At 39.8% G+C, this 72089-nt stretch overlaps 6 protein-coding genes and 2 pseudogenes across 6 annotated transcripts; 4 read left to right on the top strand and 4 right to left on the bottom strand.

The window, feature by feature from the left end:
• Positions 1–7872: 7872 nt before the first annotated feature.
• LOC115229779 (PRKCA-binding protein-like) lies at positions 7873–8286 on the bottom strand. The gene has a single exon (XM_029800075.1). It carries the CDS (start codon positions 8284–8286, stop codon positions 7873–7875), a length of 414 nt encoding a protein of 137 aa, XP_029655935.1.
• A 4241-nt stretch (positions 8287–12527) lies between these two features.
• On the top strand, positions 12528–13856 carry LOC118761459 (serine/threonine-protein kinase PLK1-like). The gene is made up of 2 exons (XM_036499356.1): positions 12528–12967; positions 13011–13856. Exons 1-2 carry the CDS (start codon positions 12792–12794, stop codon positions 13417–13419), a joined length of 585 nt encoding a protein of 194 aa, XP_036355249.1. The 5' UTR covers positions 12528–12791; the 3' UTR covers positions 13420–13856.
• A 25456-nt stretch (positions 13857–39312) lies between these two features.
• On the top strand, positions 39313–40761 carry LOC115229778 (annotated as a pseudogene).
• Positions 40762–49532: 8771 nt separating this feature from the next.
• LOC115229777 lies at positions 49533–51815 on the bottom strand (annotated as a pseudogene).
• Positions 51816–51998: 183 nt separating this feature from the next.
• LOC115229776 (leucine carboxyl methyltransferase 1 homolog) lies at positions 51999–53141 on the top strand. The gene is made up of 2 exons (XM_029800074.2): positions 51999–52132; positions 52755–53141. The coding sequence occupies exons 1-2, from the start codon at positions 51999–52001 to the stop codon at positions 52891–52893; spliced, it is 273 nt and encodes a 90-aa protein (XP_029655934.1). The 3' UTR covers positions 52894–53141.
• LOC115229775 (protein GLUTELIN PRECURSOR ACCUMULATION 3-like) lies at positions 52971–53789 on the top strand. Its single transcript, XM_029800073.1, has one exon. It carries the CDS (start codon positions 52971–52973, stop codon positions 53787–53789), a length of 819 nt encoding a protein of 272 aa, XP_029655933.1.
• Positions 53790–58332: 4543 nt separating this feature from the next.
• On the bottom strand, positions 58333–58959 carry LOC115229774 (probable Ras-related protein Rab7). Its single transcript, XM_029800072.1, has one exon. It carries the CDS (start codon positions 58957–58959, stop codon positions 58333–58335), a length of 627 nt encoding a protein of 208 aa, XP_029655932.1.
• Positions 58960–64952: 5993 nt separating this feature from the next.
• LOC115229773 (DNA replication ATP-dependent helicase/nuclease JHS1-like) lies at positions 64953–67837 on the bottom strand. The gene is given in 6 exon segments (XM_036499339.1): positions 64953–65117; positions 65184–65288; positions 65362–65611; positions 65710–65910; positions 65913–66362; positions 66417–67837. Coding segments are annotated over 6 exon segments (2592 nt in total).
• Between the last annotated feature and the right edge of the window lie 4252 nt (positions 67838–72089).

The following is a 72089-nucleotide window of genomic DNA, read 5'->3' as shown; positions in this document are numbered from 1 at the left end:
TTGCCATCAACTCTATGGATTTATTGCTTCTTTTGCATGAAAATTAAAACTTTGTAGAGATCAAATAATGCTCAAAGATACGATTCATTTTACTTTTTTGAGCGAAAATAAAGCCAACAGTTCATTTGAAAATATATTACCATTATCAGTCACCTTATTGTTGAATTTGAAAAACGTTCTAAGGTTTATTAAAATTAAGTTAATTTTAAGAATTCTGATGAAATTTTGCCATCAATGAAAATTTTTGCAGCGCCATTCAATATAGATCCTAAGAATGCTTCTCCATCACTCCAATTAGAATTGATAGACTTTCAATCAGATGTCAAATTTACCTCAGTGCAAAAGATTGAAAATTTGATAGAATTTAATAATTCACTTCCCAAAGAAAAATAAATCAGCTGTTGCGATCTACAGTGCTGGTAGAAAAAAACCGGTTTTGCAGTTACTAACTTTTTTTGGCGGATAGCTATTAATTTTCTAATGAAATAAAGAGTTTGAAGTTGATTATATATATAATTTTTTTTACTTTTAAAAAATTTCAATAATCGGCCGAAATTTTAAAAATTAAATTTTTGCATGTGAATAAAAAACCGGTTTTAACAAAAAGAGTTAACAAAATCAACAGTTAATATGTTGTGTGGTATCCTCGATTAATAAATAGCTCGTATGACCTTTTAGGCATGCTATCAATTAACTTCTGAATACTTTCAGACGGCAATTCGTTCCAAATTTTTGTTAATTTGACTTCCAGATCCAGTTTATTTTTTGCAGGATCTAAAGAATACTTCTGCTTCATCATGCTCCAAACATGTTCCATTGGGTTCATGTCTGGAGATTGCGGAGCCCAATCAAGAATTGGAATTTTATTTTCTTCAAAAAACTTGGTTGTCAATGCAGATTGATGGCAGGGAGCCAAATCTTGTTGGAAAGTGAACCGATTTAGTTCCATTTTTCGCGCCGAAACGAACAAATTATTCGTTAAAACATTTATATATTTAGCGGAATTGAGGGTTCCATTAACAAAAACTAAATTGCCCACTCCTTGATAGGAGATACAGCCCCAAACCATAACACTGCCTCCACCAAATTTTACTGTCGGCGTAGTATGGCTCAATTCATAACGTGAACTTTTTTTTCGATAACTGTATTGCCTTTTTTTAGTAGGAAAAATCTGAAAAGATGCTTCATCAGAGAAAATAATAGTTTTCCATGCGTCATTGTTCATCCGAATAAAAATTTTGACAATTCATATCTTTTTATTATGTTTTCTTCGAAAGCAACGGTTTGCGTTGACATACTCTTCCGAAGAGAAAATGGAATTTAAGTAATTTCCAATTGTCTTTCTACAGACACTCTTACCAGTTAAATGGTTTATTTCATTCCTCAACGTGTTAGAAGATATTTTTGGATCGCACTCAACACGATGCAATAAAATTTCAACGTCTGTTTTTGAAGCTTTTTAGGACGTCCAGAACCAGGAATCATATCAATAGTTCCATATTTTTTGAATTTTCGAAGAAAATCTCCGATTGTCGATTTTGGAGTATTTAGATGATCTGCGATATCTTTTATCGTCCAATTTAACTCATAAAGAGCAAGAATCTTCCCTTTAATTATTTTATTTAACATTTGCTTATAAAACTAAAAATTCAACTACTAAAATATCACTCAATAATGAAAACCGGTTTTTTATTCACACGCTAAAATTTAAATCATCCGAATTGTAAACGATTAATGAAATTTTTTATAAATAAAAAAAATATAAATCTAATCAACTACAAAGAGTTCAATTCAGTTAAAAAAAATAAATGCTATCTGCCAAAAAAAGTTAGTAACTGCAAAACCGGTTTTTTTCTACCAGCACTGTATATTCAGTGTTATGAATCATAACACTTGTTACTAAAAATCTGGTTATTTTTAAATTTTAGTCCCGATTTTTGGTTCCCGCCTGCAAAAAAGGATCAAAAGATTGCTGAATTTATCTGGCCATAAAGTCATATTTTCTAATTATAAGGTCAAAAAAGTCATATTTTTAAGGTCATATTTGAATCATTTTAAAGTCATGAGTCACAAAGTGGTCACAAGCTTGGATCTATGTCGCCAATATGGAATCAAAAAGTCAAAAAATTAAAAACTCACTTAGTCCAATCTGTCACCATTAACGAATTTGTGGAAATCCGATTCGACTGTGAACATTTCAATAAAGGGGATATATTAAAGTGGATCTATTAAATAAACTACGAAGAGTTTACCGATTAGTCAACCTAATACTCACCAAACGGACAATGGCGCAGTTCATCTCGGTGACTTCATTAATGCTCCTTTCCAGTTTGAAAATGTCTTTGTGGCGGGCCTCGACGTCATTTAGCAGTTTCTTGTGCTGGTCGATCACAATCTAGTACTGAGGCAGTATCCTCACGTTCTGAGTGAAGATTTGGGAATTCCCCGACCGGAGCATGTCTTCCATCTCAATTTCATCAACAACTTTTGAGCATATCCTCGACTTGGAAACTACAGCACAGATTATTTAAAAAAAGGATGATCGTATTTAATTGGTCAGGAGTGATATTTGATAGGACTGTGACGTGAAGGATTATCTCGAATTGCTTAAATAGAACAAAAACGTAGCCGGTAAATGAATCCATCATCCGGACAGTCTTCAGGCGAACCATCAAAGTTGTATTCCTGTAAATATTGGCAGGTTTACCAAACATTTGAAGCATTTGATTGGAAACGTAGATGTGAGGAAGAGTAAGTTTATATAACCTAATTAGAATTATCTTTGACTAACGACGACGAAGACCTAAGAAAATTTATGTAATGGGAGTGCTAAGTAGACAGTGACCTTAATCTGGCGCAGAAGACGATTCCCAAAAACAGCAGTGACAAGGAGACAACCAAGAAAGTATAATTTCAAACAATGCGTAGACCAAAAAAAAATTCAAGTACTCAAAGCAAAAAAGTATATATATTCGCACACTCTTTAAGACAGGGGCAGTTCGTTCGAGAACAACGAGGCAACGTTAAATACCTCGTTGATCACAGCGCAGAGCCATGATCCCTACAGTGGAGGAGTCCCAAGATGACGAGGTTTATAATCCAGAATGCGACATTGACGAAAACACTCACTCTAAGACGTTGAGTGAAATCGAGGAAGTCACCGTCGAACAACCAAGCAAAGACCACGTGCGTCAGGACATTGCCCGCCTAAGGGGGGTCATTCGACTGGCATACGACCTACTCAATGACCTGGAACTTAAATTACACTAATCACTCATTCTTCAATATAATCAAATTATATTTAATCACCGATCCCAATGACGATTCCCACGCCAATCGTCCTTCCGTCGTGCAACAGAATGAATTTGCCCATGTCAGCACACTCCTCATACGACACCATAAAAGTGGGGGCGGAGCACTCCAATTCCACGAGAGCAGAACAATTTGAGCTGAGAAATCTACAAATGAATTTGTCCGCCGACCTCAACTTGTCCACCATCTGTTTCCTACTCCTATTCTTGAGGACACTCACAATTCTAGTCAGGACGACACTCCCAGCAGAACCATTGCAGCACATCTCGCACTACAAACATGACTGTCCAAACCAACAATAAAGCCGGGAGTGATTGGAAAATCAACACGAAAAGTGTGGAGACGAGCTTTAAACACAGACACAAGTGGAGAACAGTCTCCCAAAGAAGTGAGGACACTGCCCACGGAAATATACTCCTGGGGAACTTCCTCCATCTCAGGCAACACAAAACTGAGTTCAAATGAATCCCCTCGCACACCAGCCTTGCAATCAGGCTGACCAATGATCGACAAAGCTTAGCATTAAATAAGACATGAAACATTTCAAGATGATTGTCACTTTGGAAGGATAGACAACCAAACTGTCCCCAACGTGGAGTATACCTGATCGGACGACCCCATACACCACCAAATCACTCCTGATAGGCGTCTTCCCCACGTTGATGACCACACATCGACAGGGCTCGTCTTTAAACTGTCGATCAATGACCACGGAATCTAAAATGTATAACCAGCAATACCAATAGACTCCAACAGACTCATTCCCTTGTACCAGCACCCTTGAGGGGGGATGCTGAGGACATCAAACAAATTGTGACCAAGATACCCACTGCAGGGAACAAACATGAATGTATTGTAGTCATAGCCAATGGTCTTTAAATGTCCCCCCACTCGATCCTCGATCTCCCTGAACCTGCCCTCTGCCCAGTCCACACGGTCCATCTTATTAACCACCACAATCACTCTTCTGACGTCTACATATGTAGAATTCGACTACCCAGTGAGCGAGCAATGGTGACGTGTTCCCGAGTCTGTCCTCCTCCGTCGAAGCCAGTCTCGAACTCCCCCGTGGCAGCACTAGCAATAAGCACAACCACGTCGGCCAGACTCGTGGCTGGATAAGATAGACAACAAACCTTCAATCATCTTGAGGATAAAGTCGACGTGTCCCGGAGTGTCGAAGGCATTCACGGCATAGTGCTGGGTGGTAAAGTCCACCACCCCCACGTCCATGGTGATTCCCCGCTCTCTCTCCTCCTTCATTTCGTCCAGACAGAATGCAAAGGAAAACGAGGACCGTCCCATTTGGGTGGCCTCACGTTGTGTTTTTCGGACTTTTTGGTCAGACAGGACTTTGAGTTGGTGGAGTAAATGCCCGACCAGAGTACTCTTCCCGGCGTCCACATGTCCGACCACAGAAATGTTTAGGGACTTTCTCTTTCGTTCTCCACACTGTTCTTTATAGGGGGTCTTGTGAATTATTTTTTGACTTGGATATATTTAATGAGGTCTACATTGCTGGAGTCCTACTCTTGGGTTTTTTCTCTTCTGTTTTCTTGGGAGTTGGTCGTGGTTCTGGCTGTATTTGCTTTGTTTTGTTAGCAATATATTCCTCGTAGTAGTCTGCATGTGATATTGTGATTGGTACAGTCATCGTCGCTGTAGTCGTCGTCTATGTAATGATCACGGGTCACAGAATGCCTATGCTTCCCCATCCACAATGCACGTGAAAGGGATCTATAATTTATTTAAATATTTAAAAGTATAAATAAAAATTGTATATTAATCATATTTATAGAATTTTGAACTCAAAGTATTATTATTATTGAACTCAAAGTAGTAATAATCATAGAAGAGAATTTGCAATTCAAAAAATTTCAGAAATGCCAAAATATAGACTTTCACCCAAAAATGAAAGTCGTTTATCCTACTGGCTATTTTTTGTCGGTCATGTCAGGATTTTATTTAATATAAAATTATAATTTTTGATTAAAAATAACTTTTATTCCGAAATATTCAAATCAATTCTAACAAAAACCATAAAACATATAACTGAAAACTGATACTAAAATAATGACTGGTAATAAGCGTGATTGTTGGGAATACTGCACTGCACTTGCAGGTAATCCCCGACATATTTCGCACACATGTAAAGGTTGGTTCTCAAGCACACCAACCACATCATTTGAGTACGCCCGGCTTCAAGGTCCGACTGGTCTACAAAACTTAGGCAGACTGAGAGTACCACTAATGTCGATGTTCGCCATCGTTCGTTTGATTTTCTGGAAGGAGAATCCACTGAGGTGCAGGTTTATGAGTGACTCGAGGACATACGAACTGCTTTGTCGGATGTTTCCAAATTTTTCCAAATTGTATATTCCAAAGTATTCTCTCAACGACTAGAAATATTGCAACTATTTACTTACACAGAGGACAGACTTTTCACCCAAAACCAAATGCTGGTAGACAAAGTCGAGTATCACTAATTCAAGACACCTCAGGGGAGTCATATAGAATTGCAGAAGATCGAGTTGAAACGATTTGAGCAGAAACTCGTACTCTCTGTTCACGGCGTACTCGACTACTTGAGGGATGGCGAGCTTGCCCTCGTTGTCCAAAAGGAGTTCCTGAAAAAAATTGTCGTGGAATATGTTAAAGTCTGCAAATATCTCATCAAGTTTACCGTATTTGTAGTCCAAGATATTCAAATAAGGTTGACTAGAGGTTTGTGTGTAGAGGGAAGTAGGTGAAACACTCCGCTCTACGTTGGAGACACAATTCTCAGTTTTGTGCAATTTTGCAAGTGTGTCTTGGAGTTTGAGGGTTTTGTAGTTAAAGTTGTTGCGTCCTCCCCTGCGTCTATTTTCCCTTACAACTGCAATATAATTATTAGCAAACACGGTTCCTCTCCATTCCACAAGCGAGACACTTGGATAGTCGACATGCAGCACATTTGCGTCTGGACTCGACTGTGATGATGCAAGTTCGACTTTCACACGAATAAGACTTCTTTTTCTGCACTGCCCGTTTGAAGAATCCTACATCGACATAAATCAATGTTGTCAAGCCTTTGCAACTTTCGCAGGTCAATATCCCGTAGTGGTATCCCGAGGACGCGTCTGAGCAAATGGGACAGGGAGGAAACACTCGCTTGCCTACTAACAATCAGCAATACGGCCAACCCATGGAATGCCGGGAATGATTAAAAAAATTCATTTCCGTTTATGTAATGCAATTACAACGCCACGGTGTCAAGTTCAGATAATTCGATGAATATAGTTTCACTCAGTTAATCTATACTAAGTAGTCACTTTTTGTAAAATACTAGGACTAAAGAATATTTTGACGTCTGTCCTTGAGAGGATTAAGGTTGACCGCAGACTATTGAGATTTTTTGGTTTTGTCAGTTCCAGGTTCCGAGACATTGACCTTGTCCTTCTGGCAACGTTCAAAGCATTTTTTAGTGACGTCAGTTTTTTAATCTTGATCATATGATTTGTCTATGTTTTGTAATCGAAGTCGTTTTTGATAAATTGATTTCTATTCCTAAGCCTTAGTATAAACTCATGAAACTAGTCAAAATATAAAAAATAACCCAATTTTACGAATTTTAACACAATTCTTGACCCATTTCATCGTCCTCTAGAAGAATATAACTGCGGTGTCTATTTTTGCAAGTTAGTCAGCATTCGGGTACATATTTAGACAAAAAACTTTATTCATGAAATAATGTCAAACATAATTTTTGGACAAATTCACAACACTCCTAACCTTGAAGTTTATTATTTGGTAATTAAAATAACATTTTTTTAGCGACGGCAAGAGACCGACAGAATGACAGTCTTCCCATCGGCCAAAGCTAATCATTGGTGTGAGACGCCACCCGTATAGACACGTTCTGAAAGTCAAATATAGTTTTGTCGGTCGCATACCCAGAACACGAAGCAAACAGGTCTAAGTGTCTGAAAACTAATAAATACTAAACTCCCACGGCCCACTACCTCTTTGGTCATGTTGCATTTGAAACCTAAGAGTTTGCCGGAATCCTCACGACGATAACGGGAGAAGGATCGTTTCACGCAAAAGTAGACCTTAGGAATTATCGTGTCTCTGGCTGAGAATTCCAATTGGCATTCTCCACGGGAACAGCCAACCAATCCTCTTCTCCGACGTTTTATTCTTCCTCATTTTGTAACCTCATTCATTCGTAAAAATTTTTAAATTAAAACAAAAATTTCTAGATAGTATTATTTGGAGAGACATCTTATCACTTCTTTCTAATATTAACTCCACATCGAGAATAAAAGGTACCAAGACACATTAATTACCTCTTCGGACACTATGAGGACTAAGCAGCCTACTTTGGCTACGTGATAAATTAGGGTTATTCGAAGAATGCCTGTTCTCAATATGGGCACCCACATTATATGAAGGACATTCCCTTTCTTTAAGTGTCTCGATAGCATTTTGATACAAGTACCGATTAACAAGTACAATCACTCCCCTCAAATGAATCACGTGATTTTAATAAGGGAATAGTCGGTTTAACCAACAAAGAAGTCAATTCAATGTTAGATAAGATTTAGAGACATCGATTGGGATAGGGAAGGTGGAAGACAAGGAAGAGTCTGCGATTGAGTGGAGAGAGGAATGCCAATCGTGCAAGACAGCTACCAATCGTCGGAAATGCAAGTTCATGTTCTTCCCTAAGAAATAATCCACGTGTGTTTGACCGTGTCGATCGTCGACCAAGTCAAGTTTGGTCAAGACGTCTTCTCTCATGGAAAAGTACTTTTTTCTGCTCATTTGCTTGCATCGTAGAAATATTCGATATTCAATATTCCCGTCGAAGTAATTGTCTGAATAGTCGTACAGAGAACAATCCATTTGGTCCTCAATCTCCTTCACTTTGAGCGAATAGGCCTGAATATAGCACATGGACCCACCAAGTATTCGAATTTGACTAACAGACATGTCCGAATAGAGTGGATCACGTCGGGAACAACTGCCTCTACGAACACACTCAAGTCATCCACAATCTAAAATAGGCCAATTGGTCACCTTTCTTGCGTCCACAATGCAGTTTTCCGAAATGGCTGCAATGTTGTCGTGCGCATTCCTAAACTGGACAAAAGCGTTCCGGACATGGACGGAGTCGTCCTCTCCGAAGGCGTCGAGTTTCCGGCCAAAGTCTGAAGGTCAGCGAGTATCTGACCTCTCTCCACCTTAGTCAGGCTGGAGTACGCGTCTAAAAGACTGGTGGCCTTTCTGATTAGGGACTTGTAGAACTGTTTCTTTGCTGCCAACTCGTCTATTCGCACATTGAGGGGATCTAAAGAATTCCACGTAACTCGGCACCGTTGAGAATGACTGCCCTGGTCAGTCCGAGAATATCGGCAGTAGTCCTTCCAAATTTGTGGACAAACCAATGCTTTGCCTTCTTGAGGCCTATTGGTGAGACAGTGCGGTGAACGAGTGTCGAAGGTCATGCCCATAGACTCCGGAATTCTGAGAAGTTTCAGAACAAGGGTAAGCGTTCCCTGGAATATTCACTTAGTGATACACTGAGGGATCTTATGTACTGGGCTACTTCATGTCGGGCCATTCGATGGAAGCTGACTCCGTTGACTGAGACCAGTTCGTCCCCCGAATTTATTCTTCCGTCGGCGGCAATGATTCCCGAGTCGAAGATGTTTACGACGTAGATTACAGGGCACATGGGGTGTCCCCCGCCGATGGTGATCCCGAACTTGGCCCCGCATTCCTTTAAAATTTCGATTTTGACTGTGTTGGTTTCAAAGGTTCTATTTTAGAAAATTAGACTCGTCAACTTTTCCATTGATTTAGTATTCATAAGTGTATTCAATTATTCGTTTATTCTATTATTAAAACATACTTTTAATTAATAATAAAACAATATTTTCTGAGAATATTAAAAAACATGTAATACAAACTAAATTAATAATCGATTCAAACTAATTAATTACATTGACAGCATCTGTTGAGCTGTATGTATAATTTAATTTTGTGTTGTGTGTTTGTCAGCACAGCAAATGGGACAAACACGGGAGATTGAGAAGTCCATTTTATGTGCATAGTGGTTTAATGAGGAGTGATGACCAGAAGGGAAACGAGCCAAGTTTGTCTGAGCCGAACGGTCGAGAAGCAATTCAAAAGGGTGAACGACCGGAGGAGGTTTATCGAACACGAGTTAGGCGTCAGCTTAAGAATTGCTGACGTAGATATCGAATTGGATATGGACATTGGTGCAGGTCATCAATTTTAGCAAGGATCCGGGAATATAGATTCCCCGACATGTTTTTCACTGAACGAGAATTTCCGTTTAGCACATTTAGAGCAGAACATGGATGATAGGGAATTCGAGATGCAAATAAAAATTGCGCTCCTCTCATATTTAGATGATCTACAATTGGCAAAAGGTTTGTTTCACAGTGGAGGTTATCAATTGGGTTGATTTCAGACACCCAGATATTGTGCGCACACCCTTGTTTTGTACTGATTGAATTGCCATTGTCGAGCTTGTAGATAGGGAGGGGGTTCCGCTTGGACTCGCATAACTTAATAGGACGTATGTATTGTTTGTAAGTCTTCTGGGCACCTTTAATGTGACCACTTATTGCTTTTTAGTATGTCTGTTTGCCTTGTCAGAAATGCTAAAGACATGCTTGTTAAAAGACATAGTTGGATCAAAAGTAAGTCCGAGGATAGTAGGGTTTTTGCATAAAGAAAGGCGTGCAGTTCATTCCGATAAGTTGTATTTTTAAATTTGTTTGACTATAAAATATTGTTTATGAATTCCTTTTTAACGCTTTTCCTAATTCTATGGTTAAAAAAACGACTTATTTAAAAGAAGAGATTTGTAAAATTAAGCATTCGGGGAAAATGTCTCTGAATTAATTGTCTCAAATTAGCAGAAGAGAATTAAACCTGGATCTAGGAATTTCTACTTTATCTGAAATTTTGAAAAATAACTGCTTGAGAATTCATTGATAGAATGGATATCTCGAATGAATGCTATTAACGGTTACCTGACTGATGAAATTATTATTACTAAAGCAAAGGAATTTGGACTAAAGCTAAATATTGAAGACTTGCAATTTAGCAAAAGATGGCTATATAGATTTAAAAATCAATTCAATTTGAAATTGAAAGTTCCTCACGTATTTCCTACAAGAACGATTTCATTAAGCCAAAGAAAAGGCATAGGACAATCTAAAGTTCGAATAACTGTTGCTTTATGTTCTAATGCAACTGGATCAATTAAAATGACATCTTTTGTTATTGGCCACAGCAAAAAACCAAGGTGTTTCAAAGGATTCAATGTTGGAAAATATTGTCATTATTATGCAAATTTGTTTAATTGCATGATGCTGCTACTTGATGACGAACTGAAACAATATAACAACAAATTTTATTTACTTTTTGATAACGTGCAAGTCACATTTTAAAGGACAATTTTCCAATCATTGAAGTTATAAAGCTTCCAAAGAACTCAACTGCTCATCTTCAACCAATGGATGCAGGAATAATAAAAAATCTAAAGCGTCACTACAGAAAAAAGTTAGTGGTTGATTATATAAACTCGCTTGATCTTTTTTGTTAATCATTAGACTTTTTTGTTAATCTTAGAAACGCAATATTGTTACTTCACGAGTGCGAAACAAGAAACTATTAGTAATTGTTTCAAAAAAGTTGGAATTATTCAAAGTCTTGATGAGTCTTATGCTGAACAAGAGTTGTCCCCAGATCCAAATATTGAGGCACACAATAATGAGCTAAGCCAAATTATGATTGAAGATATGCTTTACACAGAAAAGTCAATGATGACGATGAAATCATTGCACTGTTTCAAAAAGAATACACTGTTGAAGATATCATACTTAATGCGGAAGATGGCCAGGTCAAGGAGAGTTACGATATTAGCCCAATCACTTTATTTGATGCAATTAAAATTGTCATTAAATCAAGTTCTTGTTCAAATTGCTTTTCTCAAAATATAAAAAACGATACTGTAAAAAATTGAAACACATCTCAGATGATTTACAAAAATTAATTAAAAAACACTATACAAAGAACTTTATTCGATTTTTTCACTAAATAATTGTGTTTATAAACAGATTAGTAATTTGATCACTAATTTGATCATTAGTCTAACAATCATGTAAATTTTAGATTTTTTCATTATCCGGAGGAAAAGTCGATTTGAATCTTATCCTTTTTATATCAAAATGGTTAAAATTGTGCTCAGCCTTAAAATTCTAATCAATACGCTTACCTCAATAGTTTTCAGCTTTAGTTCAGCTTCGTCAGTCGCAAAGAAGCTCGACAATTTCCCTTTTTCAAAAATAAAAGCTTTTTCTCCGTCAAAATGTAAAATCTTCGAGGAATTTCTAATGCAAAAGCGTTTTTTCTTTGACAGTCCTTCGTCTAAACAGGCGGAATCTTTATAAATCTTATTTTTGAAAGCATTTCTTTTGATAATCTAACAAAAACCATTGTAAAGAGTAATTTAATTTTTTTAAGTAAAATGGTAACAAGAAAAAAGAGAAGTTAACTAAATTAGATGAGTCGTTGAGCGGATGGACAGGCAATTTCCACGTAATATCGCAAACGATATCCGCTGTAAAAGCCAGTTCGTCACGACTGTCGTGACTCCTCCTCGAGATGATTAAACCAATCTCTGGGAGGAGTTTGTGCGCTTTGGGTCCAACTATTCCACTGGTCTTGAAAGCCAGAGGGATGAAGCAGCAGATGTCGGTCAACGAGGCATATTTTGCAGTTTTCCTAGATTTGGCAAGGGCAGATGAAGACAGACACGTGCATAGGTTAATCAGCACGGAGGGGAGTAATTGGTTGGGTGAGCATGCATAGGTGGATGACAGACACGTGGGTAGAAGTGGAGAGGACTTGGTTGGATGATATAAAGAAGTCGTAAAGACAGTTTGTGAGGAAGTTGACTGACAGGACTGTTGGGTGGGTGAATGATGTGCCAGGGAAGTATTGAGTGTTTGCAGGGCACTCAAATAACCACTATTAATGTCCTCAATGGAATAAACCACAGACGTTAAGCGCGACAATATAACAGATAAACACGCAGTGAACATGCAATGCAGTGCTGTCAGCACACATTCGAGAAGGGCAGACTCCTCGGGAAGGTACATTGGAATATATTCAGTCAAGGGAGGGTTCGCCACATGCTATGAATTATACACTCCCACATGCACATATGCAGGCAAGATTGTGAGATTGGGCAGCACTGACAGAGCAAGGAGACTGGCCAAGGTGTGCAGTCCACTCATTGGCAGGTCATTCGGGAGGTGTCACTCCACCAACAACTGACCCACGTGAACATTGTCCAATTCCACAGTTCATTTGAATTGGATAGCCATGTGTTTATAATTCTGGAATTGTGTAACAAGAAGGTGTGATGTGTGGTGAGTGGGTAGACTGGCGCGGATATGGTGGGGGAGAGGATGAAAAAGGGGGAGGTGAAGGAGATAATGCGACAGTTGTGTGCTGGAGTGGAGTACATTCACTCTCGGAGTGTCATCCACCGAGACATCAAACCAAGCAATATTCTCTTCTCTGCAAACACAGTTAAACTGGCTGACTTTGGACTGGCCACTCAATGTAAGCCAAGACAACTCAAATTGTGGATTGTGTTGTCCTAATGGTAGGAAGGTGTGTGGCACTCCCAATTATATTGCCCCCGAAATACTCCACCAGTCCGGCTACTCATTCCCCGTGGACATTTGGTCCCTCGGGTGTGTCCTCTATGCCTTCCTCCTCGGCCGACCCCCATTCCACGCACACACCGTCCAGGAGACATACGCCCGTGTCCGCTCTGGCCACTTCTCCATGCCCAACACACTCTCCCCCGACTGGAGGACACTCTTGGCCAACATGTTGAGCAGGGATGCCACCAGACGACCACTCATTGGCTCCATCCACTTTTCTAAATTGTCCTCCAAGGAGGTGCCAGTCAAAGAGGTGTGCTGTCTTGTGGACTGTTCTAGAAGGTCAACTCGGGGTCAAGTCTTTCAGACAGACAAATCAGTTCATCGCAGGTCATCACACAACTTGTGAGGGCACTGAAGGAGAGGAGGACTCGGCCGAACATTCTCCCACTCAAGCACAGTCCAAAGTGGATAAAGAGGTGGAATGCCCACCCAGGGGGATTAGTCTATAAACTGTCGGAGGGGACAGTGGGAATGCTCATGAGGAGTGACGTGATGGTCTGCAGGGCTGGGTTGGGTTGGCTAATGTGACACAGAATGGTCTGGTGGTGTTCGCCCAGTGGACAGTCCAAGATTATGCACGTGTCGAACAGTGAGGACCAGTTGACCAAGGAGAGTGGGGACTTTCGATTGATGTTTGCTTTGGTGACGTCCAAGACTGTACTACTACTCATGTCACTGCAGAACAAAGTGAGGAGTGAGGACTGTCCTCAACACATGCCCACTCACCTCGTCTTCTATAGGAGACTCCAGGATGTCCTCATCATGGCACTCAGTGACGGGTCTGTCCAGGTGAGGGGGGTGTCCTTCAGTTTAGATCAACACTCTTCGGGATAGAAAGAAGGTGGTGTGTTCTCACGGGGAAGGAGGAGTCGTCGTCACTGTCCTTACTACTTACAGGAGGACCATCAGTTATTCGCTTGCTGACTTTGTGGCGACTAACTCACCACTTGTCGACACACTCAGAAAACTCAGTTTTGAAGACATGGCCGCTAATTGATACTATTTTATTCTAATTTACACGATTGTGGATATTCAGACAATATTTTTTGAATTATCAGTAAAGAAATGTAATTCGTGAGTTAGGCTTATATGGAAATGGACTTGTCGTGTACACCAGTCAGTTGTGTTGGTCACTGGTATGAAATATATTCAAGGCAGATTCGAGCAATACAACAAAATTAAGAATCCTTTTAAGGAATTTCAAACTACTCGAGTGGGCGATTACAGCGGATATAAATTTAAAAAACAAAATAAATTGAATTCGGAATGAAAAGTACCAGTTCTATTAGGCTGATTCGTACGAATATTAATTCATTGTTTTGTGAAACAACTATCATCAATTTTAAGTGATCTGCAAATACGAGTTAATTAATGGCAATCGCAATGACCTGTCTCACACCTTACAGTTTGTCTTACTGTCGTGTTTTATTCCTATTAAACTAGGTAATCTCAATTGATGCGATGATCATTAACATTAATGTTATGCTCATCAAATTTGTCGATAACTGTTTAATCATTCAATCTTTGCAATGTTAAAGAAAATACAGTCAACCCTCTCTATAGTTAACAAAATGTTTACGTCAAAACACCATGTTCACTATTGTCTATAGCGAACAAAAAAATAGAACAAGAACTCAAAATAACAATGAACAATATTAAATTATAATTACAAAGATTATTTAGAAATCTTAATCATGCAATCGGTGATTTTTGAGAATGATTAGTTTGATAATTTCTTAATTTTTTTTATTTTGTATACTTTTCCTATTTGTTCATAATCATTCTCAATAAACCATAATTCAAGCGCCTTTGCATATTCACTAGCTTCATATACTGTCAGAACATAAATTATTTCATCTTCCTCTTCAACTTGGTTTTGCTGTGTTAATTTTCTCGCAAAGTTCTGTATAACGAGTTTGATCATTTTCATGAATCAAACAATTTTCATCACCTGTTTGTTCTATTTCTGTCAGATTCTGCATTAATGCATTTTCAAATGCTTTCTTGAAACAATTTGTAATTGTCAATTCTGATACTTCTAACCAAGCTTGATTTATGAATATCAAGCAATTCAATGGGGGTAAACTAGGCATTGCATTCCTTCCTCTTTGACCGAGTTGTTTTTATCCTGGGAAGATTTCCTAACGTCAACTTTGGTATCTTCCCAGTAGTCAAAGAGGATTAATGTAGTGACTCGACTCTAATTCGTTCAACGAGAATTTGTCTATGAGGTGAATTCTGCTGGTGATTAGCTCAATCAAATAGTTGTGCACCACGGCATGTTACTTCTAATAAGGCTGTCTTGCCATATTATTTGCCTATTTGGTCAGAAATTGATTATAGACGCGGTGGAGTAATCTATTTTTACTGACTCTGTCACCAACTTGTGTTTTCGTAATGTAAATTGGCCTCTCTTTGTGATCTGAGAGTAATTTACTCCTGAAAAATACCTAGAATGCCTTGATTGAACCTTCTATTCAATCACTTGCAATTTTTTTGGGGCTATTTAATCAGTATCTTGTTGGACAACCTTGGTCTCCATCAGGCGAAAATAGCAGCGGGTTGCTCCCAAACTACCTTGGGGAGTGGACACCAAGTTTTCTGCGGATAGGGTAAAGACCAGGGTATCGGGAATCAATAGAGTATTCGTCAACACATGAAAGGGTACAGAAAAGAAAGATCGAGTCGTTAATTGAGTGACCGTATAAGTTTAATGACTGGTGATGACCCGAGCGGAAACGAACGGTCCAGAAAGTCTGTTCGCCAGTTAATACTTTAGTTATTAACTAATTTGAATTTATAAAAATGTTAAATTTAAAAAACGCGTGTAGACACAACAATGTGGTGTGAAAGTCTTTCTTCTCCAGATTTAAGTATATTAGCAAATAAAACGCATAGAATGGACAAAAGAAAACACCAATAAACTAATTCAGAGAGTTCTGGCCAACATAACGGACAAACTCGACAAAATGTGCTTCAAATCCTGCATGGATAAAATTGACTGGGAAAACATTTCTTTTGATTCGTTTTCTGCGCAAAATTGTCGGAGAAGAGTGGAGGAGATGACATTTCACGTTTGCTTTGCATTTAAGGATTTCCAGATGAGAGAACACCGAACTCTTGGAGACATTTCATCTTCCATCTTCTCCCATTTGGACGAAATAGTCACCGATTTTCAAACATCTCAAAAAATGATCAAAAAATACCCGCCGGATATGTTTCCTGAATTCCACAAAAATCGGAGCCTCAAAAAAATATCCGTGGACCCTCAGACTGAGCTGGTCCCGAAACTTCCAAAGATACCTCCCCGGGCACGAAAATTGTTCATAGACGAAAAAATAGCTGAATATTTAAAAAACGGGGCCAAAAGGGGGGACCGAGTACTAAGGGATTTGTACTCGCACGAGTTCTCGAAATTGTCGGTCAAAGACAAGTTCCATTACGTCACCAAATTCGAACACCTCCGACGACAATACGAGGTTTTCCATTCGTGGTTTATGCAGGCTGATTTGGCTGAAGTCAGGAAACTCAGGTCGAGTGTCAAGAGAAAGAGCATTTGCTTCAACCCTCAGGGAAGAAGAGGAAATAGTTTTTGCGCATTTAAAAATTCCTCCAAAACCACCTCAGTCCGCCTTCTCGTTGTTTGTACTGGATTTGGGGCCAGGTCGACTCACAAACGCATCTTCTCGATGGGATGCCCTTTCCTCAAAGGAGAAGGAAGGTCTGGCGAGGCGGGTAGTCTGGTTAAATGAGGAATATTCCCGGGAATTAAAGAGAAGACTGTCGGGGCTGGACGAGTTTGAGAGTTCGTTGGTGGAGGGCTTTCTGTCAAAGGAATGCGATCGTTAAGATTGAGATGGCTCTACACAGTCGGAGGAAAGGCCTTGTATCGTTACTTGCGACATGAATCGGGGATCACGGGGATTATAATTAACGGGCTTACCGTGGTCCTTTGGTCAATAAAATGTCTGAAATGTTAACAAGGAAAGGAGTATTGGTACAGTCTGACTATTAGAAACTTGAGCAGCGGAATCCAGATTCCTACACTAAGTAAGTGATAACCAAGTAAGCCTTCACCGCGTAGAAGTAGGATTTTGAGGAATTGTTGGATCAGCAAATTGATTGAAATGACTAAACCTTGGAGAAATATTCTCAAATTTTATGAATCAAGAAATTCTGCATTTGAAGGCACACGTTGACGAGGCAGGGATGAATTTTTTGAAGGGTTTGTCGCAAATCATCTTCGTTCTCACTAGCAGATTGAGACGAAAGGAATTTTTTTGCAAAGATCTTGATTGAAATGAGATTAATGTTCTTACAAAAGGACATTGACATGTTTCTGCAATATTCTGTTTATTCCCGATAATAGTATACAAGAACTTGACTCATTTTTCTAATACGTCGCGTAATCGTAAAATTTGTTAGGTAATAGAAGCTTTCTTTTGGAGGAAATTCAGATTGGAATATTTTCCTTGATAGAAGCTTCCTCGAGACAGAGTCAAAGGCTTGGTGAATGTCTACGAGTTTATTTGTTACACACATTTGAATTTATTTTTACACACATGAAGGAGATTTTTTGTGACTTATTAATAAACTTAATTTACTTCATAATAACATCGAAATCATGGAAATATGTATCCTGTGGAGTAAATGAAGAATTTTTCTGCTCCAGACAGTTTATTTAGTCGTTTGAACAAAATCTGTTGATATGGAAATAAAACTGATAATTATTATCCATAAATAATGATTTTTATGACCTTCGCGGAGTAATAAATCTGTTTCGATTTTTTGATAAAACCTCAACTTTTGGAATACTTAGTGCTAGAAATCGGAGTGTATTAATCCAGGTCTGAGACGTTTTATAAATGACGCAGTGACATTTTTAAAAAGCCTAATTCATGATTTTAGCGAATAGCTGTTTGATCAGATTAATTAGGGGAGTACAAGAAGAGAGACCAATCGGACTGATCCCCGTCGACCTATGGTCTACCTTGTAAAGTTTGTACAACAAATGAGTCACATTATCCCGAACAGTTTCCTCCCAATCCTACCATTCACATATTGGCTCAACCTCATCCACTGAGTAAGGACAAAACGCAGAAATGAGACATTCCACATACTCCTCCGACATCCCACGATTAATGTGGATTAATGCTATACATGTGCTAAGCACACTCGCCAGCTGAAAACTCACTCGCTGTAGTTCAAGCTTGTTTGAATCGACTTGATCAGTACACTCAATCAACTACATTTGTGGGGCAATAATTCACTTTGTTGGTCAGGTCCTCACACACCCACTCGTAGTGGCTAAGTGTCTTGATTGTTGGGTCACGTACTTTGGACAGCAAACACTTTTCTACTGAACGCAACTGTTGGCAGTAGTCGCTCATTTCTTGTCGTAATTTCCTCAATTGTGCACGATACTTGTGATAATTATGACATCATACTTCATTGTGTTGTGTAATCAAATGGAAAAGATCACCAGTAGGGATATCCCCGCTGTAAGATAGTTGCGAATAGTCGTCCTTTAATGAGGCCAGCAGTGCCTCCAAGACCAACCACAGTTCTCGGTAATCATTGGCCTGAATAGAGCACGACTGTTGGCCTAATGCATCGACATAATAGAAATACTCCATGAGATCCAGACTGTCTGTCCACTGGGGAATCTCAGCGTGATTTTAGGGAGTGTATCCTCGATGCGGTGATCTTTATTGGATTATTTGGAATACTTTTTATGAAGCCACCAAAATCAAGTATTTTGGCTGACTTGAAGGTGACTTTAAGAGATCCTTCGAACGTGTCGGGAATTTCAGAAACCATCATGTGCAGAGGTAAATGAAATCTTTTGCAAATGTTCATTTGACCAGCAAATAGATACACAACCAATACTTCTGTCAACATGGAAAAAGAAAAACAATTCTACTGCCAGTGTGGACGGCAGGTCTGTCCACTCTCCACTAAACTCGACCATAAAACTGTAATTCTTGGCTATTTTAGTCTCATTAAATTCCCACCTATGAAAGGCACTCTGATATCCTTCTGGGAACTCTCAATCGAGGACCTGAGAAGGATCCTGACATTGTCAACTTGCATGTTTGTGGAAACAAGACCCTGGAGATTTAGTCAATAAAAAATACTTCCAGACATATCCGACTTTCCTTCTAAACATATATTTCCATACAAACGTGAAATGTGTCTGTCACTTGGAACTGGAGATTCGGCAGAACGACCTTGGAGGATTGATCTTGTTTGATTTCCTTGGTGAGTGTGCGTAGTTCCTGTCTGGCCTGCTCATGACTGAGATCTCTGGTCAGACGAGTTGTCGATATCGTGGAAGGATCTGTCCCGAAGTAGAAAGATTCGAGGGACCCATCCTCTCCCAAAATAGAGACAAGTCCGCGTTGGTTTCTACAACCAGTTAATAAGGGAAACTACTCGAAGGTGCCTGTAACAATTTGAATGGCGGAAAAATCGGTTCGACACGACCAAAAAACCTCCCTTCCCTTGTAAGCTCGAATGGAGGACTGAGCCATCCCCATAAGAATCCCCGGCTTCTCGTCGGGCACTGCGATTAACTTGAATTTTTACTCCACGCGTAGACAAGGAAGCAGGAGACGTGGTCTCGGAGTTTGGTCATGAATATTATTTTCCCGTTTAAAGTCAATGAATAGAATGTATGGTCCCCTGTATTAATCATATTATATGGCTAACCTAAAATAAATATACTTTCATTAGACGAGACAGGATTCTTAACTACTTTCATGTCTCTGACTGTTTCTCCAATCGTCAGGTCCCACTCAGTCTGAGTTATATGTGACAACATACAACATGTTCCGACACCCCGAGTATCAAATCCCTGTACTTGTATGCCTCTACCTCCATGTTGGAAGAGACAGTCAAAAATAATCCCGCAGTGTTTGAATACCCAATCGGTCCCGGAAGGAGTCGAGTCCTCACCCGGAAAGAGGCGGCAGTCACTTTTTCTGAAAAGACCGAGATGAGACCCTCCATAGACTGGACTGCGATGGATTGGAAGGCTAAGAGTCTCCTCCATGACCAGTACTCTGCTCGGAGCCGAACTTTCCGGCCACCATGTTGAAGTTGCTAGCAGGGCAATCGTGATGAAATGATTCAAAGATCGACGTCTCTCCATTTTTGGAGGTGCAAATATAAACAGCCAGTCTCCGAGGCTCTAGGACGGCCAGACACGTCTGGTCATCGTTCCTGGCCAAAATAAACATGAAACAAATGACTGAGTGAAATTCCCGCTCAGCAATTGCAGAATCGGCCGCCCTGTAGAGAGTTCGAGGATTGCTTCGCCCCTGTCGCTTTCATGTTTTGGCGAGTATAATCTGAGCACGCCTTGGATACTCCCGACAGCGAGGATGTCTCCCGTGGTTAAGAGAGAGTACCGTTTGTGGAGGATTTGAAGTTGAGCAATGCCATCGCCTCCTTTGTGAACTGTTCGTCGGACGCTACTTTAGACCGCCAAAAACATTTTGATTGAAAGAGCCACATTTATTGAAATGGCGCCATAGAAACTGAATTTTAATTTTGTCTATGTTCTCTTTATTTTTATATGAGTAAGTTTTTAACAAACGTCCATCTTGATTGAACCCACGTGGTTTGCATATGTTTCTGATTTGTGAATATTGCATCATTGATTTACAAACCAAGCTAATTAGATTACCCTAAGAAAAGCTCTCTTATTCACTGCTGGTGATCTTTTAGCCTGCAACCGAGTTCCATGCAGTCACAAATGTTGATGGACAAGGAAGGCGAAGGGGCAATAAAGGGGACTAGTAAAGGGGCAATACATAAGCAAGAATTGAACTAAAACGGAATTAAATATTTATTACACTACTAATACGCTAAGAAAGTAAACTGACAAGGGTCAGGCAAATTTTTGTGTTAGTGATATACATCGAATAAATAGTCACCAAATATCACACGGCGACATAAGCCAGTCAACTGCTACAGCTCTTTAAACTGATTAGTCATATTTTGGACAATTAATCCCATTTGTCCTTTCCAAAAAGATGGGAATTCTATAGAGGGGAGTATACCCCATTAACTACTTTTTTGAATTCCCTGCACAGATGGACATAAAGCGAATAAAACCTTCAAATAAGTTGTAAACTCGGTCACATCCACTAGACTGGAGCGCATTTGTAAGTTTTTAAAGGGAAAATTATTTAACCACATTTATTATAACGTTGTCATTTTGCCCTTCTGATTTTACTCAAACGTATTCCCAAAAGACAACCATTTAGAATCTGGATTTCCTGCTTTCGATAGGTTTCTATAAAATCGTGATCGATTTATTGTAAGCTATTTTTTCAAAGTTCTCTTCTTTTATTGAAAAAATGGGAAAAGCACCAAGAAAAAGTTGAACATATTGTAAATCGGACTGAGGGGATTTGGGGGTTTTAATGCGCATTCTTATTATTAATAAGGTAGAATACACTTCTAAATAATTCCCCTTCTAAATAATTCATTATTTTTTGTCATTAAGGGTTCAATGATTCAGACAGAGATAGACTAAAAAGTTGAACCCGACTTTCTCTAAACTGTGAATGTCTCTTTTGATAAAAATTTTATCTAAAAGACACTAATTAAGAATTATTCAACCATTTCTACATCATAAATCTTTTGTAAAATTTTTTTGAAACTGAATTATTAGAAATTTGTATTTTTGGTCCTATTAGAAGTCAATTTTATTGATTGGTTGTTTGGTTTAGACAAAGCCCGAAAGCAACTTCAGTTCTGAGGGAGTTGTAGTCGAGGAGGATTCCTGTGGTACGGTCGGAAATGCGTTAAAAAAGGTGCAAGTGGAGTGCAGCAAAATGTAGCCTGGTTGGTAGTAAACCTCGTTTATTGATTTGAACTTACGACGTACTTTTTTTAATAATTAAAAACTTACTGAGATTATTCTTTATAATGTTGAGTCATACCACCGTAATCGAATAACTAATGGGAAGATACAGTGAACAAAAATAAAAACTGAACAATCATTTTGTCACGAATTTACTATGAAACAATGTCTAAAAAAATAACTTCTATTGTCTAAAAAATGCTATTAATAAGACTTTTGCGTATTCTATTTTGAGTTCATTCCAAATGGATGATATTTCTGCAAATAAATGTTTCTTTTTCAAAAATTCTCTTCCTTTGATTTTTTCTTTAATAAAGGCCAAAACATTCTCCATAGGGTTTAAATCTGGGCTTTGTGCAGGCCATGGTAGTAATTCGATATTTTTTACTTGAAAAAAGCGCCTTGCTATTGCCGAAGTATGTTTCGGATCATTGTCTTTTTGGCAACTATTATCTTTAATTTTGATTTTGTTCAGAAATGAGATAATATTATTCGTTAATATGTAAACCCCCTTGGCTGAAGACTAAGCTATGGATAATGAATTTGGAAAGTCGTGAGTTCGATTTAGAAGGAGGCCAGTTTTCATCCTGGGGCCAATTCTCGTTATCGTTCCCCTGCCCGTGAGTCAACGAGTACTTCTGACACGACACAGTTGGAAATAGGGATCTCTTACCTTCCGGTCTTAGCGTGGCGTTATGGGGTCCACCATATCAGTTGGAAAATTCCAATCGGATATGGCAACGCTCAGGAGGCACTTAATGCCTACCAAAAAAGGACTTCTAGCTCTCAGACCCTGGGATATCGTCGTCTCAGGCCGATCATGCGGGCAGGATCGAACCTTTCAGAAGGATCTCCCTCGTTTGGATCGGCGATCACGGGAATAACTATAATTAACTGGCTTTGCCCGTGTTTGGTCTTTAATAAATAAATAAACATATAAAGCTCCACCCATCTTCTCTTTTATCAAAACCAAATTACTTAATCTAATAATGCTTATGGCACCCCATAACATGATAGTTCCTCTACCGAATTTTACTGTTTTTGTCACATTGTTTGTTAAATATTTTTCCTTGCGATTTCTCCATACAAAAGTTCTTCCATCACTATTGTACATATTAAATTTACTTTCATCACTTAAAATAACTCGCTCCCAAAATATTTTAAGAGCATATTCCATGTTTGGCATAGCGTCAATCATTGAAGTTTACGGTTTTTGGTAAGAAGTAGTCTTTTTGTAGGCGGATAAGCATTCAGACCAATTTTTTGTGGTATTTCTAATTGTTTGAGCTATTACTGATTTCCCTGCTTTTTCTGTAAAAGTTTTGGGATATCTAACACAGTTGAAATGGAATTTTCCAGTAATCTAATCAAAAGTGATAATATGGTCAATGAACTGCGAAAAAGATTTTTGCAATTTCTTATACACAAACATTTAGATCTTCAAACGTAGTTTACATAGAACTAAAAAATAATCATTTTTTAAAAGCCGGTGTATCTCTAATATGCAACAAAATAGAATTTTTAAAAAGTTAAAATGTGATTTTCGTATGCGAGAAGAGCAAGGAAATAGCCAATAACTTTCTTATATTTTGTTTCTCCAAATTAGTTACGACTTTTTTCCTTCATTTTCCATATTATCTGTATACGAATGACTTGAGGTGAATTTATCTTTTCTTCATTGATCCTGATACCGTCTCTGTGTTCTACCATAGTACTCTTCAGTATTTTCTTCGACACAAATGACTGTTTATATGACTATTTTCTAAAACTGTGTCGTGTCAGGACTCGTCGCCTCACGTTGAGAAGCATTGACAAGACTTGTATGTTTTGTCTGGTCAATAACAATTAAATGGGAGATCCCAAAATCGAGTTATTCCATTCCAATGACCTCCTTCTTCTCGGTAAACTGGACTAGATTGTCGACGCATATATAGTGAGTTTCCCAAAACTTGGACGGGCAAAAAAGGCTGAGAGAGTTTGGTATTTATTGATTACCGCACGCTCCGCCATACTAGCAGATGGCCGATGAAGAACCGACGAAGGATACTCACTACTATATTTATATTTCCTTCCTTCCTTTCTAAGAGTCCTCTAGCCTAACAGTAAAAGTCACACAATTTCAAAATAACATGGAATCTACAAATTAAATTCTTCGAACCAGAAACGTGGCGAATAAGCTCTCTTCATGCATTCAATATGCCCAATCAGATATCCATCTCGTACCATAACATTTGCGGATTTTGCCCGTAGTGGTCTATTGCAAACAGTACACCTTTGATCCCACACAGGTACGGGCTCCGGATCTGGATTTTCCAGTTTACCGACCATTTTTTTCATCCACCTTTTAGTCTGGTTGCATACATAATCTTGAACTTCCGGACTGTCGAGTATTGTTTTGTCCCAATCGAACATTAAGACATCAAAAATTTTTGTATAAGCGTTAATAATGTTTTCTAAATATATTATTAACAATGGATAACTATCATCCGGATTCTTAAATTCTTGAAAAGGCCTATACATGACAACACTAAAGAAAATCAAATAAATCGGAAATTTTATTTGTTTTTATAATATTAAAAAAATTAATATAATATATAACATTATTAAAAATTTCTAAAGATATGTTTTTGAATTAAGTTTTTGTAAAGTTTCCAATTAATATTAGATCAAGTGCGATCAATACCCAAATCAACCAAATTGACTACATTATCTTAAGAATAAAAAATGGTAGCATTATAACCGATACTCGTGCTTATGACGGTTCGACAATCAATAGCTCATGTCTTTCCGGAAAATGAAAAAAAGTTAGGAGGGGACTCAAAACTACAAGCGATGAAGCATAATCTTGTAACGAATAACACCATTCATGTCGAAGGATTAGGAAAACATTTGGATAAAAAATTAGATGAACTCCGAGACGACTTGTCACCTGAGACCTAGTAAAGCTCAAGATGTTGAAGGTAGCTAAAAGGAGGCGGGAAAGAGATACACCAGTAAAATAAATGCTGTGAAACTTCTCAACAAATGACGATTTATGTGCCAGCACAACACAACCGGAACTGGTATTAAATAACAGCAAACTAACAATTAAATAATAACTAGTTTCAACCTTCTGGCTGACAAATAACAAAAACAGACGTTATAACTGTCGAATGGACAGTGGGGACGGTCGACTTTATTCCCGTCAGGGAGTGATTGTTCTATAAAAATTTAATTCAACACTAAAAAGTGGCATTTAGCTAACTTAAGAGTATCTTTATGCCATTAACCGATTTTTACTGTATAATTCATGTTTCTAGAAAAAATTATTGCCTCAAAATATCTAAAAAATCTTTTTAAACTTACATTTTTGTCAACCTTCCTCTTTTTGGATAAACTTTGTTGAATTCTGGGAGGTCAATTTTTAATTTTTTAGGTAATTTTGTGGCTACCATATCATTTACTACTTAATTCTCTGATATTTTGAAAGTTATTGTGGGGAAAAAACAGGGAAATTATTTGGAAATATAAGAATATGGCAATCAATCGACATCATCATAATCAGGGGGAGCAATGTCCTCCTCCTCTTGAGACAGTCTCTGCAAAACCTGTCTAAACAAAAGCTAAAATAAAGGACAATCCTTACAGGAATGCTATACAATTGATCAGTAAACGCATGATTTACATCCGAATCAACACTAACAAACACACCAACAACAGACTACCTAACAGAAGATGAGTTCCTCGAATTAATAGGGGCAACTGGATCATGGTCGTATATCGCCTCGTTGTGATTCAGTGCAAACTTACAATAAGGACCAATCGGACTAACTTTGATGTAATCCAACGTCCCCGGGACTTGGCTTAGGAAGAGATGTCGGGCAATCGATCTAGGGAAGAATTCATAAATACTCCGATCCCTCCAAATTACACCCAAAATAAACACTTCTGAGGGAATGACCCCCTCCTGAGCAGTTCTGACCAATACACTGGCGGGAGACGTTTCGTCCGTCAAGAAAGGACGACTTCTATGCGCCAACAATGCTATCAAAGCATCCAACAATGGGAGACCACTAGAATACAACAAGTCATAATCAACGTAGTTTCACGTCCAAAGGTGGAACGGTCAATCCACGCGGGGAGTGTATAGAATGTCGAAAAAGTTTCCACCATCTTGAATAAAACCGACAGCGTGATACCTCAGCAATAGCCACGTCCTTTTCCGGCATTCCCCCGAGACTGAAGCGAGCCACAGGCACAGAAAAGGCAAAGTTTGGAAGCAAATGCAAATTTTTGATATCCTAAAGTCGGCAGGACGACATACTTTAAAATTATCGTAGAAATCGAGTAGAAATCGGTAATCCTTAGCCTTCAAAGCCAGGTGGTCAATTATGAGCATTACTCCCAGGGGGTCCTCGACTGGATCAAGACTAAGCACTCGTACAACACTTTGAACCTGAAAATAAGTTTGGCGAATTCCAATGCGGTCTTGAAACACATTTGATGGATTGCCATCTCCATGTACTTGTAGAGAGCTATAAAGAAGGGTCTGTTCTCCACCACGGCATATTCCATCGTCCTCAGTCGACCGTCCCCGTAGACAGGGGAGGTGATGTTGAAGTGAATGTCCATGCTCATTTTGCAGACGTAGAGGGCGAATTCTGCTCGTTGTGGACATGAAATGTACCCAAGTAGTGGAGGGAAGCCTCCGAGTTGTTCTGCAAACCGGAAAGTCGTGAGAGTGAAAGCAGCATGTTCACGTTGAGGGGAATTTCGGACAGTTCCAATGGGTTAGCGAGGTTGGTTTGGATTGCTTTTCTGAAGGCATTTTCCACCAGCTGATATTCCCGGTTGTAAGTAAATACAAAATTGACTCTGTCCTCGTAGTCCTCCATTTCCATGTGCAGTCCTTACTAATTGTGGTCCAAACAACACACCCGTGTTCTTGTACAGTCTGACATATTCCATCCTGGGCTGCCCGAAGATGCACCGCTTGTGGTCCCCTCTGACGGGTAAGCACACTCACCAACCTGCGAGAGTAGTTGTCGGAGTATTTGAATATTTTCTTGTGTTCATTCGACATATTTAGCCGCCTGGTGTCATATTTTATGACAACCTCGAGTCTATTTTTATGTATTTTTCCATTAATTTAGCCAAAGTGTTCTTTTCGGGGGAATTTGAATCTTCTCGACTATTTAAAACTCGTTTCTTGTTCTTAAAAACTGATTTCAAAGATTCAAGTAACTTTTTTCTTCTTTATGTTCCTTTTCTGTTTGTAGTGACCTCCTTTCGTTTGAATCTCTTCGGCGTTCTCGTCGGAAGATTGGTTGTCCACATTTTCGTCAATTACCCCATCGGCGAGCTACTGTTTTAAGAGTATTTCATGCCAGGCTAAAGTTGAAAGATGGCTGAACTTGATTGTCCGATTCTGTTTCGCTGTTACTTTCGTTTGTATTTTCCACTTCTTTTTTGATTAATTTGTATAATCTCGACATTCTGAGAATTGACCACCACAAAAAACTTTATAATAATTTATTCAAAAATTTGTATTATTGAACTTGTAAAAATCATTGATATTTGTTCATAATGGAAAGTAAAATGTTAAAAAAATATAACAAATAAAAACAGAAAATCAAAATGACCTAAAACTATAAAGAAAACATTGGTGAAGATCTACAGTGTGTAGATTCTACACTCATTGAGGAACCTTGTTAAAAACAGGAGAGTTTGAAAGAACCTGACTACTTCTCTAATACCTTTTGCTGCACATGCGGGGGTGTAAATATTATGACTAGGGCGAACATTTTTTAACCTTAAAAAGTTAACTTTATTAACCTATAAACAAAAATTTATAACCTTAAAATAAAAAAAATTAACTTTATTTTTTCTCAACTTAAACTTGTAAAGTTCTTAGTTTAAACTTTTATACGAGACAGTAGAAGACAAAACTTATTTTAAGAACTATTTATTGAAAATTGACATAACGTAATTTTCCAGATTTTGAGTAATAAAGTTTCTTTCTATTTGACTTCAAGAAACTCCTGAATTGCGAAAAGCATCGTTCGACAGATGCTGAGAATGGCTGACAGTTTTGAAGGAATGAATAATCTTCAGGAGAGATATTTTTGTATTCCATATTAATAATTGTCGCAGTAAATAGGGATTCCAGGAAATAGCGATCCGTAGTAAATAGAGCGCATAGTATTCAAATATAAATAAATTAAGCAAATTATATGTCTATTTAGTAATAATCATTTTTATTTTTGAAAATGTTTTTATTTTTTGCAAAAAATAATAAATTTTTATTTGAGCATGGGATATCTATCGATGTGCAATTATGAAAGGGATCAGATTATTGATTATCTAGTCAATGCGAATTTACCGTCAACACTCAGTACCGCCAATGAAATTCGGGTAATCTCCAAATTTAGGAATGGTATAAATCTCGACGTATAAGCAATAGATTTTAATTATTTTTTCATTTTTTATTAATTTAAGTCAAATTTAATGGATTTGTTTAATTTTAAATGGGTTTGTTTAATTTTAAATGGGTTTGTCTATTGTTGATGCGGCTGCAAACAAGTCAGATGAGCAAATAATGCAGGAATATAACCGGTTTTCGTCTCTAAACAGCCTCTTCGGCGAGAATATAGAAGCGTGTGTAATTTGGTGCGCAGAGAGGCGGTTGATCTCTAACACAATGAAATGCCGTCGCTGTAAAGTAAGACCTATGTTCTCACAAATAGAGACGCTGTCGTTTATCTAAGTCAAAAAAAAGCGTGGACAACGCAATTTGGTTATGCATTCCATGCAAAACTTCTCGAAGTATAAGAACGAACAGCTGGTTTTCCAGTAAGTCATCCTTAAACTAATTTTAGGAAGTCATTTACCGTTAGCAAAAATTTTAATGCTTACGTATATGTGGGCATTATACTACCCAGGAAATCTCATCTCGTACGAACTAGAAATTTCGCAAAATACGATTACAGATTGGGCGAACTTTTTCAGAGAACTAATTACGGTGTCTCTTGCTAATGCTCCGATTAAACTTGGGGGACTCGTGGTTAGTGAAGACACATTACGTAATTCATTTAATTTTAATTTTTAGAAGAGTCGATAGTGGAAATAGACGAGTGCAAATTTTTCCACAGAAAGTACCATCGAGGGCATTGGCGACCAGGCCATTGGGTATTGGGTGGAATAGATAGGGGAACTAGAAAGTGCTTTTTTGAAGAAGTTGCAGGTTCTTTTTTCCATTTATCCTTTAGACAGGACAGCGGAAACACTGAATGAAGTAATTGTTTGACGCGTGCTTCCCGGCACCCATATCATTACTGATGGTTGGGCAGCCTATAGTGGGATTGCGCACATTGAAGGAGGGATTTATTCACATTCTGTGATAAATCACTCCGAAAATTTTGTTCACCCTTTGGACCGCTCCATCCATACTCAAAATATTGAAAACACATGGATGCGAGCGAAGAGAAAGCTAAAAAGGCAATTTGGTAAAACTCGTAAATTTATTTTAGGAACATCGCGTGCGTTATTTGAATCTTATTTGGACGAATTCACGTGGCGGACCTCGGTAGTTGATAAAGAGAAGATATTCCAAGACTTTCTGCTCCTAATAGTTAACAAATATGTTTTTTCGGCTTAATTTTTATTCTTAAAAAAATAGACAAATCCATTAAATTTGACTTAAATTAATAAAAAATGAAAAAATAATTAAAATCTATTGCTTATACGTCGAGATTTATACCATTCCTAAATTTGGAGATTACCGAAATTCGTTCCTTCAGGCTCCGGGCGAGTAAGTTTATTCACTTTCCGCCGAATCTTATGTTTAAACGTGGAGTTGATCATTTTGTCCGATTTTTTACTGTTGAAGAACAAGAACAACTTTATGATTATGTCCGGTTGTGTCACCTGGATACGGGGCATCCAGGTCGAGATAAATTATTCAATCATATGAAGAACTTGGCATATGGAATTAGCATAGAACATGTGAATCATGTTCTAAGTGCATGTACAACTTGCATAGCTCGTCGTACGCTCGCAACCAGGAGACAAATTACTCTCCAATAATTGCCAAGTTTTCACGAGAAAGGCTGATTATCGATCTTGTGGACCTAAGATATTACAGCGATCAAAAAGTGGCGAAAAATGGTTGCTGGTGATAATGGACTCGTTTACGAAATACTGTTGGACTTCAGCACTGAAATCAAAGAACTCGGCTGTGTGATACCGAGGATACGAAGTGTTGTTCTTTCTTTGGGGGAAGTATTCATAATACATACCGACAATGGACTTGAATTCTGCAACTCGCGGATGACGCAGTTGTGCGAAGAATTTGGAATTCGCCATGTCAGGGGGAGGGCCCGATGTCCCTGGATACAGGGTCAAGTGGAACGACTTAATCAGACACTCAAATGGATGCTCAGTTCGACGTTATTAACCAACGGGAATGGATTTCGTTGGATTGATATCCTCGAAAATATAACATACGCATATAATACAAGGATACACTCTACAACGCGCTTTTCTCCTGTTCATTTGATGTATGGCCCACGGATTAGAGAACAAATGCTCGAGGTCATACTCAGCACTCATTGAATATATTGATTCCATCAATCAACTTGACTACAATGAAGAGCCAAGAACCGAGCAAATTCAACAAGAACTACATGGACTTGATGTGGAACAAACGACAACGAGATGGATCGACTTGTAGTAGCTTCTGCAGCAGCCGAAGATTTACGAGATATTGCGAGGAGGAATACTATAGTGCTGCTGAATCCATGAGGAGACGATCTAATTGGAGGATGAATCCTTGACTTTCCTCTGGGGACGAAAGTGGTCATCCACACCGACACAGATACGATACACAACAACACGCCGTCGACCATTCCACGAACATTTGGATTGTACTGAATATACTGTCGTTGGGATTTTACAGCACGACAGGGTCCAAATTAGTTCGACGAATATGTTGATCAATCATGAGGCCCCTTACGAGATCGATTAATAGACTAGCTATCGTTGGAAAACTATAAAAAATTTTGTTTCGGAATAAACTTCTTTATATCTTAAATTTTTGTTCTTTTATGATTGCAATCGAAAATAGACAACTATTTGCTATTTCAAAAAAAAAGATTTGAATTACTTTTCCATATTTTCATTTTTGTTTAAATAAAATGAAATCGAAACTAAAATACACTCCATAAAGATTTAAACGCGAAATTGACTAAATTGTTAACAAAAAGCGTCATTTAAACATTTAAAAAAATTAACAATTCAAACAATAAACGAATCTATTCTTAAGCAAATATTTTCATTATCCTGTACGATTTAAAGCAGATTTTGTAGTAAGCTATTTATTAATTTATAAAATTATCAATTAACGAAAAAATCGTCCTGCACAGTATTTGTCTTTATAGATTTCTCTATTTGGACAATATAAAATTTTATAATTATTTTACTTCGGATCGCTATTTCCTGGTATCTCTATTTACTGTAACAATAATTTTCGTCAGATCGCTTTCCGAAATTCTCTTCTCCAAATATTTTTCAACCTCTATTTCATCTTTCCCAAATTCTATAACACTAAAAGTCGAATATGCGTAGTCTATTGTGCATTCGTTACTTTCAAATTTTAATATTTTTTTCTATAAATTACTATCAAAGAACAAACTGGAATGTGTGAATAGCAATGCGAAATTGCACATTGTACCAATCTATCATTTTCAATGCACTCTTCGTAGAAGTTACTAAAATTTCCTCGTTCTCAATTAACTCAAAAATATTAATCACTGAGATTAAATTTTTTGAATAATAAGATGGAGCTTTTCAGCAGGTACCCCCATCTAATCAATACGACTTTTGGTGGAATACCAATTTCTAAAAACAACAATTGTCGCTTTTGGTTCTTCCTAATAGCAGTATGTACGCTAGCTATCACATCATCGACTTCTTGATAAGATTTTCTGACCTCCATTGAACATTTATGTAAAATATGGGGGACGCAATCGACATGGAAAAGATTGGGATATAGATTTTTTTAAACTTTCGGGCTAAATCGTAAATGAATTAAAACAATACAGGCCATCATATACCTTGCAGCATCAGAAATAAGAAGCATAAAATTATCTCTTTCGACCATAAGATTTCGGATCGAATCATCAACAATCTGGGCTATAATATTTTTTGTAGGTGCAGAATCAAGTTGCTTGAATGAGACCAAATAAGTAATTTTAGGGAGTTTGATTAATTCCACCAAAACCGAGACATATCGTTGGTTTCCGATTTGAGTCTCATCGATTATCGGAAAATTTTTTGTTGTCTAAAAAATAAAATTTGATGGAATACTTGAATTTGATCCTGAAATATATTCATTGGCAATATATTTAGCACAATTTCTAGCTTGTGATTGTGAAGGAAGTGAAATCTGGTTGCATTTGAATAAATCGGTAAACAAAGAAGTCGATTATTTAGTTAGTGGAATCTCACATTTCAACAAGGCCTTAGTCACTTTCAAACAAGATAATATGAACAATTTTTTGTGAAAAGTTTATGTTATTAAAGAACTATTAAAATACATTTTTTAATATTTATATTATTTATAAGATTGTATTAATTTAAATCTGAATTGATTCTTAATCGATCGTTAACAAATGACTGGCGAAAAAGTTGGACGACTTGAAGTCAGGTCCACTGTTACAGCCCTGCACTATTTTCCAAGCGAAGACGCAATTCTAACAACAAACGAAGATCAGTATTTTCAAAATATATTTTCAGAACATTAAAAATATGGCTGAAGCGGTCAAACGGAGATTTCTGGCCAAGTGTGTCTAATCCACTCTATGGTTTATTTGTGGTATAATTGCATATAGCCATCGCACAATCAATGTCCTGTCAAATCTACGACAACACATATTCTGTCCTGGTCGGACTGGTTAATGGAGGAGTACAAGTTCACCCATAAACGTGACATTTCAGGAATTTACAATAAGTCAGGATTTCAACCGAATACAAGGCAAAGACTATTATTGCGGTTAATGGTCAAAAATAATAAATAGCCCACAATATGCCCGTGACACAACTCTGCCGACAACAGTCCTACGTGTTCTGTCTGGCTGACGATGGGCTGATGTCCTGTCGTGTTTCGGAGAATCGGGTTCTCTCCAACAGCAATCTCTCGTCGTGCGGAAAGTCCCTTCTTGTGGATTCGTCTTTGCTGCTGATTGTTGGGACAAGTTCGGGGACCATTGACGTGTTCCGTGTGAAGGTCGAGGAATTCCACCGTCTGAAACCAGTCAACAGATTGGAGTCACATTCTGGCTGGGCATTTCTGGGTTTATTTGCAGTCACCGTGACGGCCCTTGCGTGGTCACCAGAACACGACTATTTGGTGTCCGGGGATACCAACGGGAATATTCTCCTGTGGGATTTCGGGGGGAAAACGGGGATGTTCGTAGAAATGAATTTCCATTCGTATATTGGTGGTTGTAGTGCAGATCTCCGATTGTGCTCCTCAAACTGTCCCACGGGTCCAACTCTCTGCTGTCGGTCAGCTCGAAGGGGGTGGTTGGGATGTGGAATATGAAATACAAGCGCCACATGGTTGAGGGGACCTGTCATTTTAGAGAAGACCCATGAGCAGAGCAGACGTGTGCTACAAATGTCATTCTGGCTTCCTGTGGAATATACACGCCATGATTTCGTCCAAAAGGATAGGCTGTCGTCGGGTATGTGCCACATGATGATGTGCTAAGCATCACTGTAGAAATTGTGCTCAGTCCTTCTGTGGGGAGTGCTGTTCCAGGAAGGTCATAATTCCCAAGTTGGGGTACGAGGTCCCTGTTCTGGTGTGTGCTGACTGTGAACTGTCCTTGATGGGGGAATGCCAAAAGTCTCAGCTGATGACTGTCTCGTTGGATGTGAAGCGCGTGTCCAATGCTTGCTTTGAAAGGAAAACGTTGATTACTTCGTCCGTGGATCGTTGCATTGCTGTTGTTCTTTGTTTTTATGCTAGATTTGGAATTTCTCTGCGTTTGGTAATTAATACAGATAATATTTGATAAATGTTTTTTTAAATTAATTTGAATCTATTAATTTGATTTCTCTATTATTTCATGTACAGGATTCCTGCTTTGAAGGCATAATCTGCAAACATATTGGTAAGTTCTATATTATTTATTGTAAAAAAGTAGTGAGTGCACCAATTAGTTCTGCAACCCGTTTAAGCACCTTTCCTCTTGACAACCACCGAACTTCAGTGTGGAAAATTAGTACTGAATGTTCATTTCTGCACATAATAATTTAAAAAGCCTATGATTAGTCGCCCTCGCAAGAATCAAATTAACTGACTTTACGGTCGAATCAAAAACAATTTTCAATTCTTGAGGCATCGTCTTTACATCAAGAGCATACTTATGTATTGCACAATGGTTTGCGATAATATGAGGTGCGACATCTTTAACCAGTGCAATAAAACCAGATCGATGTCCGAGCATGGCAGGTGCTCCATCAGTGCATATCGACCCAACTTTAGTCCAGGGAATATTATTAAAAACAAGGAAAGACAAAAAAATGAAATATATCATTTCCTCGTATTCTTCCTGTCGTTTCCAAACAAAATAAAAACTTGTCCACGACAGAATCGTCTTCAACAAATCGAACAAATGCGACTAAGTGGCACATTGAACTGATATCTGTAGATTCATCCAACTGGATAGTTATTGGAAATTGACTGTGGTGAATACGAAAAATAAGTTGTTCTAGCAAATCTTTTGACATCTCATGAATAGAGAGATGGTATCATTCGATAATGGTATATTCTTAAATTCTTTTTCAGCATCTTTCCCAATCAGTAATCTTGCCATTAGTAACGCGCCTGGTTTTATTAGTTTTTCTCGAGAACAATTAAATACTTTGTTTCTGGCTATAAGTTGAGCAATCTACAAATAATTCATGTTTTAAAGACCTCATATGAAACCTCCATATATGGTTTTGCGGTCTGGGACAATACATATGCTGTAAGGGTCCCGTGATCATCAAAAACTTCCTGACTATCTGTATTATCAGAGTGAGCCGAACGCTTGTGTCTTAATAAATTGGCAGTTTTTAATGAATTGTTTTTAAGTAAAGCATCGCACAACATACACTGCGCCTTATCCACATTGTCTGTTCCAAAAGATTTGGTGAATCCACATTGCATCCCATTTACGCGTTTTATTAACCATAACGAAAAACAAATGAAGCGATTCGATTAAATTATTAAAATCATCTTAATGACAAATTAAAAAATCTGCTCGCCTACCCCCTAGGCACATGTACCCCCGGTTGAGAAACCCTGATTTAGAGAATAAGAAAATCGCGTAAAAAGTTTAGTAAAATAATAAAAGTTTTACTGATTGAAATCATTCAATAAGTGTCATTGCAAGTTTAATTAGTTGATAGATTATTATTTTTAAAATTTGTAAACGTTAAATTAAATTAATAATTTTAAACCGAATGGTGCTCTCGTAGCCCATCATCACAATTTATGACCAGAAAAAAACAAAAAAACCTGGTTTATATTCATTTCAGCAACAAACCGAAACCCCCTCAGCCTCCTGCAGAAAGACCCCCTTTCCCATCGTTCGTTCACTTTGATTTGCCCCCACCCGATGAGAATATGTGTTCCACGCCCATCTCTAATCCCATTGGACAGAAAGTGACCACACCCAAACACTCCAAGTCAGTTCAGTCATGCCTCTCCAAGTACTGGCCCGACATAAACACAAATTTCCCCCTCAAACCTCTCAAAAAAATCCTCCCCAAAAACGGAAATAAAACAAGGAGAAAGAAGGGACTTCCAAAGGGGCAGCCTACTCTACTCCAGATTATAATGGCCAAGCGGACTCATACCCCCAGATGTGTGGCATCTACGAGAGAGGACTCTGTCCACACAGCACAACCTGAGTTGTCGGATGTGATCAGTAGCGACATACAAAGTGAGGAGTGTTTGCCAATTGTGTCTGCCAGTTGTTGGGAAATGGTCTCGGTCGAGTTGGGGGATCTCTCTGGGCTGCTCAGTCTGGCCAATTCCTTGTTGAGGTTGGTCCATGAGGGGGATCCCAGAGGTGAATCCCTTCAGGAGTTAGTATGCCAACTGCAATTGGCCATGGTTAGCAACCACGGATACCCTCTGGGTTTAGTTATACTGCCAAATTATAATATATTTTAAATAAATTATTTTAAATATTAATCCTTGTGATGTCGGGATATGAGCAATCGTCGAATGTGATTCCTCTAATTGTTTATTTCAGACAGAAGTATACTCACTGCAGAAACTACAAGAACTCCGCATCGAAGCAGGAGAAAAAGGCAAACTGACAGCGATTGTAAGACATAAACTCAAATCCCAGCTCCTCAAAGGAACAGGAGAAGTATTTGGGACAGAGTTAGTGCCCAACAAGGACTTTTTCATATCCCCCAACACCAAACTGGCCATATTCACGTGGCATGGGTGTGTGGTCAAGGTGGGCATATGACTGTACGGCAGCTGATAGGCACCCCCGAGAGTATATATGTGGGGAGGGAGACTCCAATGCACATCTACGCCAATTTGAGTGCATTCCTCGACATGTACCGCCTCAGAGCCAAGGACAAGAACAAGCTGGGTCCCCGGGTTGTCCTTCCTCGGGGATGTGTAGATACTCATTTGTGGCCCTAAGGATGTGGGCAAGTCCACCCTCGCCAGAATCCTGTGCAGTTATGCTGCCCGAATTGGCTATTCCCCAATCCTGGCCGACCTCGACGTGGCACAGAACTGTCTCTCTGTTCCCGGGACTATGGGTAGTGTGCACACGTGACACTCAGCTGCGGCGGTGGTGGACTTTCCCTTCGACTTGTACGACTCCCTCTGCTTCTCTGAGACGACCTTCCTCCTCCACTTTGGCCACCTCTCTCCTGAGTCGAACGTGGAGTTGTACGACCAGTTGGTGGAACGACTGGCTCAGATGATCAATGTCAAATGTGAGAACTGCGAAGGGGTGTGTCATTCTGGAGTGGTCATCAACTGCTGTGGGTGGACTGCCAAGGGGGGACTCACTTCTATCAGACGGGCCATTCACTTGTTTGCAGTCGACTTTGTGGTTGTGCTCGACCAGGAACGACTGTACTCAGAACTGTCCTCCATGGAGGGGAGTCCTCGCCTGTGTCTCCTCCCCAAGTCCCCGGGGGTTGTCTTGCTCGTTCATTTCTGGTGGTGGAACGAGTGTCCAGTCATCGACAGAGTTTGAGGAATCAGACCATCCGGCGGTACTTCTACTCGGATAATCTCGAATTGTTTCCTCACATCCTCTCCCTGTCCTTCGATGACATGCGAGTGTACCAAATTGGCTGTATGGCCTGCTGTCTATTCCCAGCCTCAGACGTCCCTGCCTCCTGCATGCCTCTCGGAATGAACCAGGACGCCTACAAAGTTCTCCCCGTGCCTCTCAAGATTGTCCCTTCTCTGGTCAATCATCTCTTGGCGGTGTCTTGGGAGAATGACACGTCCAGCAGTGACTTTGTGTATGCCAATATTGCGGCCGTCGTCGTGCTGTATGAGTGTCTTGTGAGTGTAGGACTGCTGTCGATGTCGAGAGGAGGCAGGCCACACTCCTCTGCCCCACTACTAAGGAACTCCCCTCTAATGTCTTTCTCTACTCTGACACTTGTTTTATTGACGTTAATTGAGTCTCTTCTTGCTTATAAACAGCTTCCAGGCATACTTAAATATTATTTATCTGTTAATATATAATGTTACTTAAAATTGAATAAATATTCACACACGCTTATTCTTTTGTGTTGTTGTTGAATGCCTTTTGCTGGAAGTCAACCTCTGCCAAATGACCATAGACGTAAACACTGGACCAGACGAATAAAGACATGTTTCGATCAGCCAATGAAAAAAATAAGGAGGAGACGTCTTCGTGCCGAAAAGAAGGCAGCCAATCCTCTACAGCCAACTTCCCTTCTCCGCCCCGTTGTGAGGTGTCCCACCAGGCGCTATAATTTCCGTGTCCGAAGAGGCCGAGGGTTCAGTCTACAGGAACTGAAGGCAGTTGGCCTCAACAAGTACTACGCCCCTACTGTGGGAATATCTGTGGACTACAGACGGAAGAACAAGTCTGTGGAAGGTCTCACTGCTAACGTGGCTCGTCTCCGGGAATATTTGTCCATGTTGGTCGTGAAGAGTAAAAATGTCTCCATCAGTGCTGTATTTTCTGTTTCTGAGATACTTCCAGCTCCACGCTCAAGGAAAGATCAACGTGAATGTCTCCAAGGACATAATCCCCATCACACAGGCCAAGTCCGAACCTCCTCGACTTGTCACTGATGCCGAAAAGAATTTCGATGCCTTCAAGGCTCTTCGCCATCAGTGGTCTGCCAAACATAGACGTCCCAAAGCAGGCAAGGCTAACTAATTCTGTTTGTTTTTCTCGATTTTTGGAGTGTTCAATTTACATGTTGACTATTTTGCTATTTTATAACGGGCCTGATAACATTGGCCAATAGTCTCTGTGATTTGATATCCCCAACTTGTAGGAAGCATGCAGGCACCAATGTGTTAGGGGCCTGAATGCGGGCAAATAAAATGTCTTTACTTTGACAAGTAGGGAACTTTGTAGTTATCTACCGAAATGACCCGCTTGTTAGAAAAGAGAGAGTATGATTGGATGGTCATTACTTTGTCATTGGTAAGAAGGGAGATTTCGAAAAATCCTTGCCAGAAAATTTGTTTTGTTTAAAATGACGCATATTTTTGAAAAATCTGGGAGAACATTTCACTGAGAGTAGAGACGAGTCCTAATTTGATGCAAAGCTTTCACAATTTCAACACAGGTTTCATTTAGGTAAATAAAATATTACACCTCTACTGTAATTAATTTAACAGCACTAAATTATGTTTTCATTTGAACTTGTTTGCCTGGAAGCAATTCCTGTGGTTAAGTCCACAGATATCCCCGATTCAATTCTTCATAAAACTCCTCACCGCCCGTCCAGCACTTGCGTAGGTCCAGCGTCCAACATCGGGAAAAGCTGAGAAAGATCTTGAGGATTGTTGGAATCAACTAATTAATCATTAACTGTTGGGTTAAATAAATTAAAGTCCAAAGAGGTGTCATAGTGGGGTCCTTTTATTATGTTTACTCAGCTTTATACATTATTTTGTTCAGAATAAAATTTCATTAATTTAATTTTATAATTATAATAATTATTATGAGTGTTTAATATTTGTTTGTCAATAAAAACAAATAAAAGAACATCTAATACACAATTGAATTGTTTTGTTCCTATCCAAATTGGTTGACTTATTAAAAATTATTCAGTAACATAATAGAATGGGTACATCGCATGGAAAGAAGCCAGGACACGAACGCGGTAAGCATAAATAATTCAACGGTCGTCCCAGCAGACTATGAAATAGACAATTCCCTATTGATAAGAGTAGTTTCAGGGTAGTTTGGGCGGTAGGGTGAGGTCCCTATGCAGGGGAATCCATACTAGTAATCAATAGCAACCAAATATAATCAAATACAATCACTTTCCGTGTATTGATTGTCAATATCGACCATCAATTTAATTTATTTTTGTAGTGCAGGAATTCCTTTCCGAAGCCAAGACTGACTTTCTCAAAAAATTCCAAGAGAACGTGTCCAATCCGGTTTTTAGTTTCCCTCCAAGCATCCCAGACGAGTCACAAATTGGAGGACTTTAGCCACATCAAGACACTGGGGACGGGGTCGTTCGGCCGAGTTATGCTCACCAAAAGCAAGGTGACCGACGGATATTTTGCCATCAAAATTTTGGACAAACCCAAGGTGGTGTGCTTGCCTCAGTCCAGATCGTGCGACTCAAACAAGTCGAGCACACTCTCAATGAAAAGAAAATCCTCATTTCCATCAACTTTCCCTTCATGATCAAGTTGTGGGCTTCCTTCAAAGTACACTTTTACTTTAATACCAAGGACAACTCCAATTTATACCTCCTTCTCGAATTCGTGCCCGGGGGAGAAATGTTCTCCCATCTCCGCAAAGCAGGTCGGTTCAGGTTGGGGTGGACTCTCACTCCTAGTGAGTCACAGTCCCGGTTCTACGCAGCTCAGGTGGTGCTGGCCTTCCAGTACCTGCACTATTTGAACATTGTCTACAGGGACTTGAAGCCCGAAAACATCCTCGTGTGTGCGGACGGGTACCTGAAGATAACCGACTTTGGATTTGCCAAACGAATCCAGCGATGCACGTACACACTGTGCGGGACTCCCGAGTACTTGGCCCCGGAGATCATTCTGAGCAAGGTGAGGGCGTAGGGCATTGCAGGGCTACAACGAGTCCGTGGACTGGTGGTCGTTGGGGATTCTGATTTACGAAATGACTGCAGGCTACCCACCCTTTTTCGCAGACATTCCCATCCAAATATACGAAAAAATAGTGGCTGGAAAAGTGATGTGGTTATTGACAGCATTGAGGTGAGGTACCCGTCCCACATGAGCACGGACTTGAAGGACTTGATCAGGAACCTTCTGCAGAGTGACCTGTCGAGGAGATATGGGAATTTAAAAAACGGGGTGAACGACGTCAAGAACCACAAATGGTTCAACCCGGTCGACTGGATTCAAATATACGAGAAAAAAGTGATGTGGTGTCATTACGGGCAGGTGGAGGCCACGTTTGTTCCCAAAATAAAGAACGAGGGGGACGCCAGCAACTTTGACAGCTACGAGGAAGACCCCATCAAAATCTCCAGCATCGACCGCTGTGCCAAGGAGTTTGAGAATTTTTAATTATGACTAACATTTAAATATTTTAAAACAATTATGCAATCCGCGGCGAATTCATCACCACACCAATCGAGCCTTTGAAGTTTCTGAGGGAATTGGCAATGTTCTCCTCTGTGAAGTCGTCAATCTGTAGACCCTGCACAATGCTCCACTGCCCGTTCTCAACACACACAGGAAACCCGAAGACCACCCCCTCGTCCACTCCATACGACCCATCCGACACCACCCCCATCGACACCCACTCGGACTGCCATTCACACAACCCACAAACCGGAGGAGTCCCCTGGTGAAGACACGTCAGGTGTTTGGCCACCGCACTGGCCACAGACATGGCTGGGGGAGCACACAAGTGGGCGATTATGTCCACGTTCCTCTTCTGGACGATCTACAATATCTCTGAGGGACTACTCTGGGCAAGCAATGCCTCCTCCAGTGCTCAGTGGCGTACTTGACTATTTTTTTGTCGTCAAAAGTGGCGAACTTGACATCACAGAACTGCGTGTTGCACGAGTTGCCCCAAATTATGATGTTCTTCACCTTCCAAGGCGGAGTCTTTACTTCCAGACCAATCTTGGTCGTGTGACTTACTTCCCACCTGAGCAGCCGCCCTGTTCCCCGAGAGAGCGAGGACTGTCGTGAAGTTCCTCGGCGACACATTTCCTGCGTTATTCTTACAAAACTGTGCGTTCAAATTGGCTTGACAGCCGGTGATTATAAACTGGAATGACTTGTTCAACGACCTTGCAGTGTCTGGGGGAGTACGCGTCGATGAACCGTCCAAAGTGACGGTAGAGGTTTACTGACTCCAGGATCTCTTCTTGTCCGCTCTTATTTCTGCCCGAGTCCAGCTCTGAGGCGAGGAGCAGAGCGTAGTCAATGTTGGAGAAGGCCTCCATTTCGTCGCAGGTGGCGTGGATGTCTGGGAATGTTAGGAAGGGAGGACCGTGGAGGTGGGGGAGTCGGCAGGAATGGAACATGGAAGCCAGTTCGAGGAGGTGTGTTTGATATCTTACAAAGTCGAAAAGTATGATTACAAGTCTCTTTTTGCAATTAATTTTGAAATTTAATTACTTTTGTTGGAAATATAGGTGAGAGACCAATTTGAAAGATAGCTGCGTAAGCTGTTTCCGTTGAAGCTCCGGTGATCAAAAGACGGACAACATCATCACACATTTTCAAAAGTTTATTATTTAACAATTATTACATTCGAGCAAATCATTTGTAATACTTAAGTAGACAAATCTAAAAAATATGCAAACATAGAAATTAAAATAGTTTAAGACACGGTAGTTTAATTGTGAAAGACAGTGGCTAGTTTACCCTAATTCTCCCATTAATCCGGCAAACCTCTTTTTTCCGTGTTATTGCTGTTAACAGATAATTAATTGAGTACAGTATTGATCATTATTTTATTTATATTAAAATCGTTAGTCATTTCAGCTATTAAAAGTGTCCTTTATTTGTCAATAACTAATAGTCAAATAAGATTAATTAGTGAAAAGGAATTTAATTTTGCAGAAAGTACCTAAAATATATTTTATATTAGCAACCTATTAGAAATGATCAGCACAACAAAGGAAAAACTCTAAAATAATAATTAGAAATATTCTACCGCGAAAACAGCCAAGGAGGTGGTCAAAATTGTGACAATGAAAAAATCCGATTCATATTTTTAGCAATAATCTCTCCACAGCTCTTGGAATGAGTATGATTAGTACTGTTGCGTTCGAGACAGTCATCTGACAGGATCCTTTTGGTCTGCAAGTCCCGTTGACATCAACCACATTGACATAGTCTTGAAGGATGTTCAGGGGCTCGATATACCCATCGACCGCATCTTGAATACTAGTGATCAAGTGTTTGTTGATCTGAGAAATAATCTCGAATAAGTCACTTTTTTCTTAACGTAAAAAAGGAGATTGAATAGAAGGATGACCAGGTGGTGACTGCGAGTAGTACTAACAATAGCTATATCCTCATCAAACTTCAATTACCAAATAAAATATGAGTTTGTTAGGATTCCAGATACCAAATCCTCCAACGAGGGCTCCCAGAAGGAAGAAGACCCCTCCTGTGTAAAGCATGTACACTGTAGTAAAGTAGTCATTCTGTCCGTGGTAGTGTTTCGTGACGGAGCCTGCAATGTACAAGATCTGACAAGCTGCAATCTAAGGATTACTCAAACAAAAGACCAGGAATAGAAGGCATTTGGTGAAAATAACTAATTTTAATAATCTGTGACTCATTTACAGTGCTGTCGTAATTGACTTATAAATATCATAAAAATGCTCGTTTTGGAAATATTAAAATTCAGGAAATATTCACCTACTCTGCTAAATGTCTTATGAAGGATAAGGTTCCTTCCTATTATTGATAGAGAAATATATACTGCACGAAGATGAGTGTTCATGTCTCTCTGTCTTTCAGTATTTTTTCTGATCTATAAAACTCGTCGGAGGTGGGATTTTGAGTTGATGTACCCCGATAGTCATTTGACATTGTATAAATTCTCGTTTAATTACTAGCAAATGAATCTTTAAACAGACGTGGAAACTGGAAGCTATCTCTATTGACTGCAGCCTCGACTGAACGCTTCCATGAGAGAACACAGCGGGTCACACCCGGAAAGACAACTTTCCAGAAGGTTGGTTAACTAATCGGTGTCAGAAAATTAATTTTTGATTAAAACCTTGATTAAATGAAATAAAGCAAAACGAAACCAAAAGAAATTATTAAAACAAGAATCACAAAAAGAGGAGTTCATGAAAGCCAATCTGAACAATAATAAACCCATATTATTGCCGCAAAATAAGTCGGCATATTAATTTCAAAACATTGTTATTAATCTTGGATGTAATTGAATTGATCGCAGTAGACTTTCGGCAATTTTATATCCAGGCCGCCGCGTCAAATTTCTTAAATCCCAATTTTCTTATTTTGAGGATTTATAGACACTGAGCTGTGTCCGAACCTAAAATTTCTCAGTCGTAACAAATACAGTTCCCCAACATACTCTAAATTTTCAAGAAAATCAAGAGTTTTTAATTCACCAGGAACGTCGAAGACAAAAAATCCTGTCACTGCCTGGATCCAACTTAGATATTTCAAGTTCTCGATTCGAATATCTCTAATTTTAGCAATTTGCAATCAGTACCCTACTGAAGGTATTGAAGACTCCCGATTACGACAGCACAATGTTCAAATTGATTGATGTTCGAATTGATGATTGGAATGACTTCATTCACGATCTCACAAACCATTTTTATAAGAAAAAACTTATCTAGACTATAAGAGTTGAATCGATTAATTCAAAAGTACAAATGCGGAGTGTAAATAGCAGATTATTTTCCAAGTAAAGACTAAAATCGTTAAATGAAATTGAAAAAAACATCTTTTTGGTTTTGAACTAACAAAACGTTAATTTTTTTGTTAATATCAAAAAACCCCTTTACCTTGGGAAACACTTTAAAACACTTTTTTAAACCCAGAACTAGGTGCTTCAAAAAGAGGTTAGATTGTAAATTGTTTTTGCTTTAATTTTACTTAAATAACTAATAATTAATATTTCATTAGTATCGATTTAATGAATTGATATTCAGATCTATTTTTAAATGATAAAAAAATCTTTTTTTTCAAATTTGAAATGATTTTTTTGGTTTGAAATGGAAAGTTTGAAATGGAAAGGAGTCCTACGTCGTCAACGCGCGTTTAAAGTTTTGGCAGCTTTTATGGTAAAACAAATCTTGAACAGAAACATTAAAATCTATCTAAATTTCATTCGTAAATATTCGTGGTAATTTTAAAAATTCAAAAACATTCTTATCAAGTAACTAATTAATCATTGATTGTTAGATTAAATAACGAGGTAGGAATGACTTTGCCATAAAATCACGTCGGTAAATCACGTGTAGGTAGATCAGAGGCAGAACGTTTTCAGAAATCTTCAGAGGTGAGCAAAACAGTAAGACAGAGCGTTATGGGATATGGGAAAATATATTCAAAACAATAAGGGACAATAGATTTTTTCTTATTTAAAACATATAATATCGGAGAATTTAAAATTTGTTTAAATACTTGAACATTTGGTGAGCTAATAGCAAAATAAATAATCGTTCAACCAATAGTAATGGTTGTGGACTTGAATTTGTCTCATGAAAAGGAAGATTCGTACGACGTTAAGACATATTTCTTCATGCAATAGGAGGGAGAAATCAATCCACGAGATCAGGGCACTGGGGATGGAGCAGACGACTGGGTAGGGGTTCATTAACACCGACAAGGAGTTCTCTGACGAGGGGGAAATAAAACAAGTCCCGAATCTAAACTCGGAGATCGCTTTCAACCCCACCGTTGAAAAGAAATATGGTAAACTCAATTCCTCCATTTTGAAGTATTTCACAGCAACGTGACATATAACCCTCCGAAAATGGACGAGGTATTTCTCCCTTTCACCTGAAAGGTACCCCAATCGGATTCACTTTGGGAACGAGCCCTTTTAGGCGCCAAAAGAGTGACTTTTTGTATAAAAGACAGGCTGTGAAAGAGGCAGATGAAAGGCGGGAAAGTGAGGAGGATTTAGAAGAGAAGAGAATGAGACTCAAATTGAGGGATGCGATCGAACAGTCTGCCGAGTCCTGGTTGGGAGTGTCGTAATGTTCTCCAGCTGTTCTTCCCGTCGATCGTCGACGTGTTCTTCCTCCTACTCGGATGAGAATACAGAACAGAGGAAGCGAGTTTGTTCTGCCAAGTCGGAGGCTGTTAGTGCTGATACAAATCGCCCTTTGCTGAGACGGGGAAGGGAGTTTGTGGGTGGGAAGCAGACGAGGTGTTGGAGATTGGAGGCATTTCAGGTGGGATGTCGATAGAAGGAGCAAACGTAGCTTGAGGGAACGCTTGGAGAGGCAGCTGAAGGACGTCGAGAGAGCCATTCAACGAAAGCGGGCATGTAGATAATAATTGTTTATTTTATGTATACTTTTCATCTTGGTTACATAAAGTTACAATTTAATTTGATTTTTGTGATTATTATAGTTAAATAGGCAAATGTAGGGCTTTCCTTAAGTTTATGAAAAAACTCACTTTAATGGCTAAACTGTGCAAAACAGCACAAATATAACATTGAATTACAATTGATTTACAAAACTAAAGTCAAGATTTTCTCATTGTCCTTACCTTGACTGGTCTCTACAGTCTTCGGAAAATATATGGACTTCCGTATGATCGAACTAAGTTTTCAAAATACAGACAATTACTCTGAAAAAGACTAGAAATGACAGAGAAATAATTAATACTTATTCAGTTTCCGTTTTGGTAATTTGTAGTTTTTGTTAAATAAGTCTCATCTTCTTAGGGTCCACGTTCAATGCACGGATGGAGCGATCCATGTCAACGCGCAGTCTAGATTCAGGGGCTACATCCTCTACAGCAGGGGTGTCAAACTCATTTCGCTTTGAGGGCCGCATTTTGTAACAATTTCGCTTCGAGGGCCGCATTTATAATAATTTTTCATTAAGGGAATATTAGTTCTGATATTTATTATGATGAATAATTTGTGCACAAATATTGCTAATGAATAATATAATGAAAATGAGCAAATGATGACCCGGGATTTACCTTTTCTATTTCAGCTCGCAATTTAGCGGCAACCCCAGCATGTCGTCCAACCATATTCGAGGCACCATCAGTGCATAAACATACAAGCTTCTTCAAATCAAACCCATATTCAAAAAGAATTTGTAGTAGTTTTATAAAGATATCTTTACTTGTAAGTATCGTGCATTAGTACCAGTTCGAGAAATTCTTCATAAATATTAAAATCTGAATCACAGGATCTAAAAAATATTGCTAATTGTGCAATTCCAACAACGTCGACTGTTTCATCGATTGAAAAATATTCGAATTTTAACAAATCAGACTTTAATTGGTGTTTCAAATTCAATGCCATTTCATTAATGTGTTCGGCAACAGTATTTCTTGTTAATGAAATATCTTTAAACAAGTGGGCGTCGTCTGGACAAATAATATTCGCTGTTTTTACAAGGCATTGCTTAATGAAATCACCATCACAATATGAGTTTCCATTTACTGCAAGCATTCTGCTGATTTCATAGCTTGCAGTGACTAATGCAGTAATTCGATTATGATTTTTGTGAAATGAGTTTTTAACGCAGATAAATTTTTTCGCAATTCATTTAGCTTTGAAACACGTATTGGACCTTCTTGGTTAATAAACAACTTAATAACTTCGAAATAATTTTATGATAAATGATTAGATTGATAATGCCCCTTTAGGTTGTATTCTTTCGGTATAGCGATAAACTTGTTACATATCAAACAATATATTTTTCCATCAACGATTGTGCAAAAATAGAAAAGTTCCCATTTATCTTGAAACGTTCTCCGTTCATCTTTCAAGCACCGTTTCTTTTTTATTCCAGAAGAAGCACGTGACACCAACAAACACGATATAAAAATACAATTTAATTAAATGTAAAAAAATAAAAATAATTTTTTGCATTTTATAGCCATTAAATCAGACCGCACTTATGTTTGGCAAACTACGTTGAGGGCCGCACCTATGTCTTTCGAGGGCCACATGCGGCCCGCGGGCCGCATGTTTGACACCCCTGCTCTACAGGCATCGATAACCAGTCTCGACTTGCATGGTCTCTAAGGTCTTCCGAAACACCAATGTCTAAATATATATGCCTTTACCTTTTCTTCCACGTCAAGCGCCTCTAGATGGTTTTTGAATTTCTCGTCAAGTGGGAGTGATGCAGGACTGTTTGCTCGCTCTAAGCTAACGTTCGTGTAAAAGTTGAAAGAAATATTGTCGATCGATCATTCCCTCCGATTGTGTACAAAAAATATTCCTCATTCAAACTAAATCTCTACTGGAGTGTATTAATCGTATGGTATCTGCGAATATTAACGAGAATCCATCTAACCTATAGGACCAGATTCCGACAATAGTTTATGCTGGATAAATGTGCTATCAAATATTGAGCCTGAAAAATTCTAAAAAGTCGATTTGGAGTATTAATATGGAGTATTAATATGTCACAGGCGCAGCGAGCGACCGAGCGCTAGACGCGACTTTGACACCTAACAAGCCTGTCATCAACAAATATATTTATTAAATTATTTAAAATTTTAACATGATTTAAAATTAAAATTGAAATAACTTAAGTTTTCCATTGAATCCCATAAAATAATTTATAAGTAGACCTTAATAGAAAAAGTAAAATCAATGAATACTGAACGCTAATTTGGTTTAGGTTGTGGGGGGGTAATAATTTGACAGATCTCATTGCTATTTCTCGTTCCAATCTCTAAAATTAGGTCTTCTAATCAAAAATGAACTGTGCAGACAGGCTTGCTCCTTCAGAAGATTCTTGTTTTGACATTTTAATAAATTATGAAGCATTTAGATTTTTTCTCATTATTCTAAAATATCAATTATAAATTTTTAAATATTATTTTTATTTATGAAATCGGTTTTAAAGCACATTCTGCTTTGGCATCGATTTTAATTTTTGTTATCGAATATATTCAAACCCAAATACCAGCCTGGGTATTTGTCAATTTATAAATTGTTTGATTGATTGCATCTAGAAATTGTGTGGTCGCTCGCTACGCTCGGTCGCTCGCTGCGCCTGTGACATAATATGAAGAGAAAAATTGAGCAGTCGAGAACAAGGCTTAGCTATATCGAAAAGTTCTTTGCAAAATTACTCACGACTAAAAAAATCACTTGCTTTCCATGATTATCTCTTGTTGAATATAAAAAGAAAAACTCTGGCGAAAGAGCAAGAATAACCTTTTTAATTAATGAAAAATCATGGTGATTAAAAAGAGGTTATCATCACACGAGACAAGAAAAGGATTCCGACGAGATGATCAAAAATTTGAGCTTAATCAAAAAGTCTTTTACAGAGAATTGAAGGGAGGCAAGACTGAAGACCTTATCCAAGTGGATAGTGAAGAGTGTGAAACATATTGGGAGAATATGTGGCGGAAAAAAAAGTTGAGTGGTCAGATTGTGCAGATTTAGAAGAGGAAGACTGGAGTAGAAAGCATGACAGTTCAAGTCTCGAAATGTTTATTTCAGGAGATCGTTAAATTTTTCCAAATTAGAAGGTCCCAGGCTGCGATGGTGTGTATAATTTCTTTTGTAAGTTCACATCACTTCATGAGTCAATCTTCGAACAGATGCTTGATGTCATAAATGGAGAAACCACTCCTTGAGGGTGGTTCTACATAGGGGTGACGAACAACTGGTGATCGGTGTCCAGAACAGGTACCTACTAAACCAGATTTTTTTAAATGTCTTCATTTTATCTATACAAAAGTGGTACAGAGGATTTTGTGAATGTCAAAAATTTTAGTCACTGGCTGGTCAAAGGCAATACCCACGGTTTGAAGACTTATTCTGTCTCGTGCAAAATAAAAATTTATTCTTACCAAAACATAACTCAATGTGTTCCCACTGCATGAGATGGAAGGAGACCGCTGATCATTGTGCCACTAGATGTGAGAAAATGTTATAGAAACAGAGTTGAAACGTGGGAAAGAACGCTTGAACTGGACAAAAAATAAGCAAGATTTATCACCAAATAAGTGTATCTTCAACATCGGCCGTGCCTGTTAGTACCTCGAAAGGAAAGAGGGGGGCTTGCCTACCTGAATCACTTTGCGAATAGAGGATGTAACGACCAGAAGTTTAATTAATATCGGAATTTTTAATTATCGACTTTAAATAGATATTCAAAATAGTACTGAAACGTAATATTTAGTAGCCAAAATGTTAGAACTTAATTATTTGGCAAGTATTCGGAAAAAATACTCGACCTTAATTTGTTAATCCACAAATACTTCTAAGACACCGTCCTCTTGTAAATCTGAGCAATGGATTGCGTTTCTGACGACATTACTCCCAAACTTGGCTCTTAGAGTGTTTGGCTTTAAATGTATCGCGATTTCCTAATATGCGCAATAAGTATTAACCGGATCGTGAGGCCCACAAAATGATCGAAAGCAATTGACAACATCGGAGACCTCTTGACATTGTATTTCAAGGGCCACACAAGGCCCATTCGACAATTCTTGGACCATTTCTGAATATTCGCCAACAACACCTTTGATGAAAACTAACCAGAAAACCTTTGTACACTTCCAAAAATTCGCAACACATTTCCTTGTTCAAATAAAACATTTTTAAAGCAGAGATTTGGAAATGGTTATTTTCAATGTACTCGATAATTGAGCCCAATTTCCCTAAGAATATTTACTTTCTCAAATCGCATAGTAAATATCGTAATATAACGAAACTGACTATTTTTGATCGCATGCGGCTTCACTACGGCACACGTGCATTTTTCGAGTTTTGCCGTCATTTCAAAGTTTCCTGATGAAAAAAATATTTCGCTTTTTGTCATTGCATCGTTCGGTTCTTCTGCTCCGTAAAGCCCCCAAACTCAATATTAGTAGATTCGCATAGACTTGAGGCCGACGTGGTTTGTTCTATGATTTTGAGCCATTTTTCTACAGAATTGAATCCCAGGATCTCAACTCCGACAACAGTTCCTGAAAAGCTAAACGACGTTCGATATCGAATATTACTTGCTAAAATGAATTCCAATAAATTTATTCAAGTTTTCTTGACTAATTTTGACCATTTTGATATTAACGATTTGAAGATCAGCAAACTCGATTTGTGACAAAATGTTCCCCAAATTATCAAGTGCGTTTCCATAAATGATGCCAAAAGTCCTAATTTGTTAAATATATCTGAAAATCAACCTTTGGGATACAAGGCTGCATTTTTCTTCTGTGTATTTGTCTCCATATTTCACTAAACTCAGCTGCCGTCCGTAAATGTTAACAATGGCGCCCAAGTAAAAGTCGTTCTGACCAATGTTGGGAAACTTTGACCTTTTTAAAAATATTTTGTGACTTTTCAAGTCGTACTATAACTAAGAGGAAACAAAAGAACCATCTCAATCGATGAGTCTCCTGGATAAAACCGCAGATTATAACTTCTCACAAGTGACGCTGTAGCATCGTACCATTCGGCAATAAAGCTATAATGTTCGTCGTGAATGTTTGACTTAATATTTACAGCAGAACCCTACCATACGATTTCCAAGCAACTGCTAATTAAATTCTATAAATTTAAATTCTTTCATTGAAAGGCAAGTCAACCTATTAAAAATTTATCTATAAATCATCAGAATCGAAATTCGACAACAATTTAGCAAGTTAATGCAAAAACCGTCACAACTTCCTCCTCGAATAGACCACAGCACAAGTCTCACGGCCAAAATAATAGTTGACCTGCTTTTCCTACATAAAGACAGCCTCCCTCCCAAGAATGTGCCTCATAAGTACGCCCTTCAAATACTCCATCCTCCCCAAATCTGCAAGTAAAACGTTGCTCTTTTCCAACAAGATCTTGCACTTAGTATTCTGATAAATATATTAATAACTTTGGTTTTTTAACAAAATTTTATAAAGACTTGAAATTTCGACGTAGTATGGAAATTACGAATGTTCGACTCCTAAGTAGATTACTGTGTAGACTTTACAGCAATGACCATTTTATGGTTTGTTTTGCTTTCTTTTGTCGAAGGTGATTGTCTGTCGATCTTTCATGAATTCCGTGACCTAATCTTCGAAGGCCCAGGATTTATTAAAATAGTTTCCATTTCAACTGGTTTTGGTTCTATTCTTAAGCCAACCAAATTGGCACTAACGACGAATAATCCCGAACTACTTTATGAAACCAAAGTAAAGGAAGCAGAGTGTTAAAGTGCAAGGTCTCCACTGGACTGAGGAAATATAAACTCTTACTTGAAGAATTGTTAGTTGAGTCAATAAGGCATACCATGTGCAACACAGTGCATTCTCTATGCGTGCTTAAATTAATGTTTTCATGGTGTTACCAGTACTCATCTAAGGGGCACACGGTGTACTTCAGCAAGGATTCGACTGACACATGATCGATATCATCGGTCCCCTATTGAGAATTTGGCATTTAAAATCAAACTCGAGCCAATAGAGAATCAGGTTTGATCATTTCGTTTATCTATAACAATGTAGAACTGATCCTCGGATGTATGTAGCTCACAAGACGATGGTGATAGGATGGAGTATGTCAAAAATTGTCGTGAACACTCTGAATGCTAACATTATTTATTTGTTAAATAATGTTGATAAAATATAGTTGACACATGCCGTCCTTAAATGTAATTGCAATGTGATGAACCAGGTTCAAAAAACAAACGACACGTCTACTATCAGTAAATCGAGCTGCGCAGTGAGAGGCTTCTTCAATGACCCGTACATCCCACTCTTCATCAAACGCTACCGCAACCGCTGTCCTGCCATCAACCAGTCATGTGTCGATATTATTTTAGTGGTTATTTCATGAGAAATTTCGCTGTCAACCGAGTTGTTCGAGACTTTCTCTCCATTTCAGGTCCGCAGCCGCAAGTAGTTTGGTCGCCGTCAGTTAGATTGTTGTGTTGGGGGCCGGATTCGACTCCCTATTCTTCAACCTGTCGGACGAAGGCTACTCGAATATCCACGTGATCGAGGTGGACTATCATTCCGTCCTCGCTCGCAAACTGCAAATCGTCCAAAACACGCCCCAACTTTCCCGACACATCCGTGACCAGGGGGAGGAGGACGAATTTATCCGTTCTGGTAGTCCTAATAGTGCAGTATTGAATACCCCCACCTATAAAATGGTCGGAGTGGACATCAGGAAGATCGACTTGTTCACTTCGCTGCTGCTTCGAGTGAGTGACTGCGACCGACCGACTCTGTTTTTGTCCGAATGTGTATTGACGTACATAGGCGGGAAGAGGTATATTGGTCTGTCGACGAGTAGTTCGAATGAGGTAATTCGGATGACTCGCCAGTACTTCCCCCGACTTGTTTTCTGTCTCTTTGAACAAATTAGGCCATACGATGCTTTCGGGTGTTTGATGTAGTCATTCTTGGTAATGTGCAGGAGAGATCACTTTCATTCGACCGGGGCGCCCCTATACGGCCTGTCCAAATACCCATCCATTGAGTCACAGAGGGAACGCTTCCTTTCATTGGTTGGAATTGAGTTATTAACCAGAAATTTGACCAATTTGAAGGAGTAGACCTGCTGACTGTGTATTTGAAACACATTTCGGACGACTTGAAGCACCACATTTGTTGTCTTGACCCTTTCGACGAAATGGAGGAGTTCTTTCAGACCATTTCTCATTATTTCATTGCATGTGCCTCCAGTGGCCTCCCACTCCACGCATTCACACTTTTGTGTTCCAACTTACCACCCGAGTCTGAAATTTCTACCGGATTGGTCATGGGAGTGGACTTGGTGCTCCGAAATGAAATCCCCGTTAAATTCCACGCTCATCGATGCATTCTGATGGATCACAGAGGGAAGCCTGTCATTCTGGTCATTGGTGGGTACGGGGAATTAGCGAAAGGAAGAGGGAAGGCATCCCTTCCGTCCTTGTTTGACATGGAGGGGCGGAGACTCTCATTTACACTCGAAGGAGGGGTGGAAGCCTCTCTGCAGAGATTGTTCTACGCTGCCTTCTTAATTGGAGAGAGGATACTCTTGTTTGGTGGACGGGCCTCTCCCCTACGCCCTTCTTCACAAGTCACACTCCTGTCTTTGAGAGATGACGGGGTTCTTTCCGTGGAGGATGTGCCGTGCAGTGGGGATGTTCCTCTTCCCTGCTGGAGGTTTGCGGCCGCATTGTGTCGTGGAGGAGACCACCTTTTCATCCACGGAGGACTGACGAGTGTGCCCGTCGTGAATACCCGTTCTTACTCCTTGGACTTGCACAAATGGGTTTGGAGTGAGGTGACACTGCGTGGTGACCTTTGCGGCCCTCGAATGTGTCATACTCTGTCTGAATATGAAGGGAGACTTTACATGTTTGGCGGACTCGACGAATATCACACAGTCTTGTCCGACTTGTTTGAAATTGATTTGTCCACCAATCACATCCGTAAACTCCCCACTTGCTTGCATGCTCGGTAATCTTCCTTTCCTCTATTTTGGGTTTTCTCACACATCCCACATTTTCAAGACAAGTCTCCTTGTTTGTGGTGGAATCAACGCACGTGGGTTGAATGCTGGTCTCGGTGTTCATGACTTGTTGACTGGAGTGGTCAGAGAATACGAATTTCCCGTTATTTATGTTTTGTATTTTAGATTTTTGATGGAAATCTCCGTCTGATGATATTCCTGCACGACGCTCATTTGGTGGTGGAGGGCAGTCACACTGTCCTGCGGGTGATGGGTGGAGGTTGTCAGTGCTTTTCTTTCGGCTCCCATTCAAATATTGCCTCCCTCGACATTCGATTGAATAACCTTATTCATTAGTAGCTTACTCTTATCTATTTTATGCGAATACGTTGGGCGAATTGCGCGCATAAGTGAACAATCAAAGACAGGACAACCCGCCTTCTTAGTTCGTGATTTTTCATAAGTTTGGTTACCATTTTATACTCAATATTACAATTGTTACACGTGCCGACCAGCGAGTTGTCCCCACTTCTGGTGTATCCTGACTTTTTTGAAATTATTTATTAATAAAAGGACAAGAAAAAAATTGTCATTGGCAGATAGCCAGAGTATTGCCTCTGACTATGGCTATTAGATATTCGTTCGGTTAAATACCGGTGCTCACATGGGTCGCCGGTAACCCTTTCAATTAGTGAGCCAATCCGCTGGAGTAGGGTCCGAGTAGAAGGCGCCTGTATTCCTGACGTCTCAACAGCCAAGTGGACAAACACTGCCATGTTCAATTCCAGCGTATTTCTAACCCTTTCTCTTCTCAGCCCGTTCAGACGGGGCTCCCGGATTTTCGATACATAACTTGATATTCTGATTGGAAAAGGAGTTCACGCACGTGACGTCCCAAACCAGACACTTTCCCTTCTGAAATGGAAATGTGGTCATCCCATCGGGTCTTATGCCGTCCTCTACGAAAATCCCTGCAGGTTCCAATTGTGTGTGGAATCCAGCAGTTCGGAGAGATCGACAGATGATCTGGTTCAGTTCGGAATGTCGTGAGGAGCGTCCAATTCCGTTTCGACATGAGAGGGAGTGATATCCAAACTCGTCGGTCCACACGACGCAGCGGAATTGGTGTTTTGCATAAACGGGTAGACCGAGGCGTAGACAGACTCCAATTCTTACGGATTTATCATTAAGAAGGCAGCCAGTTGTATTACAACGGTAACAGTTTACCCAAGCGCCGTTTAGGGGCTGGCTACCCGCTTGTAAACAAGCCAACCTTCTCTGGTCCATGGTTTCCTTTAGCCATGAAAAAGTATTGGCGTGTACTTTCGACGTCCACTTTGATTGGCAGGTCACATCAGACGGCAATGACAGTCCCAGCTTATCCCATACGGCAACGCAATCATTCACAGCAAATGATTTCCTCTGTTCATTTATTTGAGAAAGAACAGTGTCGATCATATCTCTGGACGAGAGTACTGAGGAAAAATATGCGCCGTGCGCTGAGTCTCCCGGGGTGATCAAGCCGATCCCTCCAAGGGAAATACAGTTTCTTCTAACAGAATTGAATGCATTCTTTAAGTCGATCTTGGCCAGAATTCGTTGGGAATCCGTGGAAGAATTAACAAACTCACGTAGAGCGTGGACCCCGGCCTCGGCGCCTCATCGGATACTAACTCCGAGCTGTGTTGGTACGAAGTACGGTAGAAGTGTCCCAGAACCTGCCTTGCTTGATATCTTGGAAGCAATCCTTCGGAAAATGTTTCCGACAGCAATGGGTGAACTCAGCCATTCGCCTTCTTTAGGGCCGTCAAACATGAGGAAAAGATCAGTTCGCGGGCAAAAGAGCATAAGTCGCCTGACAGAATCTTGTTAGAGAGTTCGACGATCTTTTCGAGCAAGGTAGTACTGTTTTGGCCTGAGGGCCGGCATATCAAATCACGAACATGCCCAGGCCTTAGGCCATTCACACCGCCAGAGCTGCTGCGGCAGAAAGATTTCAGGCTATCAGAGACGTCCGCTGCCGAGGCTACTAGTGGAATGACATTAGGGAGGTGGAATTCACGAAAGTCTTCAGGGGTGCTGGGATGTTTCGCCTTCAATGCGGAAACAATAGCAGTGCTGTATGGAAGGGTGCCCAGGTCGGAGGATATGGTTCGTACAGCTGCCTTTGCGTCTCCTTCCGTGAGTTTTGTCCGTAGCAGCCGCCGTATCCTTTCGGCCTCAGATGCCTTTGATGGCCTTTTTTCAACTTTATGCGTCCCTTCGGTAGGGGGGCAGAGGACGGACTCGAAATTGGACATGAATTCAGCGATCTGCGCTTTCAAAACTTTAGCAAGGGATTGCCCATCCATTCGTTGCTGTATCGGGACGCCCAAAGCGTAGACGGGAAAGAGGAATAGTTTTGCCCATGAAAAAGCGTCGGAGTTACTCTTCGTGGTATTTCCGATCAAGGTGGCAAGACTCTCCGCAGCAAGTAACCTGACTGCCTTCGGAATCCTAACGGGGATGTACCTGCACCGTCGCAAAGCGGACAGATATCGCAGGAAATCCTCTGCATCAGAGACGGGAAGGACAAAGGGAGGTGGACACCATCCAGGAACTACGCACGAAGGGCAATTCCACGTCTGGAGGGCAAATGCCTGCTTCCTCTTAAGACCAATACAAGAAAGATGGAAAAAATTCCCACAGGTCGAGCAATTAATTCCACGTTTCCGTCTGTTCGATTTCTCGCAAGAAAGGCATGTGGGATTATCTACCTTTTCCATGAATAGATTAGAATAGAATACAATAGGATACACAGAAAATAAGACAGTAAAATGAAGAACAACAATGAATGTGACAAAGTTACAAATGAGGAGAAATTACACCACAACAGCTGTTCAATTATTTAATCCTGACTTACTTAATTGAAAAAATCAGTGGCTTGATATCAATTTAGTTTAGCTTAATGATACTTCTATAATGTCAACAACTTTATAATTTTGCTAATTGTCAATCAGTAAATTGGTTAGAATAAAAAACTCAAAAAACAAAAGTCCAAAAAACGATTAACTAAGCCCTGATGCGTTTTTTAAGTCGAAGTTGAGTGCTGTGTCCGCAGTACCTCTTCCGACAGTTTTTTGCGTTGATAGGATTAGAGGCATAACACCTACAATCGGTCACCTAACCAAACTTCATGCATATCTTTTTGTCAAGAACTCGTTTTTCGGCCAAAACCTTCATATCCGGCTCAATCACTCCTCCACGGAGTCTGAGGACAAGATGTAGTGTTGATTCTTCAGATATTTATAACATTCCAACCTTTCTGGATGTTGTAGTCGTTTAATGTGCGACCATCTTCCAGTTGTTTGCCTGCAAATATTAGTCTCTGTTGGTCGGGAGGGATTCCTACAATAATATTACAATATCAGACCTTCCTTGTCTTGTATTTTCGCCTTGACATTCTCAATAGAGTCTCCAGACTCAACCTCTAATGTGATTGTTTTTCCTGTTAGTGTCTTGACAAAGATTTGCATAACACAACGAAATTAAATTACACGCTATAAATAAATAATTTGAATTTTAATCAAATAATTTTTCTTATAACTATTAATTAAATAATTTTCTCCATCTGGACCCCACTTCCTCTATAAAATTTCTATTAATAGATCGATTGCCTTTAGTTTTTTTACTGCGGAATAATTTCCCTATCTCGTTTTTCATTTCCTCTTTAGCATTTATGAGTACATTCTTTTTAAACAAAACTCCCTTGGAAGATACCACGGTAACCATTTCATGTTTCTTTTGCAAAACATTAACAGCATTGCCCGGTTGGGAATTAGTGACATCCTAAATATAGGTACCCATTTGCTAATCTTGAACTTTCCAGACTTAAAAAAAATTCTTTAAATCAAACGCTTTCTTTGGAAACTTTGAATATCAAATCGTGAATCAGCATAGTCGAGAATTGAAACCAAAAGTATATGGAGACGAATTAGTTTAGACAATATTTTTAAAGAAAATATTATTATTCGCTTGTTAGGAATTACTTGGGCTATTTTGTCAAAACAATTAGAATCCGTTATGCTCACAAAGACAAGTTCCTGGTTTATTCTGCAAAGGCTCGTCTTATTGCTTCCATAAGTATTGAGTTTTCTATGTGTTTCTATAATTTGTTGAGACATCCAAATATCTCGAGACTTGCACATTAATTTTGGGGTGACCATACTCAAGGGCATATTACGCTATGGAAATATTATTTTTCTACTCGTACGCTCTACAATTAGTAAAAGAGGACATATTTGCAGTCCAATTACTCTCGAATCAGTTGTATTTTAATGAATAGTTGCTCCGCGTAGGAGACGATGGAAAAAGCAATTCTCTGGCTTGATTAAATCAAGGGAGTTCCACATGAAACAGAATTGATCAAAAAAATAGTGTCAACATTGACAAAGTAGATTTTCCCGGTAATTATAACTCAGATTGATTAGATAAAGCATAATTATTCAAATAATCAACATCAAACACTTAATTGTCAATGTGCAGTCAAAGAAGAACGCGATTTGTGTATAAAATATCAACAACAGGAGCGTCGGCCATGTTTGACTGGTGCACTACTAAGCAAGACTTGATCGCACCTCTCGCCTCGAGTTTGTGTCATCGTAGTTGCAATGCTTTGAAATATATTCTCCACGTTCCACCGTTTCTTAGCAGAAGACTCGAAGTAAGAGAAATTACCACTGCTGCACAAGTCATTAACAGCCATTGTGTGTTTCCCATCCCCTGACTCGTCCAAGTCAATTTTGTTTGCAACCACAAAGAATGGAAAATGTTCAAGATTCTCAATATTTGCCATGATGGCGAACTTTTCCTTCCAGTTGTAGAGAGAGTCGAGAGTTTGATTTTTGGTGACGTCAAACATTAGTACGCAGCAGTCGACCCGGTGGTAGTACGAGCTTTCTATCGAGTGGAAGCGCTCTTGCCCGGCAGTGTCCCAAATCTGCAGTCGGACATGCGAATTGTCCACTTTATAGTGCTTGACATGAAAGTCTGACCCAATGGTGGGCTCGTACTCAGAAGATGGTCTCGACTCGGAACACATTATGAAGGACGTCTTGCCAACTCTGCCCAGAATGAGTGACTGGTAGAGATACCCACTGTCGCCCAGAAAGACTACTTTGAAAAGTTCAGAGTTTGGATTCATTGAAACCACGAATGAAAAATCCTTATCTAATTAAATAAACTATTCCTTTCGATAGAATAATTAATTGAGAGAGAATTGAAATCTCCGTTGCCATAAACAATTGGTTTATGCACCTGTCTTTTGATTGAATTGTGTTAATCAGGTGTAGTGATATAATCTCCATGGATATTTGTAATGAGCACGACCAACGAGTTGACGCAGGGCAAATAAGTGTATTAATGTCATAGCAATAAAAAACAAATTAAACCAAAGTGGCAAACTCGACTCCCTCAAGGCATCCCTGCGGCAAGAAGTAATTGCCACACTCAACCAAAACCATGTTAAGCCGCCATCGCCACCTCACCAAGTCCAACTCCTAAATTCTCTCATCGTTGAGTACTTACAGTTCCACAACTACAGACACACTGCACTGACACTGGAAACCGGTATTAGGTCTACTGTGAGTCATAGAAACGGGGTCGCATTTCTTCATGAATCGCAGTGAAATGATGAGGCAGCTCAACCTCCAGGACGGTAACTCCACTGCCGCAATGTGATAATGCTTCCAATAGTCCATTTAGTCCTCTCCTGACCAACATTGTCTTTGATGAAACCGAGATGTCTGATGAACACTAAATTATTTTTAAATACTGTCTTGTTTATTTGCGTCCATTCATTAAAAATACACTTTAGACGACTCCAAGTCATCCCCTTCTCCATTCATGTCGCACATTCGTTGCTTTATTATAACTCATTCAAGGTCTAAAGCAGCGGTTCTCAAATGCGGCCCCCAGGATTTTTTGCGTGGAAATTAAGGATGCGCCTGCAAACTTTCAACTAGAACTCATTAATTCACAACATGATATAGAACTGGCGGCATTGTTCAATCGTAACAAACTCACGGATAATCACTTGAGTCAGCTTTTACGAACTTCTTAGACTTTACTTATTCCGGATTTCAAAAACTTAATAAACAAATAATAGTTTCTTTTTAGTTACAACGCCTTTTGTAGATTTTTTGGCTTGTATTTCTTCATAAAGGAAATGGAAATTAAAAAAAGAAAAAAAAGAGTCCAAAAACTCATTACGCATCAGCAGTGGCTGCACTTCGGACTGCAAGCGAGTTACCGGCTTGGAAAATATAAAAAAATATAAAATATTTTTTGTGCGGCCCGCGAAGCTAATCTTAATTATCGATTTGGCCCTTGAGCTAAAAAGGTTGAGAACCCCTGGTCTAAAGAATGTATTGTCCAACATTCCGAACACTCCAAAAGTGTCTGGATCTACATTATTATTTAATCACATATCATATAGTAATAGTCTGTTATATAAAATGTTAATATTAAATTAATTACTGAGCTGTGTTGGATGAGTTATGTGGATTTTAAATACGGCAATTCTGGTGACTTTTACACCGAACTATCCGGTTTGCTCATTCTAATTCACGAGAATTCCTGTCTTATAACCAAATTGAGTACATTCTTTTCCGCACTAAGGAGTTACTCGGCAACAAACCTAAGAGTGGTCCCCTGATGTAATCCCTAGTAATACGCGACTGGCTACTGGCCACGGAGGAAGGGAAGGGTTTTATTACCCTCGAGCTATTGGATCAATTGGAGACGACGTGTCCAGGACGGCACGCTGACAGTGTGTTTATAATACTGTTAATCTCGCAAGGTGAGTAGGCGTAATGTCATTTAGGCCTGTTGGATGAGACGGACATTGCGGGTCACCACCAATCAATGCTGCACAATTGCCTCCTCCTTGTCGAGTGTGATGTCTTTGCTTGTCTCTGGCAGTTCATCAATGTCCAAATTAGGTGGCATTGCCCCATTATATGTCCAGTGTTCTCAGTCGAGGGCAAGTCGATTCGAAAGACCAACACTTGTTTTCAATCAGGTAGTTGGTGGTTGTTATTGGTAGTCTCGCCTTGCATGTGATGCACACCATCATGGAGATTGCCAGACACTTCCCCCACTCGTCCACCACTCGAGAAGGCAAGGCGAGACAACACATCACTCAATGCCTCAGTAGGCCTATAACTGCAATCCCAGTTGCATCCTCCGACGGACAAGTCCTCATTCGGATATGGAGACTGCTGATTGAGCAGCTCGAGGGCAGGGTCACATTCCTTCCCGTGACCAAGTTGACTGTCCTCTTGTGGAAGGGCCTTACTGTTGGTCTTGTATGGTCACTGGCAGTTGGTGTTGGGGGAAATTATGGACTATCACCATCACTTGAACGAGGTGCGCATAGAGGCCGGCCTGGCTCCCCTGGACGACGACATTCACCGAATCGCCGAAGGAATCCCCCCATTCGCGGAACCTGAGAATGGTTGTTCTTCCCCCGACGGAGGGGAAATGAAGTCTCCTCGGAGAGTTCCCAATGGAGGGTTTGCTTTGAACAACGACAAAGTGAACTGGCGACCCAAAATATCGTAAGTGTCCTTCTCATCCCAGATTTGACAAGTATTGCCAACATGTGAGGGACATTCGTTCTAAATTCTTCGGATTCCCGTGTAGTGAGGAGAATCTGAGCTTGGCGGGACTCCCTTTTGGACTGAGACGTAGTCTGTCGGCCTGTCAGGAGGTTTGTCTACTCCCCCACTCCCAGTTTATATACACTCCCCTCAGCAATGTCCACAAGAAGAGATTCCGGGACTACGCAGATCGACCTTTCACGCAAGTGAGCAGGTGTCTTGATGTGTAGGCGTGTCCAGTGGACTACTCCACTCTCCCTTGGTTGCTCTATAGGGCCATCTCCTCGGACATTGACAGTTTTGTGGTGAGTCCTCCTTTCATTGCAGAGTGTGTTGCTCAAGATTGCCACTCTCACGATATCTGAGGGGGACGCTGATCTTCCCAACGACATGGTTGTCCCCGACAAGACGTTCAATCCGCCTGGCAACTCCATGTTGGACAAGACTCGGATGCGAGATATATTGGGGAAGGCAGTGTCTTGGGTTATGCTAATACTCCTCAAATATCTGAAACTGTCTCACGTGTACAAGGTTAGATGTGTCCCTATTTCTCAGTTCGAGACTATTTGCTACCAAATGGTGTTGGATAACGGAGTTTCCACTCTTCTCGATCTCATCAATCTGGCGAGCGAGCGAGTACTTGTTAGTGAAGACTCTAAGAATGAGTATTTGTTAGTGGTTACGTCTGAATGGGTCACCTTCACTTTCCTCTGTGCTGTCTCGAGTCGTGGACTCCTCCCACCACTTCCTACTCCGTTTCCCATTCCAATTGCCAGACCACCATTAATGTGCTGCGGGTGATCATAAAACTGGTCAAACACAAGCCTTGGAGAGTGATTGTAGTCTTTCTTCTCATCCTTATAGACTGTCGTTGGCTCAAAGTCCTTCATCAGTCTTGTGCGTTTTCTCCGCATTGGAATTCCTCTTCTGCAGTTGTTCGCCCTCAAACTCCTTAAAATCGAGTGGCGATACCTCACTCGACATTGGAGGAAGAACAACATTCGAGTCATGTCTCTCATTTCACTCAAACTCCGTCTTCTCATCAACGATGACTGGAATAGTTCATGTACTCTTATCCATCTACCCTTAGGTGTTGTGGCTGTTGATTCTCGGGAACCCGAGTTGAGGGATGAGCTTATTCGTTTCAATGATGTAATGTGTCGTGACAACACTTCCTCGTCTGCTCGGACATCTCTCAGCATACTTGTTTCTCTCCCGAGGGAACATATTGGTCGATGGTTGGACAGAGAGGTCTTTTCTACTCCCATTGATTGGGAATGCCTGTTGGGTGGGGAACTTTTGACTGCCGATAATACTTGATTTGTTATTACTAATTCTTTGTCTTTTAATGATATGGGTGTTTTAGTACACATAAAACAAACGGAGCTGATTACAAGAAACAATGGGGAAAAGCTAAAAAAAACTGGGCTCCCTTTTCGGTGATGCAGAGTATTTTACATTGAAACCCGAATTATACAAACTGAGGAAGGCATAATTTGCCCCAGAGAACAAGAACTTGTCTTTAAAATGCACTGGTTAAACCATACTTTTCCAAACTCGAGAACATGGGCACGAAAAGCTCAGCTCCTTTAAAGTGATCATCGATTCCTGATTTCCCAAACTAATGCCCCTAAACGGAGTGTAAATAAGAGAGGGAGTCTATTGAAAGATTAAGTATTGCCGATAAAATCAGGCGATGTACACTTTTCCCAAGTGCATCTTCATTGGGCTAAGAATGGGCAGGAAGGCATAGCTCGTATGATATCTTATTCTGTCGCATCATCCATTTCCTGAGGGATGGGTTGGTCCAGCTGGAGCCCATTTGCCAATTTGATGGCACATTGTCGCGTCTTTCTTCTCACCAGTAGGGTACCATCCCTCGAACCTGTAGGTAAGCATGGTTTGACGCACGTTTTATAAACAAATAAAAACGTTTCCGGACTAAAATGGAAGTGAATTATGCTCTTACGAATTTGATTGATGCTTCTGAAGTAAGAAGCCTTGGCTCCAATTTCAATCCTAAGGTATTTTGGGTTCTCAGTTACTGTAAACCCATTAGGTTTCTCGGCACTTTCCTTTTGCGAGTGTCAGTCCTTTTGATATGCACTACTCTTCCACTCTTGATACGTACCCCCTCAATTTCCTTAATGAGATATCTTTTCTCCACGAAGCGTCCGTTATTAGTGTGTCGTCCGCGTAGATCATAAGATGATTACTGGGATCGATTAGGTTTGGGATGTTGGCGATGTAGACATTGAACCTTTCTGAGATCCACAGGTACCGATATTCGGCTCCACATCTTATGTACGACCGTCTCGTCGATAGATAGCTACCTGACCGTCCGACACCCAGCTTCGATTTTGACGACACTTTCCAGGAGTCCCAGGTGCTATACGCTGTCAAATGCCTTTGAGACGTCAAGGCAGATAGCAATGGTGCATATTTTGTCCGTAAGACTGTGCGAGCCAGCATCTGGATAAATTCGAGGGATTCCAAATATTGCAATAAATCATGATTATATTTATGAAGAAATAATTTTACTTCTCTTAACTCAAAGATGCGTGGTAAGGCTTGATCTCGTGAGAGCCAGCGAATTTCGGTGTGAAATAATAAAAGAATGATTGTTGCCAAGACCACTGCAAATTGTTTTAAAAATTCAATGGTTCATAGCACGACCTCTTATCCAGTTAATAATTTGTACAGTGGTGTCAAGTACATTTTTCAACAATGGGGGAAAGTTTTAACAGCTAATACATAGTGATGAAGAAAACAATGCTTATTTCTTATGTTCGGGATTTCATTGTTTAATAGCCCAGCAAAACCGGACATATTTTACAGCATTGCAAAAACCGTCTGTACAAATAGACCCTATTGTCTGGATATCCAAATCACGTTTCATAAAAAAATCTTTAACAATGATTAATGTGACCAATTCCAATGACATGGTTTAATCAAATCTTCTCAGACTATATGTGACTTTTTAGACTTTGCGATGTTATAGGCCACTTTATAAGAGGCAAGCAAAATCGGTTTATCAAGATATACAAATCCTAAGTTAGAAAAAGTCACTTGCGAATCATATCGAGCTCTCTTGATTTTTAGAGATTTGAAATTACTGTCGCTACTATTAGTTCCACCATGTTTAAGTGCTGTTACAGTTTGGAAGGTTTCATATTCTGGTTAGAGAGTATAGCCTCACATAAGAAATATTTGGGCCTTTGGAGATCATCGATTTTAGTTTATGTAAATCCAAAACGGACATAATCATCATTCCACTTTTTCTAAAAAAATTAACTATAAATCTTAAAAATCTCGCACCCCCTAATTTTTTGCTCGCACCCCCGGTGTATATACACTAAACACAACCAAAGCATCCAGGACTTGATAAATATAAAAATATCAAATCAAGTAGAAATCCGGGATACACAAAACCCTAAAAATGTTGATTTATACGTATTGACATCATTAAATGGTGTGGAAATTAAAATAAAAAATATAGACTCCATCTTAATTGGACTCAAAATATACACAAATATCACTCGAAATCCACAATTTGATCGGCTGAGAGTGAGCGAAATAATTTGCGCATTGGGTGATAGTGTGTCTCCAATGTCAGACGATGGCCAACCATAACCAGCTTGTACCTTGCTCGGGTCACGGCCACAGTCAGTCTCCGCAGATCATTCAATATCGAATCGTTCTACACTCGTAATAGACCACAAACCGACAAATTCTTGCTAAAATCAGCCTCCGAGTGGTCAGTGACCTCACATCGAACAAAGGATATTACAATCACGTCCTTTTCCCTCCCTTGGTACTTGTCAATAGTACTGCTTTCCACGCACTTGAGCTCGTTGTGGATCAGAAAGGCCTGTGCATTAAAAGGAGTGACTACTCCAATATCTTGCACCCCCATCTAATCTTCTTGATTACGTAATAGTTACTTGAGTCAACAGGGTGACTATTTGGTCTACTATTGACAACTCCAATCTATTCTGAACACGGGATTTCTCAATTTGGGTGTACTTTATGAACAGAACAGAGTCCTCCAGTCGACTGCTCACAACACGACTCAGCCACTTTGGTTGGACAATGAGATCCTTATTGGGGGAAATCGTCCTAACCCTGATGGAGTCGTCCCCACACTGCAATCTCCCTTCATAAAGGAGATGGTTGGCCAACTGCATGACTACTCTACCAAAATGAAATGACTAGACATACTCATTCATTCTATACTGCACACTAAGCACTATTGGTGGAATTGAGTTCTCCAAACGAGCAAATAGACTGACACAAATGCCCTCCTTTCTAGAATAAGAATATCCACAGACCTCGCCTTCCTTGACCGAGTAACAGGCAATAACTGGAGGGGGTCGCCAATTAGACAGGCACGTTTGGCCAGACATAATGGACCAATCAGGAGAGGCTGCATTATCTGACAACTCTCCTCCACAATACACCAGTCGTAGTCACGGGATGATAAAATGGAATTGGAACAACCACAACACGTCGATGTGACCACGTTCTAGTAATACCAACCACACCAGGCAATACCCGGGAATAAAATAGACTTTCCATTTCCCCCCATTTCATTCCTTCCAACTTTAAAATATCACAGACGACGTTTTCGAAGGATTGGGGAAGCAGATCACTGTCCATGCGGTCCTTATCGCCAAACCTCCAAAAGGGAGTGCCCAGCTTTTCCAGTTTACGGGAGATGCCGTCGACGGCCGAGTTGGTGTGAGAAACCACCAAAACAGTATTCCCACAGTCCACTAATGATTGGACTACCCGTGCTAATAGTGTTGTCTTCCCACTCCCAGGACACCCCCGAACAAGGACGAACTGATCCCCAGAATTCAATATTCGATCAAGCACCAATTCCTGCTCAACATTCAATTCTGTCTTGACTTTTCCCCCAATGCATGGCCGAGTGACCAACCTCCTTGAAATAATAGCACATCTCAGTTCTGTCCTACAAATAAACCACGTGATCTACTTGTGTAAAGAATCCTCCATGAGAGCAGCCAAATAACCCAGTCCAGTCCGATAAAAGTGTTCATATTCCCCAACTCGGATGGAGTAGAGACAGTCGTACTTGACAATATTCTCATCAAAATTGCAAATCACAGTGAATTTCCCAACACAAACACTCTCAACCATCATTTCCCACTCTTCCCCATTCTCAGTAATGTACAACACAGTGCCAGACACTACTCCCATCAAGTCACCCCCCTCGAACATGACAGAGCACTCACTCCCAACTCTCCGGGCCTTCAACACACGTGGACCACCCTCCTCTTCCCGCTCAATATCGATCAGTCTCTGCCAGTGATTAAAATAGGTGATATCCTCTGGTCTCAAATGTCCAAGCATGTGAGAGAGATCAGAGTGAGTGGATTGTGAATAGAGGAGGCACACGACAGAGAGAGGACATTTCGAGCATATCCTCGAGTTATCGATCATATCAGGGAGATGCTCAAAGGAGGAAGCAATGTAATGAGAGAGTTGGTTCCGTGACTGTATCAATGACTTTTGTTGGGGAAGTAGGTCCTCCACATGAGTGAGAGTTCCCCCGTCGAGAGGGTAATACAAGTATCCCCCCTTTCTGGACGATTGTGTTAATAAGAGCAGATATAACTGAACTTGGGCAGAATGATTCAGCCAATTTGAATTTGTCTTTTTCCCACTTTTAATCTCCACTGGAATGGACGTGCCGTTTGCGAGCTTTGCCAGAATGTCGATTTTCCCGACCACTCCAATCCTGGCTGACCGAACATCCTCCTCCACCCACACACTTACCGGGCGGGATAACTCGGAATTTAACTTGTGAGAAAACTGGAGAATCCCCCGTTTATATTTGGAATTAATTTCCTCAACAATTTGAGATGTATCCATTTTGTTAAGCATCATTCCCGCCAAAATGTCATAGTTTTGAGTACAAAGGGAATTGAGGGATTCGGAAAAGTCAAAAGCCTGGCCAATGGTGCTCTTCTCAACCAATTTGTGGACAATCTGGCCAAGAGTGGTATACTTGTTACAACACTGCTGCCCAAATCTATGAGCCAGAACAGTCTTCCGTAAACAAAAATGCGAATTGGACAGAGTTGTGACGGAAATGAGAGTTTGAGGGTTCACCACAACCATTCCCCGATGGTCTGTCACTCTGCAGGAGTCGGCAGAGTCGATGAAGAGGACCGAATCGCCCTTCTTGGTCAGAGTATAACTCCAAAAACCCTCCAAAGTACACGTTTTTAGATTTTTTTGAGTATTTTGGGGATCCTGAAATTCGAGAACTTTGTCCCCGTTTGAAAGGGTCCACCAATTTGTTATTGTGTAGACTTTACCGTCGAGGAATGGCTCCGGAGAAGAACACTTTGGTATTTTATGGGGAGAGTCGCTGAAGAAGGATGCCAACATACTTGGACTCGAGTCCAGAATCCTCGATACTTCTATTTGTTCATGACTAACGGCAGATTTGACGTCGTTGTTTTGTTTTACGTAGTTAAATAGTGTGGTCTGCTTTGATTTGGAGTATTTGTGCCTTTTGTTGAGCTGAAATGTATTTTAACTATAAAAACTAACAGGCATTGAAGAAGTACCCGGTAATTTAATATTATTTATATTTTTAATAGTATATATTATTTATTTAAAAATTAAAATTAGTTTTGGGATGTTTGCCATTTCTCCGTAAACTAAATAGCTCTTTCATAAATTGCTTTCATAGCATGCGTATTTTAAATTACCAATAATCTAAACATCCATAGAGGGATACATGCGAGCATACAATCACTTACTACTAAGGGAACCCTTGTGGTTGTTTCTTATAGGAATTATTCTTTCTTGGAACCATGTGAAAGTACTGAAAAAAAATATTTATAACCAAATAGATATGACAACATTTTCCTAATCCTGTCAGGAGGACACTCCCATATCTCCCGAGCGTAACGAGTCCTCCATGTCAGCCTCCTTTCTATCTCAGTCCCAAATGACGGTGGATTAATCGTTCGATCAAAATTTTGTTGAAAATGGACTCCAAATCGATCATTCAATCCATTCCGAGTTATTGAGTGTTGTTTGACGCTAGTAGGTTTACAGAGATGACCTTCAGCCAGTGTCGATGATCTTAATGAAAAGGTAAAAAGAGCCTGCGAGTCTCACCCGACGAATCCCCCGTCCAAACGGTAGTACTATGGTTGGTTTAATTTTCACTAGGAAAAAGAAAATTTTGGCATTTGACATTTGGTTGAGTGAGACCGGTAATTCTGATTCGTGAGGGCGTGTTCAGTAAGTTGTCATCAGATGATAAGAAAGTTTGGAAAATGCAATAGAGATTACTTTGTCGATTAACTTATTTTTCAGGAATCGATCTCTTATTTAGGTTTCTCTAATCAAACTAGTGCACGCAGAAGATATAAATTGTGAGCAACAAAAAGTATTAAACCAATACATTATGAGAATAACTATGATTTATTTGTAGAGATACTAATTTCTTCCTCCCTCTCGATGGTATTTCTTTGGCAGGTTTTCGAATTTTAGCCATCACGTATTCAACCCTCCTTTTTCCTGTCTCTCCAATTCAAGGACCCTCTCCAATCTCCTCATCTTGTGTATTAATCTCGTCCTTATTCACACAGGCCTCCACTCCCGAGTCTATCTTGCTCGACCAGGCGTCTACAGTGTCCTACTGAGGTAATTCGTCTTTGCTTATTGATGAATGACCTTGTTTAATTTACTAACTACACTCACTCTTAGATTTCACAAATTGACAATCAATATTGTCAACATTATTCCCAATTACAGGCCTGATGGGTTTCATAAGATTGTGGTCCTTAGAATGGTTACATCAGAAATATAGATCTTCAGTCTTGGCTGTAGAGGGCGAGATGTCGCCATGGGTTTGTCGAACCGGGGAGTGCTGCTGCCGAGAACCATTTTGCTGCTTGATGTAGGTCGGTTCTTGAAAATTTTTACTATAACTGTGCACATTCTTGGAAAGACAAGTTTTTCCGTTAATTTTATTGATTGTTTTTATCTTGAATAGTTAAATGGAAGTGGGACCATCCGGTCCTCATCAAGTTTCTTTCTTCGTTGTGCTGCAGCTGCACGTCTGTCGTGACTGATTAAGTTTAGTTGTTTGATTTAATTTTGGTGTATTTTTATCAACCAGTGCTTGTAATTACCTCAATTAGCAGATCGTATTGATTACTTCGATAGGGAAACTAATGAAACAGGCATACTTGTTATCTCCCATACTGTGCTACTTCCATGAAAGTCGTAGAATTAGCCAAAAAGAATTCTGTTAATTAAAGATGGTGGTAGCATCAATTTTGGGCGAAAATCGCCGAAATATGATTAAAACTGATGTTACCACCATCGGATCAGGTGGCAAATATTTGATGAACTAGTTAGAGAAGTATACATTGGTTTTTTTATTCTGTAGATATCCCAAACATAAAAACTGGTCCTTCAGAGTTGCAGTCAATTTGAGATATGAATGCATAGAATTTGCTGCAGCTAAAATTTATGGTACGGAACTCCTTTTCGTTTGAGTCGTGCAATAAATTGATTTATCAAAGAGGATTCAAACCTCTCGAACTCATTATTGAATAATTTACAATCGTACACAAACCAATGTTTGGAGGGCATATTCACAAAAGCTTCCAGAAGAACGGGGACAGCATTACATCGCTTTATGTCAACCCGTGTGAGCAGCGGTGGTTACTTCCCTTGCTCACACAATGTGCCAACCTGCATCAACATCACAAGTGATACACTTTCAGGCATAAAACTCAAAGATAACTATGACTTTATGCACCAGGCTACATTGCTGTATGCACAAATACTGTTATCGGAGATTATGGCCTTAACACCATTAAAAGTCCAAAAGAAAGAAAGATTCATAGTCTGTTTTGAGAAGGAATGTTGTATTCGACCAATAGAGGACATCTGGCTTGAGTCACCATACACTTTCGCTCTGTTTCCCTCGTTCCCACATATTGACACTTTATACATTGACGAAGCCAAGAATCCAATCATATTCAAAAAAGCTCTCTATGTAAGTGGCATTGAAAATTTTAACACGAACGATGTTTTAAAGTGGAATCAAATTCATAGGGAAAAACAAATTGTTTGGTCTCAACGTAATTTGATTCCACAGTGGAGGAATCAACGACGTAGTATCAAGAGAACTCAATGCTGCTGGCTTCCCCAATGTACTAGACAGAGTGGACGGCAAATGCCCGGATGAGATGACTACCTTCCTCACCTCATGCTTCATGAACGACCTGGGTATCCTTATTGCTCGGAAGAAAATGGATGCTCGCGAGTACTCTTGGCTGAGGCAGAGGATCTCGCTCGCAATCGTGCACGCGCAAGCAATCCATTTGGCTGGGCTCTAACTCCTGCCCGTCGTGCTCGCAGATCGAGCTTGGCTGCTCTGTTCCTAATCTTGTTATTTTCCATTCCACAGTTATTCTTTATTTTTTATTAATTCAATCCAGGAACAAACGCTTTTTAAAAAAATCCGGGAACAAATAAATAAAATTGCGTTATAAATAATAGAAATTTTCATTAAAAATAGGATGAAATTCAATAAATAAAGATCAAGGAAAAAATAATTTTTCAAAAAATTCAAAATAAGTGGAATATACAGATTGAAGGAATTATTATTAGAACCAAGATCACCGTCCAAAACATAAAACTAATTAATCAGGTGACCCCGGCTTCTCTGAGGAGGGTCCTCAACTTTGCCCGGTGCTCCTCCCTTGTCCCGGCACAATTTCTGTGAGGGCGCGGTGGTGGTGTTTTAGGGCCTGTAACCCCGAGGTTTCTTCTCAAGATTTCATTAAATGGGGCGATGAGTAGATGTTCATTCGGTCCTTGTAGAGCTTTTCGGAAGCGATCTTGAGTTTTCTCGATTTTAACGCGGTTCGTTCCACTGATAAACCCTCCCCACGCCTCACAAGCATAGCTAAGGGAGGGTTCGATGAATTGCCGGTATAACGCTTGGCGTGCGGGGAAGCTGATCCACTGTCTGCATTTTCGGAGAAACACTTTCAAGATGTTCAGTTTCTTCATGCAGCTAGTGGTAATATACAGGTTCACCACCGTTTTCCCAAGCTTCCTTGCTGAAGTCATAAGCGTGGTGACCGATTTTTCCGGACTCGTTGATAGTCGATTTAGCGAGAGCCAACTTTCGAGATTGTTAAGGTGGTTCTGCAGTTTTGTACTCGCCGTGTTCACCTTACGGCTCCGGGTAGCAATTACGATATCGTCAGCGTATGATAATACGATTGAGTCTTTGTCGTTTGGTAGCGGGAGATCCGATAAGAATAAGTTGAAAAGGACTGGTGAAAGGGGAGAGCCTTGAGGGGAGAGCCTTGATCGACCAAATAATGTAACAAAACTAACTCGGCAGATAATGTAACAAAACTCACTCGGCAGATATCTCCGTGTCCAGCTTGCACAGATTCGCTCGGGACATCATCCACTCATTTTCGAAACATACCGTTCCTTCACCCCTGAAGACCTCTTCCCCTGTCCTGGACCGCCTCACTTGTCTCCGCCTATTGGGATTCGGGATCTCTGGGAGCGCCCGATCTTCGCGTCTCGCTACCTGATTGCAGCCGGCGGTAATCTTTAATTTTAGTCATGCTATAAATCTCGACGT

The sequence above is a fragment of the Octopus sinensis genome, unplaced genomic scaffold (genome assembly GCF_006345805.1).
Source record: "Octopus sinensis unplaced genomic scaffold, ASM634580v1 Contig13674, whole genome shotgun sequence".
Classification (NCBI taxonomy): domain Eukaryota; kingdom Metazoa; phylum Mollusca; class Cephalopoda; order Octopoda; family Octopodidae; genus Octopus; species Octopus sinensis.
This window is presented reverse-complemented; position numbering and strand designations above follow the sequence as displayed.

Excerpts from the sequence above, each read along its gene's own strand:
- LOC115229779 (XM_029800075.1), bottom strand. The coding sequence starts at position 8,286 with ATGTCTGTTAGTCAAATTCGAATACTTGGTGGGTCCATGTGCTATATT.
- LOC118761459 (XM_036499356.1), top strand. The coding sequence starts at position 12,792 with ATGGTGGGGGAGAGGATGAAAAAGGGGGAGGTGAAGGAGATAATGCGA. Across the intron at positions 12,968-13,010 it reads GGACTGGCCACTCAATGTAA|GAAGGTGTGTGGCACTCCCA; the intron begins GCCAAGACAACT and ends TCCTAATGGTAG.
- LOC115229776 (XM_029800074.2), top strand. The coding sequence starts at position 51,999 with ATGAACCAGGTTCAAAAAACAAACGACACGTCTACTATCAGTAAATCG. Across the intron at positions 52,133-52,754 it reads CGCTGTCCTGCCATCAACCA|GAGAGATCACTTTCATTCGA; the intron begins GTCATGTGTCGA and ends GGTAATGTGCAG.
- LOC115229775 (XM_029800073.1), top strand. The coding sequence starts at position 52,971 with ATGGAGGAGTTCTTTCAGACCATTTCTCATTATTTCATTGCATGTGCC.
- LOC115229774 (XM_029800072.1), bottom strand. The coding sequence starts at position 58,959 with ATGAATCCAAACTCTGAACTTTTCAAAGTAGTCTTTCTGGGCGACAGT.